This window comes from Populus alba, chromosome 19 (genome assembly GCF_005239225.2).
Source record: "Populus alba chromosome 19, ASM523922v2, whole genome shotgun sequence".
Lineage (NCBI taxonomy): Eukaryota > Viridiplantae > Streptophyta > Magnoliopsida > Malpighiales > Salicaceae > Populus > Populus alba.
Genome location: NC_133302.1, coordinates 16,890,281 through 16,941,693, shown reverse-complemented (window position 1 = coordinate 16,941,693; position 51,413 = coordinate 16,890,281). Strand labels below are relative to the sequence as shown.

Genomic DNA, 51,413 nt, shown 5'->3' with positions numbered 1-51,413 from the left:
TGCATTTTCCAGCAAATTCTTGATGGTGCTCGTCTCAGCCAAAATCAACCATGAGAAAATGAAAGCAACTATAAAAACCATCAAAAACTAATTTCAATGGCTTGTTGCTCTTGTATTTATCATAAACACCAAGAATGAATAACAACACATATAAATGATGGTTTTCTTTGTTTGGAAATAATAGAAATGTTATTTATGTTGATATTCAAGGTAATAACTTGTTATAAATTTATTATTTATTTTTAATTTCTGCCTTTAAATAGGAGAAAACTACAAATTTAGTAGAACTTAATTTCTAGCAAAGGTAAATACCAGCTCCGTAAAATCAAACAGAGTAAAATGAAATCAATCTTAAATTTTTTAAAAAATTATTTGTTTTGTCCACCACCAAGTGTGAAAAAAAACAAGTGTAGAAGAAAATAACCTAATGGCAATAAAAGAAATAAAAAGGCACTATAAAAGCAATAAAGAAAGAAGTAAATAAAAACAATAAAAGAGAAAGATAAATTGAATTGAATTAAAATTACATGTATAAAAATGATATTTATTCACAGTAGTTTTATAAATTGCACATTGTCAGTGCAAAATACATGGCCCTTCTATCACCTAAATTGTGTCACGTTGTTTCAATCCCTATACAAATGACACTTGAATCAAAATCAAAGACAGGACGACCGAACAATATGAACAATATAGAGAGAAACATATATCATATTCAAACAACGTTTTTTTAAAAAAAAATTACATGTAAAATCCAAACCGATGAGTTGACTCAAGATCTTACAAAAAAATAAAAAATAAAATTATAATTATCCCATTTAAACCAGAACTCAAGTGATCCGATATAACTAAGGTGAAACCTAACTTACTATTATTTTATAATTAACAATAATCTTCTTTGCTATATGATAAAAAGATTCATTCTTTACCTTCTTCCATTGTTTTAAATCTCGATCCAGCCTAATAGATTAACTTTATTTGTAAACACAAAACAAGAAATAATCCGAACTCATTCCTTAATAAAAAAAAATTCTACATACGATTGTTAGATTCTTGCAGTACACTGGACCTTGATATTTTTTCATTCTTTCTTTTGTTGGTGAGATAATTTGTTAAGCAAAGGATTGCATATCTTCTTCTTCTTCTTCTTCTTCTTCTTCTTTTTGGTATAATAAAGAATGAAGGAAAAGACAACCAGACTGATCAAGACTGCAACATCAAACGAACACCTGCAGGAGGATCCTCCCAGATAACTTCATATCGAGTTCAATATCCCATTGTAGCAAGAAAACCAGCATATTGATTAGCCTCATACAATGCAAATGCATCTGTAATAAAGCATATGCACTTAACTTTCCTGGTAGATCATAAGAATAGTTGACATGTGTTTTGCATCAGCAAACAAGACGATGAAGAAGCTTCATAGTGTTGATGATAAGAGATGATTCTTCTTGTCTATTGCCTTCTCCTTCTCCTTCAAGTAAATTCTTACAGAAAATCTGATCTCATCGTAATCTAAATGTAATATCAATTATTGAACAAGAAACAGGTGAATGTGAGAAGACTTTGGGGTCAATACCAAATACATTGGCCAATGGACTTGTCAATGGCAACGGTACCCTGTCATGGCCTCTGAATCTGTTAAATTTAAATAAGCAATAACTACAATATTCCTTTTCCTGAGTTAATGGACAGCGACTAACCTCTCTTAAATACCTGGATGCTTATGTATTTTTTATATATATATTTTTTAATCAATGGAGGTTGGTCAAGAACTCCAATTTCTTCAGCCTTGATATAATTGGAAGGACAATATTGTTTTTTCAAATTTGCAAAGTCAACTCTGCCTTGCATGATCAGCTAAAAGTCAACACGTTAAAAGGGGTTTAATATAATATATATTTTTTAAAAAAAAAGAAGAAGAAGTATGGTTGGCTGGGCAAGGAAAGTTTCTTCGGGGGCTTTGTTAATCTTGATTAATAAATAACTAGCTCTCATTAATCTGGGGTTGCGATAGGAACACTCTTTGACTTGCACCACAAGAAAACCATATTTTTCTTATAGTTCTCCGCGTTTTAAAATATTTTTAAGTAAAACATATTTTTAAAAATTACTGCATTTATTTGCCTTTTGGATTCAACCCATAGGCAATGACTTTGCCTTTTACAAATTTAATAATTTTCACATTCGAATGTTCAGTCCCTCATTACCAAAAAAAAAAACAGAAAGAAGAAGACCTAACCCAAAGGATCTTAGCCATACGCGATTGGATCTTAGCCTCACCGAGCTTCTTGGGGTTTAATTGAACCTAGCCAAGGGAATAGAGAGAAAGAAAGGAGAGCTCGGTTGGGTATATGGCCTAATATATATATATATATATATATATATATATATATAGAAAGAATTTTCAAAATCTCTTCTGTTAACAATATCCCTTATCACGAAAACCTTCCAAGAAAATCTATATCCGATATCCCTTCTTCTAGTTTTTAAAATGCAGACTATACTACAAATATATCAAAACTTGTTTATATAAACTTTGAGCAACCATTTCCTCCAACGTCACCAACCTTTTCAGTTGTTACTAAAAATATCCAAAAAAGAGCTGAATATTTTGACTTCGAAAAAACATTTTATTTTTGACAAAACTCTTTTTAAAAAAAAAATTATTTTGTCTGTAACTTTACAAAAACGAATATGGTTTTTTCAAAATTTTATCCAACAGAAAAGTGAGATACAAAAATAATGTGCTATATCACTCATGTAGCATGTTACCAATTGGAAAGACTGTAGCTGGCCTTATATTTAGAGAAAATTAACTCATGTATTTAGAGAAAATTAACTCCATGCAGTGAATTTTCAATGACAGGTCCCAAAACTGGACCAAGATATGGCCTCGTTTGTTTCCTTAGAAACTGGTTTCCGGAAACCAGTTTCCAAATTTTCTTGTGTTTGTTTGTCATTAGAAAAGTTGTTTAACGGAAAATACTTTCTAGTCAACGGAAAACACTTTCCGGTCAACGGTAAATATTTTCCAGTCAATTTTAGTCAATGAAAAATTTGGTTTGGTTTTCAGGAAAGTGTTTTTCCTTTAGCTGTGTTTGTTTTTCGGAAAATGATTTCTGGGAAATCACTTTCCAAACTTTCTTGTGTTTGTTTGCCATTAGGAAAGTTGGTCAATGGAAAACACTTTCTAGTAAAAGGAAAATTTGGCTTGGTTTTCAGGAAAGTGTTTTTCTAAAATATTTGAGGGAAAACACTTTCCGGAAAATTGTGAAAAATTTAGAAATGTCATTATTTGCTGATTATATCAAATTTGATCCTCAAACTTTTGATCGCTATATATATATTTTGTTTTTAATATTTATTTTCAATTTCATCTCTTAAAATTTTATTTTATATTAATTTTGGTTCTTATTTTTATAATTGTTATTTGCTTTTTTCTTATCAGTTTTTTTATTGAAAATTTTTATCTATCAGATTTGGTCCTCATTCTTTTGATTGTTACTTATTTTATTTGAAATAATTTATGAAATGTTGATTATTATTATTTTAATTTCTTCATCTTTCATTTTTTTAATTTTTTAGATATGATCTCTATTATTTTGATTATTATTTATTTTATTTGAGATAATTTATGAAATTATATATTTTTTTCAATTTCATTCTCATTCAACTTTTTAATTTGTAAGATTTGTTTCTTATTATTTTAATAAAATTGAGAAAAATAAAATGTTAATAAGTTATTTTCCAGCTCATTTTCCACGACATAACCAAACACTGGAAAGTGTTTTCCAGTTTATTTTTCATTACACTACCAAAAATCGGAAAATACTTTCTTGAAATTCACTTTCTCGAAATTCACTTTCCCTGGAATTCATTTTTCAAAAGGAAACTACTTTCCAGTAAACAAACGGGGCCTAAGTATTGAGAGAACGTCTGGGAATGTTGTTTCAAACAATTTATTTTTTAAAAAATATATTATTTTAATATATTCAACACCTAACCACTAACCACTTTAAAAAGTACTTTGATGTATATAAATTGACTGTCAAAGAGACGAAGAAAGAACCAGGTAGTGTAACTTCCAAACCTCGACGTTTGCCAACGCGTTTTTTCCTCCTCTCTTACTTCTCTTCCATGGCACTTCTAAGCATCCATTATTAAAACAAATGCTGGAAGGCCCGAACAGCAGAGGAAGAAGAAGTTGAGATACCTGAAGCAAAAGGAAAAGGAAAAGAAAAGGCAAGAGGAAGAGGAAGAGGAAGAGGGTACTTAATGGAGGTAAAAAAAGTCAGAGAACCCAAGAGTTCTAGCAGAATGACCTCTGCCTCCGATTCTGGCCTTCACCAGAGACTTGGATTTAAATAAAAGGTATTCTTTTGTTTCTCCAAAAAATAGCTTGTATTGTTTTAAATTTTTTTAAGGTACACAAAGACACAATCTGAATCCTGTTTTCAGTTTTAGTTGCTGGATTCTTTTAGCTATGGATATATACTTTAGAGCAGCACTCCATGCAGTTCTAATTTTCAAATCATGATGTTTGGAGTTGTCGTTTTGGGTGTTGCAGGCTAAGGCGGTAATCAAGGTAGCCATGGGTGACCCGAAGGCTCGTAAAAAAGTCTTGAAAATTGCAAAGGCGGTTTCTGGTAAAGATAACAGTAGATAGTATATTACCTTTTACCAGGGATAATAAACGGGAGAATTAATTTATCAAGTGTGTTACACTTGGTGTTTTTGCATTTCTTATTATAGCTAGCTCCAACCTGTCTATACTATAAGGAATGTTTATAGGAGAAGTTGCTCTAATAGCTATGTGCTATACCACTCGTGTTCACTGATTTGTCATTGTAATATATTCCCATATAGGTTGCACGACATAATATATTATGGCCTTCTATGAAGAATAATTAATCTCACACTACTCTTAATTGAGGATATTGCATCGCCAGTATACTCCTATTCACAACCTTTGGATAAATTTTTAATCGGTACAATTTAACTAAGGAGGTCTAGAGTTTATTTTTTAAAGGTTACTAGTTCGAGTTCTATAAATTTAAGGGTCAATAAAGATTTATATGGTCATTAACTTCAAGATCTTAAAAAATTAGTAAAATATTAGTCAAATTACATGTAAGCTGATTCGAATATCTACTGTTAAAAAAATAAAAAAGCTAGTACTGTAACATCATCTCACAGTATGAAAGCAATGAAAGACGGAAGATTTTTATCTTCTGTTTTGGCTTCCGCTCTCTCCTTCTGGAATGGAACCCTTTTTGTCAACAGATTTGTGCAGAATCTGATTACATGATTACATCCATGTTAATTTTCTTGGTGAGGCCAAATTAGCAAAGTCAACTCTGATTTGCATCGGCTAAAAGTGAACATGTTAAAAGGGGTTTAATATAATACTTTCTTTTTAAAAAAAGAAGAAGAAGTTTGGCTGGATGGGCAAGGGAAGATTCTTTGGGGGCTTTGTTAATCTTGATAATTAATAATAACTGTCTCATTAATCTGCCGTTGTGATAGGCACATTCTGTTTTTTTATCCGATTATAAAGAAAAACTTGTTTAGTTAATAAATTAAAATTGTTTCTAAATATAATTATATTTCAAATATTGATTTTATAAAATAATTTATTTTTTATTCATAGATACTTGTTTGTCATTTATTTTACATAAAAAAATCTATTTTATAATAGTTTTAACCAAACATATATTATTTAAATTTATATTTTTAAAACTACACATTAAATAACTCTCTTTCTTTTCTTTTCTTTTTTATTAAATCTCATAAAGGACTATTTCGAAATTGGATCAAATTTAATCAAGGTTTGTTGTTCTATTTAATATAATTAAAAAGAAAAGGAGAAATTTATAATTGACTTTCTTGTATTATTGAAAATTATTGCTGGCTCTTTCTTGCATATAACGCAATAATGCTTTGTAGGTTGATATAAAGGTCCAAAACAAAGCTGCTTTTTATGTTGATCCAATGAAGTTCTGTAAGTAAATTACAAGAGTAAGTTGGATGGGAATTATTTGAAATCAAATTAAAATCTGAAATGCAAATGCTATTTTGTTTTATGAGAGAAAAAAAAAAAAAAAAAGCCTACAACCCATTTGAACTTGCATTGTCTTTTGGACTAAACAGGAAAAAAAAATTCTTTGTGATAAACAAAACCCATTAACCTTGAAGCAACAGACTGATGGAATTGCGAGGGAGAAAAATGAAATTTGATGAAGTTCTCCCATTCTCCTTTACCCTTGATGTCTTAACTCCATTATTGCCCCAAAATAAATTACCTTTTGAGTGATGATTTATTTAGAAATAGGCCTGGAAATTAAAAAGTAAACCACCCTTAAATTTAAATTCCAAGATAGATTGCATTTTCCGGCAAATTCTTGATGGTGCTAGGTGACAGTTCAGAGTCTATTGAATAAATTATGTGTCTTCTCATTGAGAATTGCCCATTATATAGTAGAATGTACAAGCTAAGAAAGAAAATAATACAATAGGAAATAATACAGGCTAATACAAGAAATAATATAGGCTGATCTTCAACCCTTAGAAACAACTAACCTACAACTAGTATATCCCAATAAAGGAGAGAATAAATAGGCAAAGAATCTGATGGCATTAAATGTGTAGGTATAGGTATTTCCTTTGACATCCCCCCTCAAATTGATGCTGGTAAATCGACAAGCAATAATTTGGCAGTAAGGAAATGATGGCATTGATGGGGCATGGATTTGGTGAAGATATTTGCAATATGCAAAGTGGTAGAGATATGTGGTAGGGTGATAATATGATGATCATATGCTTCCTTGATTGAGTGACAGTCAACCTCAATGTATTTGGTGCGTTCGTGATAGACAAGGTTGGCTGCAATTTGGATGGCACTAGTGTTGTCAGCATGAAGTGGAGTAGGATGAACTGGAAAAAAACCGAGTTCTGTGAGGAGACCACGCAGCCAAATGATCTTAGAGCAAGCAGCAGACATGGCTCAGTACTCTGCTTCAGTAGATGATTTGGAGACATGGTCTTGTTTCTTGCATTTCCATGAGATAAGGGCATCACCAAGAAACATACACCAACCGGTAGTAGATTTTCTGGTGTCAGGGCAATCGGCCTGATTAGCATCACTATAGGCTTGTATTTGAAGTGAAGAACTTGTAGGGAAGAATAAATCACAACTAGGAGTGCCAAGAATATAGCGAATTATACGGCGAACAACAGATAGATGGAGATGCCTTGGTGCTTGCATGAATTTGCTGACAGTGTAAATAGCATAAGAAATGTATGTTAGAGTAATAGTTAGATAGATAAGACTACCAACTAGCTTCCGATAGGTAGTAGGATCATCAAGAAGCTCCCCTTCATCACGACGATACTTCACATTAAGTTCTATGAAATTGTCAACCGAAGTAGTGTTGGTGAGGTCGGCTAACTAAACTAGTTCCTAACTATACTTGTGCTGATGCAGGAAAAGACCGCGAGGTTGATGATGCACTTCCAAGCCTAAAAAATAGGTGAGTTGGCCAAGGTCTTTCATGTGGAATGTAGAATGCAACAAAGTCTAAATCGCAGAGATTTCCTCCAAGTCAGAGCCAGTGATGATGATATCATCCACATAAACAAGGAGGACAATGATACCCATGGATGTCTTTTTTAGAAAGAGAGAGGAGTCATACTGACTTTAAGTGAAGGAGAAACCTAGCAATGTGGATCAAAACTCGTCAAACCATACTCTCGGTGCTTGCTTCAAACCATACAAAGAACGTTTCAGTTTGCAAACATCATTAGATGAGGAAGTGGACATACCAGAAGGAAGTTTAAGGTAAACATCTTCCTTGATATCACCATGAAGGAAGGCGTTCTTGACATCCATTTGATATCACCAAGATTGAGATGCAGCAAGGGTGAGTATAGTGCGGACAGTGGTTATTTTGGCGATTGGTGCAAAGGTCTCATCATAGTAAAGACCATATTCATGTTTGTTTCCAAGTGCCACTAACCGAGCCTTGTAACGTACGGTTGATGGACCCATCCGAATGACACTTGATAGAAAACATAAATTTACTGCCAAGGGGATTCACAAATGAGGGGCATGGAACAACATCCCAGGTTTGGTTTTCTTCAAGTGCAAGAAGTTCAGTTTCAATGGCTTTTCGCCAACAGTCATGCTTCATTGCCTGTTTATAAGATGAAGGAAGAAAAGTAAAAGACAAGGTGGCTGTGAAGGATGAGGGAGGAAAGTAACCATACCTATTAGGAGGTTTACAAACCCAAGTACTTTATCGATGAGAGGGAGTTGCAATTGTTGGAACATGAGCATTAGCCGGAGAAGGAACTTAAGGGGGCTTGGGAGGGTCTGGAGGCTAGTGAGAAGTAGTAGATGAATGTCTTTGATATACTAGGAGAGGCTTAGAAGGGATTGGAGCTGTAAAAGAGTTAGTAAACATAGGAAAAACATAAAATGAAGGAGGAACAGGATCCTGATGCATGGAAAAGAAATATTGGTTTTCTAGAAAGATCACATTTCTAGAAATTCAAATGCGATGCAGATTTGGGTCATAGCAAAGAAAACCTTTCTGGTGTACTGAATATCCTAGGAAATCACATTGAATTTATTGAGCCGTGAGTTTTGTACGTTCATGTGCAGGAAGATGAACATAACAAACACAACCAAAGGTACGGAGGTTGGAATAAGTTGGAGGATGACCAAACAACCTGATGAAAGGAGTGTCGTGGTTCAATGTGGGGGAAGGCAATTTGTTGATGAGATAGACAGTAGTGGAGAGAGCTTCACACCAAAATCGAGAAGGTGTAGACGACTCTCTAACAGGAGAGTATGAACAACATCAAGAAGATGACGATTCTTTCTTTCAGCCACCTCATTTTGTTGAGGTGTTGAAGGGCAAGACTGTTGAGAAATGATGCCATGATGCTGTAAGAAGTCCTGAAACAAATGAGACATATACTCACCCCCATTGTCAGAACGAATGATTTTGATTTGGGCTGAAAATTGGGTATGGATATGTGCATAAAAAATATTAAAAATAAAAAATACTTTGTTTTTAGAATGATGTTGTAAGAACGAATGATTACGTGTGCGGCGGCGCGGCGATCGTCCATCCTCATGGAAAAAATCAGAAATATTTATTCCTTAAGAAAAAATGGAGAGACAAGGAATTCTTGTCTCTACAAGTGAAAATATGGACTGGGAGTCGCCACCTAGTATTCTGGTTACTAGGAACCTTAACTGGTCGTTAGAGATCGGGTACGGAGACTGGTTGCGTAAAGGGAAGGTATTAGCACCCCAACTACACCCTACCTAAGGTAAGCTGCATTGTTTTAATGTCTGATAAAATCTAAGGTCGTGTTGTGGTTTTTTATTGTTCGGAATACGCATTACATGTAATGTCATACCCCAGGTTCTATTGTCCAAAAAAAAAAGAATTAAATATCCGGAATATGCATTACGTGTAAAGTCATACCCCGGATACTAAGAGACAAACAAAATAAAATTTTTGTTGTTTTTGAAATATTGGCCAATATTCTCTTGACTTTAATAAACTGGTTATTAAAGCCAAAATGCATGCTAAAACATTTTGTTTTGGTGTATGAAAAAATACAACATAAATTTTTAGCTTTGAGACACTTGGCCGTATGCACAAAAACATTTTTTTTTTAATTTTTTTTGTATTTTGTGGAAGTTTTTTACGAAAACCAGGTATTTAAAAATCAGATTTTTGTATTTTTAACAACATAAAAAAATACCACCAAATATTAATCAAAATGACATAAAAATTACGCGGAAAAATTATAAAATGCTGAAACAAATATTTTTTGATTTTTTCTTTGAAATGGGCCGGATCAGGCCCAAATATATGGGCTGGGCCGAACCTGGCCCAAAGAATGGGCTGGTTACTGTGCACATGCACAGTAACCGTGAATTAATTAGCTTCTTTCATCTGCATGCAGAACAGAAAAACGACGAGAAAGGCTACCTGCGGTGGTGATGTTGGACTCTCTTCTCTGCTTCTTCTTCTTCTGCTTTCTTCTCTCCCCCCTTCTCTTCTCTTCTCCTCCATTTATAGCCCGTGAGCATGTGTTTTTTTTTTTTTTTTTTCATCGTGGGGTCATGTGGCGGCTGGTCGGGCGTGGCTGTCCAGGCGTGCCTCCCTCAGTTTCGGCGGTGCGGTAGGCGGTCGGCCAATGTCTTCGGTCGGTGGGCTAGAGGGACCGGCGGTCGGTGGGCTGGAGGGACCAACGCCATTAAATATACATCTTTTTTCCTTCTTTACTGCTGTATGTTAGGCGGGGAAGAAAGGGGAACAGTGCCGTTCAAAAAACGGCACCGTTTAGCCCTTTTCTGTTTTTTTTTTTTTTTTTTGCATGGGCTGGTTACTGTGCAAATAATAACCGGGTTACTGTGTGTACAGTAACCAGAGAATTAATCTACGGGTTACTGCGACCAGTACTGCGCACATTTTTTATTTTTTTTTTGTATTTATTATTTTTTTATGGGGACCCAAAAATGGGTTACAACAGTAACAATTAATATTGTTGCTGAAAAGATGAAAACAAAAAAGAGCATGGAATTGTTGAGAAATGTTCAATAACTGTCAGTAAATCTGTTAGGTAAATCTATTAGAGCAGTTAGTTAGTTAATTCAGTTGCAATTAGTTGAGTCAGGTAATTGGTTAGTGTTCGTTCAAATAACAGATTTCTTGAATCACGGGGCAGCAGTTATTAATCACTCTGCATTTCTATAAAGGCTATATAAAGCCATATGGTTGTTCATTCAAGGTAAAACAGTGAAGTATTCGGCAAGTGTTCTTGCATATCTTTTCTTATCAAATTAATTGGTATCAGAGCAAAATAAAGAAAGAAAAAGAGAAAGTTGCAGCAAGTGAAAGGAAAGTTGTAATTGATTTTGACGTAATTGATTGTGTTGTTGTTCTTCTCAAAACTTCACAACACAAAGGAGAGCAAAACTGAGAGATGGCAAATGACAGCAACAACAATTTTATTCAACCATCCATACCACGGTTTGATGGCCATTTCGATCACTGGAGCATGCTAATGGAGAATTTCTTGCGATCCAAGGAATTCTGGATCTTGATTGAGACGGGCTATGATTAGTACTTAAAAGTGCATATTTATCAAGGTTTTATATCATCATTTTGCACTTAAAGTATCAATAACTCTTTAACTAAAGCATGTTTTATAATAAAAAGTCTAATACTATAAAATACCCTAATATATGGTAAATGTTCATCTGAAATGCAGGCCTATCACATAAATCAAAGGATTGATTGATGAATTCAACTACTGAAATTTGTGAAGATAAAGAGAGGGTGAAACTTAGAAAAGAGATGTTGGTGCAGTCCAAACTAGAACACTATTTGGTGTTTGGGTCATATCTCGAGTTCTAGATGTCCAAATGACCTCAAATGTTTACACAAACTTGGTGAGACATAGGCCTACAACTTTCATGTGAACATAAAAATCTAACAAGGCCGTTTTCAAGTCCAAATCATAGCAACAACGGAGAAGTCCGAATCTGTCCTGCAGCCCGAACACTGTTCAGTGTTTGGCCCATATCTGGAGTTCTAGAAGTCCAAATCACCTCCATTGTTTTTCCTGGAAAGCTGAGTCAATTTCCTACAACTTTCATGTTTTCCAGAGGACCCAGTTCGGATGGTAGCATTTTTGTTTTATTCAGACAAGAAGATAAGGATTTTCACCAAGTCAAAAGTTGGCCACCCACTCAACAATTATTCATCGAATCAATAATTCCAAATTTCGGCCTATAAAAGGAGGCATTTGCCATGTATTTGGGAGCTTGGTTGTTCAGATCAAGCTCATGTCTCTTTATATTTTTGTGTAATTTATAAGTTTTGCTTTTATTAATATCTTGTTTATGCTTTTCATTTCCTTTCATTTACTTAGTTAACTTGTATTTTCTTTATATTCTTGTTTTGTTTATTTATGTTTCTCTTCTTCATTATGTTTAGCTAAGTTTATTATGTCAAGGTGAAAAGGTTACACTAATGGTGTAAGAATAAATATAGTGTAAACTCAACATGGATCTTAATGTTTAATATTACCATGTCTTATCTTTTTATCTTACTAATTCTTAATACCTTGCTTGTTAAATGGTTAATCTAGATTTGTGTTGTAATAACATTTGGTACAGTAAATGCTTGGCACTCTCATAGCCCAACAGTATGGTATTACCTACACCTGGGCTATGAAAATAATTTGATTTGTTTGTTAACATCAGTTAATATCATGAATTCCTAATAATATTTAAAAGTTTGGTGTTATGTAATTAAAATAATTAATATGATCATGTTAATAATTTATAATGAGCTATTAATGAGAAATCATCTGATTGAAACCTCCTTTGTGTGTGGTTTCCAGTTGAATAATAAGAGTTTATACTATACTTATTTGAAATACCATTGGTGGATCCTCTAACCTTGACATTTGTTTTATCATTATTTAAAAGTTCTCATTAATTTTCTTCATCTTCTTCTTTATTATTATTATTATTACTACTACTACTACTACTACTACTACTACTACTACTACTACTACTACTACTACTATTACTATTATTATTATTATTATTATTATTATTATTATTATTTACATTCTATTTATATTATATAATATATCTCTTTGATTTTTTCATAAACTCAGTATATAGGCTGGAAACCTGTGACCCGATCTTTTAGATCATTCTCAGGTATAAACAACGCCACGTACTGAGTATTATTATTATTATTGTTATTATTATTATTATTATTATTATTGTTGTTGTTGTTGTTGTTGTTGTTGTTATTGTTGTTGTTGTTGTCGTTATTGTTGTTGTTGTTGTCTTGTTATTTATAATTTATATAATTAACCTCTCTTTGGTTCGACTCCGGTCTTGCCGGGTTATTTATTACTTCGACACTCTTGCACTTGGGAGAAGACATCAATCTTGTGGTTGTGTCAGGCTACACAGAACCAAAAGAAGGAGCAAATGTGACCGAAACTCAACGAAAGATATTAGAGGAGTTAAAACTGAAAGATCTGAAAGTGAAAAACTACCTATTTCAGGCCATTGACAGAATTATACTTGAAATTATTCTGGAGAAGAACACCTCCAAACAGATTTGGGACTCAATGAAGAGGAGATATGAAGGAAATGCAAGAGTGAAGCGCTCAATCCTTCAAACACTAAGGAAGGAGTTTGAAACACTGGAGATGAAAACTAATGAGCATGTCACTGACTACTTTGCAAAGGTTATGACTGTAGCCAGCAAAATGAGAATTTATGGAGAGCAAATGCGAGATGTAACGATTGTGGAGAAAATTCTTCGATCTTTGACTGACAGATTCAACTACATAGTATGTTCAATTGAAGAATTGAAGGACATTGATGTTCTCTCAATTGATGAGTTACAAAGCTCATTGATTGTACATGAACAAAAATTTCAGAAACACAGCATGGAGGAACAAGCTTTAAAGGTGACATCTGATGAAAGGTCATATGGCAGAGGTCAAGGCAGGCGACCTTTCAGAGGTGGAGGAAGAGGTAGAGGATGATATACCTTTGATAAAACCACTGTGGAATGTTATTGATGTCACAAGCTTGGACATTTCCAGTATGAATGTCCCACAGTGAACAAGGAGGCAAATTATGCAGAATTGAACAATGAAGAAGAAATTTTATTGATGTCTCATGTGGAACTATATGACAGCAATCGAGAGGATGCATGGTTTCTAGACTCTGGCTGCTCAAACCATATGTGTGGAGACAAGAATATGTTCTATGAGTTGAATGAAGAATTTAGACAACTGGTGAAGCTTAGGAATAATACACGGATGACAGTCCTTGGTAAAGGAAAAGTCAAATTGCTTTTGAATGGCTTGCAACACATGGTCACTGATGTCTTCTATGTACCTGAACTGAAGAATAATCTCCTAAGCATAGGCCAGCTACAAGAAAAGGGCATGGAAATTCTCATCAAATCAGGAACATGCAAAATCTATCATCCCATGAGGGGTCTGATCATTCAAACCAGGATGACAATCAATAAGATGTTTGTGCTAATAGCAAAGGCTCAAGTTAAAGATGCCTCTTGTTTCCATACACATGCACAAGATCTGTCACATCTATGGCATTGCAGATATGGCCACCTTAGCCACAAAGGATTAAGAACCCTGCAATACAAGAAGATGGTGAGAGGACTACCACAACTTCCTGCATCAACTACAGAATGCACTGCTTGTATTACTGCCAAGCAGCATAGAGAACCTTTTCCTAAAAGAAGTCAATGGCGTGCATCACAGAGGTTACAACTTATTCATGCAGATATATGTGGTCCAATCACACCAACCTCAAACAGCAAGAAAAGGTATTTCTTATGCCTCATTGATGACTATAGCAGGAAGGCCTGGGTCTATTTTTTAGTAGAAAAATCAGAAGCTCTCCAACATTTCCAGTACTTTAAGAAGCTTGTGGAAAAAGAAACTGGACAATACATCAAGAGTATAAGAATAGATAGGGGTGGTGAATTCAACTCACTGGAATTCAATGAGTTCTGTTTGCAGAATGGCATCAAAAGACAGCTAACTACAGCCTACACTCCTCAGCAGAATGGAGTGGCAGAGAGGAAGAATATGACAGTGATGAACTTGGTAAGATCCATGCTGATAGAAAAGAAGATTCCCAAGAGCTTCTGGGCTGAGGTAGTAAACTGGATCATATATGTCTTGAACAGATGCCCTACTAATGTTGTAAAAGACATGACTCCAGAAGAAGTATGGACTGGAATAAAGCCCTCAGTTGAACACTTTAGAGTGTTTGGATGTGTAGCTCATGTGCATATACCAAATGCAAGACGAACCAAATTGGAAGACAAGAGTGTGTGCTGCATATTGTTGGGAGTAAGTGAAGAATCCAAGGGTTATAAATTGTATGATCCTGCAACAAAGAAAATTGTAACTAGCAGGGACATAATCTTTGAAGAAGATAAACACTGGGACTGGGATATCAGTCACAAGGAGGAGCTACAAATGGATTTAGAATGGGGAGAAGAAGGTGAAACTGATGGAGATAATGCAAACATCAGTGGAGATGCAGAGGCAATTGAGAATAATATTACAGACTCAGGAGCAGAGTCAGATTGGGATGGCATTGAAGGATCCAGCAATGCTCCTATCAACACAATATATGAAGAAGGTGTCAATCTGAACACAAGGAGGGAGACAATTATGCCTAGCTGGATGAGAGACTATGTCTCTAGTGAAGGACTATCAGAAGAAGAAACAGAATTGAATATGGCAATTATGACTTCTGATGACCCCGTGAGCTATGAAGAGGCAGTAGAAAGCTACAAGTGGAGGGAGGCCATGGATGCTGAAATAGAGTCAATTCAGAAGAATGAGACATGGAGTCTAACTGAATTACCAGCTGGAACCAAGAAGATTGGGGTGAAATGGATATACAAGACCAAGTTAAATGAGACTGGCAAAGTGGATAAGTTCAAAGCCAGGTTAGTGGCTAAGGGTTATGTTCAACAACATGGTGTGGATTACACTGAAGTATTTGCTCCGGTGGCAAGAATGGACACTGTTCGGATGATCATTGCATTAGCTGCTAGGAAAGGTTGGCCTATCTATCAATTAGATGTTAAGTCAGCCTTTCTGCATGGGGAATTGAGTGAGGAGTTGTTTGTAGAACAACCAAAAAGGTATGAGCAGAAAGGAAATGAGCACAAAGTTTACAAATTACATAAAGCATTATATGGACTAAACCAAGCCCCCCGAGCTTGGTTTAGTCGCATTGAAGCTTACTTCACTCATGAAGGATTTCAAACGTGCATCAGTGAACAAACTCTATTTGTTAAACTAACCAGTGGAGGCAAAATTCTTATCGTGAGCATTTATGTGGATGACCTGATTTTCACTGGAGATAATGAGGAGATGATGCTGGAATTTAAATAGTCAATGATGAAGGTTTTTGATATGACTGATCTAGGAAGAATGAGGTTCTTCCTAGGTATAGAAGTACTCCAACGTCCCAATGGAATCTTTATCTGTCAACGAAAATATACACTAGAGGTTCTGAAATGCTTTGGAATGGAAGAAAGCAATGCAGTAATGAATCTCATAGTCCCTGCTTGCAAAACTGATAAAGTTGGAGAAGGAAACAGAATCGATGATACTTAATATAAATAAATAGTAGGAAGTCTTATGTACATCACTACTACAAGGCCAGATATCATGTTTGGGGTGAGTTTTATAAGCAGTTTTATGGCTAATCCAACAGAAGGGCATCTACAAGCTGCTAAAAGAATATTGAGATACTTGAAGGGCACTATTAACTATGGTATATACTACAAGAAGAATGAGGACAAGCAGCTGATTGCATATACTGATAGTGACTATGCAGGAGACATTACAGACAGAAAGAGCACATCCGGTTATGTCTTCATGCTGAGTGGAGGAGCAGTTTCATGGGCATCAAAGAAGCAGCCTATAGTTACTCTGTCAACAACTGAAGCAGAATTCGTGGCAGCAGCAGCTTGTGCTTGCCAGGCAGTATGGATGAGAAGGATTCTAGAGAAGCTAAATCATGAACAAAAAGGTTGCACCATCTTAATGTGTGATAATAGCTCAACTATCAAGCTCTCACGAAATCATATTATGCATGGAAGCAGTAAGCATATTGATGTGAGATTCCATTTCTTACGTGATTTAACACGAGACAAAATCATCGAACTTATGCATTGTGGCTCACATGATCAAGTAGCTGATCTTCTGACAAAACCAGTTAAGTTGCAGACATTTGAGAATCTTCGAGGACAAATAGGAGTCTGTGTGATGCCTGATGTAAACTAATTGTTACACAGAATTAGTTTAAATGAGAGAATGTTGAGAAATGTTCAATAACTATCAGTAAATCTGTTAGCTAAATCTGTTAGAGCAGTTAGTTAGTTAATTCAGTTGGCAGTTAGTTAAGTCAGGTAATTGGTTAGTGTTGGTTCAAATAACAGATTTCTTGAATCACGGGGCAGCAGTTATTAATCACTCTGCATTTCTATAAAGGCTATATAAAACCATATGGTTGTTCATTCAAGGTAATACAGTGAAGTATTCAGCAAGTGTTCTTGCATATCTTTTCTTATCAGGAATCAGTAGCAACAATCGCAAAGGTTAGCTGATGAGTAAAGTACTGAGGACTGAAGCTTAGCAGAGGTAATATTTCATATTAAAAAAGTTTAGCAGAGGTAATTTCGTGGTAATTTCCTTAGCCGCATCACAATCAAATGGCAAAGTTTATTAAAAAAATACTATACTCAATCTTGATTGATTGATGTGTAAAAATATCATTTACTATTAAAAAAAATTATAGTATTATGTCTATATTTAGCATAAAAATATCATTTACTTTTTATATTATTATAAAGTGAGATTTCACTTTTTCTTTATAGATTCAGAAACGACACTTTACATGTCAACATATCATTATTGATATTGTTTATAACTTTTTACATAATAAGTTGAGCGCGTGAAAACTCAATCGACAAAAAATATAAAAATATTATATGATTGCCATTATAATTAAATTAATTATTAAAAACCCTAACCGTTGAAATATTGCAACTTTACCATGAAACCATATTTTTATTTCTACTTAGACTTAATGCACTGTGTCAATCATAGTTATTAAACCTGAACCTACTTGGCAGGTTGACCGGGTGGTTGGACTTATTCGGATAAAGTAAAAATTCAAAATGAGTAAAAATCCGGTAAAACTCGGTTGGCCTGTGACTTGAACGATCTGGTAAAACCCGATTGAGACCTGTTTTTTTTTTAATTGGTATTAATTTATTCTTGAAATCTCACAATTTTATGGATATAATTTTTGGGAGTCAACAAGCATTATTTTTTATAGAGTAATGAGCAAGATTGATGCATGAATTTAATTATAACTCATTGTCCTTATGAATTGATATCGAGATCTCTGTTTGGAGCAATAATACACGCAAATATTCCATCCCTTTGGCCAAAAACAAGAGTAATATGATGAAAGGCACAAAAGCATTGTTATAGGAAACTCCTATTGACAAGTACTTGCAAATTATCAATTATCATTATTTTCCACACCAGTTGCAAACCCATTTTCATATAGAACGTTAAATATAATAGAATAGAATGGGTCAATGTATACCTATAATGCAACATTATATATATACAATGTTATCGGGAAATTTATTGGTAAAGGATAAAGATCTCTCAATAGGTGTCACAGTACCTTGGCAGATATAATGTCTTAAGAAACGGACATGAGTTTGAAATAGAAAAATTTTGGATTTTGAAACAACTAATCCATTTTGTTGTGTAGTATGAAAGAATGTATGCAAGTGCTTAAAATGTTGATCTATTGATTGGGAAAAAAATAAGAACATTTTCAATGTAAACAATGTAGAATTTGAAATGTGCATTGAAAATGTCATTCATAATGCGTTGGAATTCAAAAGGTGCATTTTTCAAGCCAAAAGGCATGACATTCCATTCGTATTAACCGAAAGGAACTGTGAATGCAGTTTTGTATCGATCCTTATGATCAATCTGGATTTGCCAAAATCCGAATTTCATATCAAATTTAAAAAATATAAATGCAGAATGTAATTTTTATAATAAATCTTTTTTTGTTTTGGATTGGATATCTAATCCATTTTAAAGCAGAATTTAAGGGTTTGTAGTTGATCACAAGTCTTAGTGTGCCTCTTTCAATTTCGGAGTTTTTATTCACATAGAATGCTCCACACGATCATAGTGATCTAGACTTTTGAATAAGACCTTTAGACTTGAGATCTTGGTTTTCAAGTCGGCAATGTTGTTCGAGATCAGCATTCATTTGAATAGGTCTTGCTTTTGTAGATATATGTTTTTCTGAAAAAATATCTTCATAAGGAAGATCAACAACATGTTGTTTTCTTTTCCAGAAGGCATTGGGTAAGTCTGAACAGATTTGTTGTTCAATCTTCCTTTGTAAATCAATGATTTTCTTTTGTAAAATAGAGTTTTGTAATTGTTTATTGATATGACAATAAGAAACATGGTTTTGTAAATCATGTAAATGGAATTGTTTTCCATGAATCAATGCATTAATATGATAGGTATGTATAGAGCATGCTTTAATCAAGGTTGACGCTATTGATTTTGGAGGAAATACAATCATGATATGCTTTGTACGGGGTGATCATGTCGATGAATGGAGTGCCAAGAATGATGGTATGATTAATATCTTTTGTAACTATAAAGAATGTTTTAAGAGAAATATAAATAAAATGAATCAACAATATTATAATCAATGAAAAATATAAATAAAATGAGAGAAATAGATAGTATAAATTAATAAATCAGGAGAGAATAATAAAAAAAATCTTCATGTTAATATTCCTCCATGCAACGTGAATCTCTAATTTTTGTATATTCTTGGCAGATTTGAGTCCTGATTTCAAACATATCGTTTTCTCCTAATTTGAAACATGTTGTTTTCTCTCGTTTAGATGAATTATTGGGCCTACGATATATAGTTGGAAAGTTTCAGATGTCCAGTTTTTATCCCAACTTTAATCGAAGCAAAATTCCACTAGTAGCTCTAAATATGTCTCAAACAGTACACGAAGGTATTGTTTGACATATTTGACAATATTAGTTTACTAAATTTGACCCTCTAAAATATTATGTTCCCTAACTCCATTTGACCTGAAAAGTTACCACAATATATCTTCATATATCTAATATTTCTCTATAAAATTTCAGTTTTATCCAATATACGGTTTGAAAGATATGCTCAATCTCGCAAAATAAGTAAGCAGACATTTTAAAGCCAAATTTGAACATGACTTGGTTCATATCATAAATTTAGTAAGCTCGTAAAATCGGACCGAGTTTACCGATTTTGCAAGAGTTAAGTTTGATTTTACTGATTTTGAATTTTTAGTCTGATTTAGCACATTAGATACATGTTGACTTGTAAACTTTTACGATTTTACGAGTTGACTCGTGATTTTAATAACCTCGATATACACATAAACAGATCCAATTCATCTAAACAGGAGACCTTATGGTATCTTTAAGCAATGGAGCACTATTTCACTTTTCTACAAAAATTTGAAAATAAAATTATGTTCAAATAATACAATGGAAAAAAAAAGAATAGGAAAAGTGTTATTTTTCATATCTAAATCCATGTCGCCAAAAACATGTTGGGAATGGTTTCCCAGATTTTCTCACCCCTGCAAAAAGTTAATGAAAACTGCGCATCTAAAAGAATTTTCAACTAAATGATGCTTTTGAACAAAAATGTCCTCCTAACTTTTGATTATGTCAATTACATTGTATATCATAAACTTCTTGGATTTGTATATTAAGAATGTTTGAGAGTATTGTAGTGATTTAAAAAATATTAAAATATTTTTTAAAAATTTATATTTAAAATTAATATATTAAAACAATTTAAAAAATACTATAAAATATATAATTTAATAAAAAAAATTATTTAAAATTCACTCCAAAACACCTCTGATTAGCTGCACCCTCAGCATGATCTCTTTGTCCTACTATCCATCAATCAATTGATTTGATGTTCTAAGTTTTTTCATGTTCATTCCTTCTTACAATTAAAAGAAAAATAAAGTCAACACGTGTATAATTTACACGCACAATAAGCGCTTTGCTAATCTCATTTTAATAAGCGCGTTGTTAATCTCATTTTTATATTATTATTGCTAAGTGTATTTTTAATATTGTAATGAAGGGTGTTTTTTAAAAGTATTTTTTATTTAAAAATATATTAAAATATTTTTTTTAATTTTTACATTAGCATATTAAAAATTATCAAAAAAAATACTAAAATAAAACATTAATTTATTTTTAAAAAATATATATTTTTTAAAAAACTTCCAAAATAAAATTTATTGTAATGCCAATCATCTCTAAATGTCTTTATTTACATTTCAGCTGATACTTTTTTAAAATGTAATCACTTTTTCTTAGAATAAACAAGTGGATTTCAAATTAGAGTCCTGTTTGTTTGCTGGAAAGTAGTTTTTTTAAAAAAATAAATTCCAAGAAAATGAATTATTTTTTTATATTTAGTAGTGTAATGAAAATAAGTTGGAAAATATTTTCCAGTATTTGGTTATGTCATGAAAAATAAGCTGAAAAATAACTTATTAATATTTTATTTTTTTCAAGTTTATTAAAATAATAAGAAACAAATCTTACAAATTAAAAAGTTGAATGAGAATGAAATTGAAAAAAATATATAATTTTCATAAATTATCTAAAATAAAATAAATAATAATCAAAATAATAAAGATCAAATCTAAAAAATAAAAATAAAATTGAAAGATGAAGAAATTAAAATAATAATAATTAACATTTCATAAATTATTTCAAATAAAATAAGTAACAATCAAAAGAATGAGAATCAAATTTGATAGATAAAAAATTTTAATTAAAAAATGATAAGGGAAAAGAAAATAACAATTATAAAAATAAGGACCAAAATTAATATAAAAATTAAATTATAAGGGATGAAATTGAAAAACAAATATTCAAAACAAAATATATATAGTAATCAGAAGTTTGAGGATCGAATTTGATATAATCAACAAATAATATGACATTTCTAAATTTTTCACAATTTCTGGAAAATGTTTTCCGCTCAAAATAAAAGGAAAACACTTTCCTGGAAACCAAGTCAAATTTTTCTTTGACTGAAAAGTGTTTTTCGTTGATCAAAAAGTATTTTCTGTTGACCACCTTTTTTAATAGCAAACAAACATAGAAAAATTTGAAAAATGATTTTCTAAAAACCAGTTTCTGGAAAATAAATACAGGCCTAGATATCTAACAAAAACAACAAGAGTGGCTGAATCAATTAGGATTTGGATATAGACGAACATTTATAAAATTCCAATCTAATTAGAAAAATTCTCACCGATATTTTTATTAAATAAATTGACAATTATAATTTATGAATACTTCTTTAGTATGAATTCTTGACGAAAACAAAGAAAAAGTGAAAGGAGTTCTGGCTTAGCCCTGAAGCATTGGAATTAACAAAGGAAAGGTAGGATTAGGGGTGAGCAAAAAAACCGAGAAACCGATTAAACCGAGAAAACCGAGAAAAAAATAACCGAAAAAACCGAACCGAAAAAAAAAATCGAGTAAACCGATTATTTTTTTTTAAAAAAAGTTCGGTTCGGTTCGGTTCCGGTTTCAGAAACCTGAAACCGAAAAAACCCCAACCGAACCGAACCGGTTCAGTTAAGGGGTACTATAAATACAAAAAAAATGCTCTCTAATTTTCTTAACCCTAGCGCGTCCAGCCGTCCTGAGCAAACAAGCCGCTCCCTCAACCCTCACAATTCACACCTTCGCAGATCTCATCTCATTCTCAAGTCTCTAACAAAATCAAATTAATCCGTCTTCATCTCCATTCTCCTGACTTCAGCCACATCCCTCTCCCACACAGGCATGACACACACCACACCAGCACACCTAACCTTCATTGTCCAGATCTAGCAAACCAGTCACCTCCCTCTCTCACACCCGACCTTGAATCTTGTCACAACTCATAACAGGAGGTGGTGTTGTTGATTTCCCTGTCCAAGGAACCTTTGACCCTTTCCTCGTTGGGTAATTCTATCTTTTAAACCATATTTGAATCATGGGTTTTTCTAAGTTTTCGGATTTCTTTTCTTGTTTTGCAAATTGCTGTTGATGGAGACTGGGTGTTTTGGATTATGAGGTTTTAAATTATGGATCTGTCAAAATTAAGATGGTAGTTGTATGATATTCATTTGTTTGAACTCTGGAATTCATGGATTCTGATGGAGGATTATGAAACAGGTGTAGCACATTACAAACTGGGGACCTGACAAAGCCAGACAGAGCAGTTGATAGGATATTTGGGTTCGGACAACAGGACATGTCTGTTATCTCCCAGCTAGCTTCACAGGGAATAACACCAAGAGTGTTCTCTCACTGCTTGAAAGGAGATGATGCTGGAGGTGGTATATTGGTTCTTGGAGAAATCGTGGAGCCGAACATAGTTTATACTCCACTTGTCCCATCACAGTATGTTTTCCTCCCTATTTAATATCTTTAGATTTCCCTCACAGAGTGGCAGTCATTGTTTTATTCTTCTGAAGCCCTTCTCAATTGACTGTTGTATTTATGTGCTTATTCTAGTACTCTCTACTATATAGCTATGAAATCTGGTCTGAGCTTATGTAGTTCAGAATCATTACTGCTTGTCTCTCATTAGTTTGGCATGTAGCTTCTTTACTATATTATTTCAGCTGTTCTTTTGGTTGAAGCTTAAACCAGTAGTCAAAAAATGTTGCATGTCAAAAAATCATTTCGAGCATGATACCATAGCAAATGGGTTTTTGAGATTTGTGGTAATTAATGATCTTAAAAGAAATTTTGATTTTCAGCTGTATGGATAGGAGAGCAGAACTTAGATTTGAGTTGATGTAGTTAACTAAAGTGGGAATTTGGATCTGGGTTTTGCTCATTTTAGTGGGAAAAATTATTGTCGAGAAACATCATTCAATAAAGGTCCTTGTTAGTAAGCAATTAAGCATTAAGCACCAGCCAACATGTATATTCCAGCTCCTTGTTTTTCTTTCAGGGAAATAAACTACTGGACATAATGTGACAAATTCAAACAAATTTGCAAAGGAAAAATGAAAGACTAAAGAAGCCTTAATTCTTACCTGGATTGTTTTTACTTTCATCAGCATTTGTATGATGGCTTAGTGTGTTGTTGAACTATGTTATTAAACCAGTGCTGTTATTGAAACAAAGTGATTTTCTTGAAATCACTTGCTTGATTTTCTCCAGTGTTTAGAATGTGGTGTAAAAGTATATGCTTTCAGAACTACTGCATCGATATCCAATTATCATTTAGAAGCTTAATAAATGATCTTGAAACTTACAAAAACCTTGAGTTGGGTAATTTTTTTTTTATAAACTTGTATATTTTATTTTGTGATTTATTAATTAAAGTATTTGCAATCTTCTAACATGTCTAATTTTTTATTTTGTAGAATTCGGTGGAAAGTTACATCTAGCAACGGATGATAATTAGTTCAAAGTTAATTTGATGGTAAAATACTACTTTTTATTTTTACATATTCTAATTTATTTTATCATGTTATAATTTTATATCTTGAATTCCAGCCAGGTATTAAGGAATCAAAGTGCAATGTTCTTGTTATGTTGACGTGCTTTTTCGATTGGGATGATGTGCACAATGAAGATTTTTCATCTATATTTTTTGCATGAAGTTTTTTATTTTTTATGACAAGGTTATTTGTTGTTTTTATTAAGCCCTTTTGAAGGCAATGGTTTGTAATTTAGATTTTAAATTGTGTGTAATTTAAACTCAGATGCAGGAGGAGTCCAAAACACAAATATTAAAAGTCTTGCAACATATGAACATAATATTAGCACTCATAATTTAATATAAATGAATATTCAATGACAAAAAAAAAGTTAAATATATTATAGGATCTTGTAACAAAAATTAGATATGATAATATCAATTAAAAGCCCATTAGAAAGCCAATCAGAAAATCTAAAAAAAACCTAAACAAAAAATATAGGTTTTTTCGGTTTTTATGGCAAAAAAACCGAACTGGACCGAACCGAAACCGGTCGGTTTTGAGCTGGTTCCGGTTTGAATTTTTCAGACTTTCAAAATTTTATTTTGGTTACTTTTTTATACAAAAACTGAACCGAAACGAAAATGCTCACTCCCAGGTAGGATAGGAAAGGGATCCCTAGAAGAAGAGAATCAAATATTAATTTAAAGTAATTAAAAAATTAAAAAATTTTAAATTTTTTTTAAAACACTTTAAAAATATAAAAACAAATATCTTCAAAATAGTTTATGTGTCCATGGAAACAACATATCATTTACATGGAAACAACATATCATTTACTAAGATCTTAAAGGTATACTCTCTCTACACCGTGTGCTTAAAAGAGTGAATCTTGGTGATGATAGCTTCAAGATTCAAACTCAAAATTAAGAGGAGACGAAAATCTCTTTACCAATCCTGGGATTGTCCCAACGAGGCATTGAAACTTCAAAAGCCTAGTTTAAGCATCAGAGATAAAGATTATGTTAGCTTTCGGTTGCTTTCGAAGGTAAGCAATTAAGAAAATCTCTTTTTTCTTCTATTTCTTTTTCTTTACTTTTGAATCCATAGGCAAGCTCCGAAGGTTGCTTTCATTATCTAAAATGAAGAACATTTCCCACCAAAAGATCAGTCCAATAATAGCACTAACTGGTAAATAGTGCAAGACTTCTTCGTGAATCTCTGCTATTTGAAATTTGAAACATCATAACAATGAAGACTTTCAATCTCTGCTATTTGAATTTGGAATATCATAGCAGCGGGAAGTGCTTCTAGATCTCATTATCCATCTCTTGCTTTCAATTACCGCAGGCCAAAATCGAATTTGGAAGAGGAAACGCATCAAGGGTATCCTCAGCCTCTGAAACTATTCAGAAGGAACAACAGAAGAAGCTTCATTTACTTGATAAAAGATGGGAGAAGACTTTGGGGATCAGTTCAACTCCATCATTTTCCTTTTCCTTTTCTTTGTCAAATTGACGGGCTCCATAGTCCATAGAGAGATTGTTTTGGGCCTTACGAAATCTTAATCCGAAATAGAGTTCAAAAAATTATTACAACTCAGTTTAGTATATATTAGTAGCAGCTACTACTAATAAATAACATGAGAGTTAATTATAACTTGTTAAAATGATATATTAAAAAAAAAAGATATCATGGAAATACATAATAAACATATTTGAAAGCGCAGAGACATATTGTTGAAAAGTACAATATTAAAATTAAAAAAAAAATGCTTGCAAGAAAAAATGACCCATGAAGAAACAAGGGTCAAGTATCTAGTCTTTTCTGGTTCACGAGGGAAGTAATTTGTGGATCGAATTTATGGCCACTATCGTGACAGGAATCAGTTGCCTATTGCCAACATGGTGGGGCTCACTTGGATTGGTTGTCCATGATTAAACCGGCCATGATTCTAGATAGTTGTCCATCACGATCCTACGCCTGACAGAATAATCCTCCCATCTAATGCCCTGGAACCTTTCTCTCTTGGCTTGGAACATTACTTCCAATCCATCTCGATCCAGAGGATAAGAACGAAAGTAGCCTGGCATTGTCCTTTCAAAGTGAATTATCTTCTTGATGAAATCAGAGCTATGCATCTCATCAGTATCCAGTAGACAAACCCCACACTCAACCACTTGACAAAGATCTAATGGTAAGAGATTGCCGTTCATATCTTCTGGTTGGAATTCAACTGAGACCTCACTGTATTCATTAAATATATCATCTACTTTGGCAACCAGACAGGGATCAAATCCCACGAATATGTGTGTTGAGTCGATACGCTTATTATCATACCAACCATGGAGATAGTAATGGAGATCATGACTATCACCTTGCTCATTGCGGAAGTGATATGTGCATTTAACTTGCAAACTATGGCTGCCAGAACCAAATGCAACGACAGCGCAAAGACAAAAACCCAAGAACTCGCTATTAGCCCAACGTGAAAATAGCTGGAATGTTACTGTAGATCCCCACCATTGATGGCTAAACCAGTCTGGAATCACATCTCCAGGGAGGCAGAAACTACATGCCCCTTTTGACACCTGTTAACACAATTCAAATACATCTTTTTAAAATGAGACGATGAAAAGAAAAAAAGTATATCAGAGGTTTGAGAAACAGACCTGATCGTACGCCCATCTCATGACAAAAGAATCATCCCATCTCATGCATTGGAACCTTGCTCTCTTGGCTTGGAACATTGCTTCCACTCCATCTCGATCTAGTGGATAATAACGAAAGTAGCCTTGCATGATCAAATCAAACTGATGTATTCCATCTACATACAGTAGACGGACCCCACACTCGTGTACTTGACAAAGATCTAATGGTAAGAGATTTCCATTTATATCTTCTGGTTGGAATTCAACCGAGACCTCACTGTATTCACTAAACATATAATCTTTTTTGGCAACCAAACAGGGATCGAATCCCACAAATATGTGTGCTAAGTCGATGCGCTTCTCATCATACCAACCATGGAGATAGCAATAGAGATCATGGCTATCACCGTGCTCATTGCGGAAGTGATATATGCATTTAACTTGCAAACCATGGCCGATAGAACAACATGCAATGACAGCGCAAAGAGAGAAACCCAAAAACTCGCTATTAGCTGAATGTGAAGATAGCTGGAATGTTACTGTAGACCCCCAACTTTGATGGCTAAACCACTCCGGAATCACATCTCCAGGGAGGCAGAAACTACATGCCCCTTCTGGAACATCGCACAGCTGTTAACACAATTCAAATAGCATCTTTTTAAAATGAAAGGTGGCAAATAGAGAGAGAAAAATGTATATAAGAGGTTTGAGAAACAGACCTGATGGCATAACCTTTTGGTATAAAGTTGAAATTTCAATAATGAGTACTCCAAGATTTGATTGATCACAGGCAACCTCAAGCAATTAGTGAAAGTGAATTCAAAAATGTTCCCCTCAACTACAGTTGATGAGCTTGTTATTGTTATCAAACTCTTGCAATTGTCCACATCCAACTTTGATAGCCGTGGTGGAAGCTCCGGTAATGATTCAAGTCTCTTGCAATTCCTTAATCCTAGATATTGCAACTCAAAGAGTTGATTGATGCTTATAGGAATAGTACTAAAATTGTTTCCACTTAGATCTAACACTTCCAGTGACGATAGACAACCAAGACTGTCTGGAACTTCAGCTAGACTGCAACCATCTAGATTTAGCTTACGCAAACAATCTAAATCCACGCATCTCTCGGGCAATTGCAAGTCAACAAGACATTCCATGTCTTCTAGAAATGGGCAGTTTCCCACTTCTAAGCAGGCAAGTCCCTTCAGATTTCTAATCGGTGAAGGCAACTTTGTTATGCGTGTCTGTTCTAAATAGAGATATCTCAAACAATACATCGGCTCCAAAACTTCAGGAAAATCCCTAAATTGGAGGCAACCTGAGAGATTAAGCCTTCGCAGGTTTCTCAACTTACAGATGCTGCTTGGAAGAATCTCAAATTGTTTGCAATTTCGCAAGTGCAATTCAGTAAGTTCACACAAACATTCAATTGAAGAGGGAATCTCTCTTATTGCTGTCCCATCTAAATACAGCTCCCTTATATTTCTTGAAACCTTTGGAAACTCTGTGATACTAGAGCAACCGGAAAGATCAAGTTTTTCAAGACATCCCAACTTAGAAACCGCACTCGGCAGATTCTTTAGCTTGTTGCAGCCAGCTAGATCTAAATAAATGAGTTCCCTTAGACCACCAATTGAATATGGCAGTTCTTCTATTGCAGTTCCATTCAAGTACAAGTATCTAATATTCTTCGAAAAGACAGGAAACCTGCTGATAGATGAGCAGCCAGAGATGTCGACGATTTGAAGAGATGTCAACAAATATATGTTTTCTGGAAGATTCACCATGAGTTTGCAGTTCTTCAAATTCAACGTAACAAGTCCACTGAGTTCCTCGATTGATCGGGGAAGCTCTTCAACGGCAGTCTCATTTAAATTTAAATATGTCAGTTTCCTTGCAGTCTCTGGGCACTTCTTGAGATTTGCACAACCAGAAAGGTTCAGAGTCTCCAAACAACTTGAATTAATTCTACTGGGAAGATTGATTAGTCTTTTGCAGCATCTCAAATCTAAATCAACAAGTTTGTCTAGATGCTGAATAGATGAAGGAAGCTTAACCAAACGTTTACAGAATTGAAGATTCAATCTCTCAAGGTTTCTGGCCTTTGAAAGGTCTGGCAGGGAAGTTATGTGCTCACAATTGCTGAGGGTGACATCTTTTAAATTGCCGAGATTCTGAAGCAAAATGAAATCAACATAAAGAAATTACACATGCATACCACACAAAATTTCAAAGAAAGAACTGTTGGAATATTGCCACTTATATGACAGCATTTGCAGCCTATCCTCTAAAAGAAGATGGCTGTCATTGTCAAAGAAAGAAGGCCAACTTGTGAGAGTCAAAGAGGGCTGCTGGTGCAGCATTTATAGCCTCTTGACATTGTTAAAGAAGGAGGCTACAATGGTGGGTTGTTGGTGGTAGCTGCTAATGTCAAAAGAAGGTGCACCAACCATTGACAAAGAGCAACCACCATTGTTGACAAGTGTAGAAGGAGCTGTCATTGAAGCCTATAAATAGACACAAAGAATGCAGCACAAAAAGAGAGAGTCAAGTAGTATAGCTACAAAAAAGAGAAGAAAAGAGAAAGAAAGAAGGGCTGCAACCAGCAGCCCTGCTGCCCTATGTAGCAATGAGATATGGGAGTTGAGTGGATGTGATCCTCCTCCATGTGTTGTATTCTTTCTCTATCTCTAATAATATTGATCTTTTCCGTGGATATAAGTGATTTGCCGAAACACGTTAAATATTATGTTAGTGTGCTTAGCCTCCTTTAGGCAATGATCATGAACACCACCGATCCGCTGGGGGAGAAATCCCCAACAAGAACTATGCATGCATAGAGTTATTTTAGAATACCTGGTCTCCTCTCCACAGTTGCTTAACCTTGCTAGATGATAGGTTGAGTTCAACAAGGTTCTGTGGACGAAAATTGCAAGGCAAAGATGCCAAAGGGTATCCATCCCAATGGAGATACCTCAACTCATGAGAAAGAGACTCGAGGCCACAAGGAAGGTGCACTGTGCATTTATCTCCAGCTACAGAATTATAAATTTTTAGCAGTCTAAGATTATACATCCTTGCGAAGGCTGTAGAACTCAACTCTATTTCTCTTATTTCTGAAACATCCAAGAACATCCCTTCAACGTTTTCAGTTCTTAGTTTTGAAACATCCAAGAATATCCCTTCAGCTTTTCCAGTTCCCTGAAAACCAGTAAAGGAGAAGCAAAGTTTAAGTAAGATTTTAAACTTACAACTACAACCATATTGCATTGCATAGGAAAGATAAAACTTTGGGGTATATAAATCTCACCAGATTATTGCTCAACACATGATATGCATCTTTTGGATTCCACAGTCTGCTCTGTCTTCCTAGCTCGTCAAGAGATTCTTTACGAACAACTTCATGCGCCATTTCTTGCAAAAGATCATGCATTTCAACCTTGTCATCTGAAATTTTAATGAGACACCTGTCAATGAGAACACTAAATCCAATATCTGTTTTGAAACCGCAGCCATCTAGTATCCGCTTTACAAAATCCACTCGATGCCCTCTAAAGAAACATGCAATGTCGAGAAATATACTCTTCGTCTTATTATCACGCAGTGCATCAAAGCCTATTCTCAGCAAGTCACAAATGTTCAGCTCGGGAAAGCTTTCGATCTCATTTAATTGAGATTCCCAAAAATGTCTTTCTCTGTTGAATAAGAAGGAACCCAAAACTCGAAGAGCTAATGGGCTCCCTTTGGCATAATTTATTGCCTTGATTGACAACTCCATATAAGCTTCTAGGGGGTGGTTTCGCTTAAAAGCATTCAAGCTAAAGAGTTCAAGAGCTTCGTGGAAGTTTAATTCCTCAACCTCGTATATTTCATCAACTACATTCTTAAGTACTTGCCTGTCTCTTGACGTTACAACAACAACACTCCCTGCACCAATCAAAGGGACTTCAATTAAATGCTGGAATTGTCGTACATCATTCACATCATCCAAAACAAGGAGAACTTTCTTTTGGCAGAGTCTATCCCTGATGAAAGTAGGACCTATATGTGGTGTGCCAACGCGAAGATTTTCTTCCTCCAGTAGTTTAGAAAGAAGTTCATCTCGTAGATCATTTAATCGACCCTTTTCTGATTCCTGCCTTATGTTCGAAAGAAAGTGGCAGCCTTCATATTGACTTGAGATGCTATAGAAGAAAGCTTCCGCAATAGTTGTCTTGCCTATACCACCCATGCCCCAAATTCCTATAGTGCGGACATCTGAGGGCAAAGTAGATAGTAATTTGTTGATTTGCTCAATGCGTGAATCTACTCCAACCAGACCTTTTAATTTGCATGGGGATGCACGATTTAACCTTTTCCAGATAGTTTGCACAACTTCTTTTACTAGTTTGGACTCCGGACTGCAAAAAATGAAAGAAGCATCTTTAACTCAAATCACTACACCATTAAACATTTTTACCGAACATTAAACACTTCTCTTACTAGTTTGGACTCCGGACTGCAAAAAATTAAAGAAGCATCTTTAACTCAATTAATTGTATCTTTACGTCGAATAAAAAATCTATAAGCAAATGTTGTCAAAGGTGAGGTTTTGAACTCAAGATCTCCCCCTTCGATATTGTACCATTAAGGTGCAAGTCCATTGGCTGTTGATGGAAGTTAGTTTTCCACTAAAAAACAGGACAGACTTGTGCCTTTTCAAGCAACAAGTACTATGAACTAAGCACAAATGATTTACAGGAGAATAAAAAAACTATAATATGCACAAGTAATTTTAATTGCTATAATTCCAGAAAAAAAAGGTTGAAGATGTGAATCTATAGTTACCTAATAACCTGTGAATCCCATCCAGATATACTGGCTGCCTTTGTCAAGGAAGCCTTCCACCTTGGCACCTTGTCCATCTTCCCCTTAAATTTTTTTTCAAGCTCATCAAATGTATTTCCAAAACTCCCAGTCTGTTCATCAACATCAGATGGGTCCACATGATAGAAGACCGGTAAAACAATCTGCCCATAAGTCTCTTTGCATTCAAGTATTTTCACCAGTTCATCCACACACCACGGAGAAGATGCATAGTTCTTGGAGAAAATTACTACAGAAGCTCTTGATTCTTCAATCGTTTTCAGAAGGGCAGGGGTAATTTCTTCTCCTCTTTCAAGCCCGTCATCAATGAAGGTCTTGATTTTCTTACGACGCATAGCTTCATAGAGATGGCTGGTAAAATTATTGCGCGTATCCTTGCCTCTAAAACTAAGGAACACATCATACTTCCATTTATGAGCAACAGAAGATGAAGATGCCATATCAGACAGTTACAAGATCGTGTCTTCCTCAATCACTAAGAATCGAAATCAACAAGTGCTCTCCTTTTTCTCCTAAAGACATACAAAGAGCACCCACTTCAACAGCTGAACATTCATTAAGAGAAATTGAAATCTAAGAGTGCAAGAACACTCGCCACTTGCTACCAATGCTAGTTTGCTAGTACTTTCTTTGCAAGGACACTCACTAGCTGAGCAAAAAGAATTACAGATGGAAGAATTAATATGTTCATGAAACAAACTTATCGAACTCATATAGTGTTAATGTTGCTGTCATGTAACAATTAATATTGTTGCTGAAAACATGAAAACAAAAAAGAGCATGGAATCAGTAGCAACAATGGCAAAGGTTACCTCTCTATGGAGTTTATGAGGTAACTTTAATGATCAAATTGCAGCAATCGGAAAGGTTAGCTGATGAGTGAAGTACTGAGGACTGAAGCTTAGCAGAGGTAATATTTCATATTACTAGCGATGTTATAATTGTTAAAGTTAAAAGGTTAGCAGAGTTATGAGTGGTAATTTCGTGGTAATTTCCTTAGCCGCATCAGAATATATCAAATGGCATGATTTTCCACACGGCAAATTAAGAAGACCCTGGCTGGCCCTCACACACCCTCCATCTCTCGGGGGACCTTGCTTGCTTTTTTAAAAATAAAAATAAAAATAAAAAATAAAGGGATGATATTTTGCAGATCTTCTTCTTCTTTTTTTAATATAATGGACTGTCTGTAATCCACTAGAATAATTTTCTATTATTTTTAGTGACCGAAAAAACGATATCATTATGTGTAATCCACTAGAATAATTTAATATAAGGGATGATATGTGAGATTGCACTTTTTCTTTATAGATTCAGAAACGACACTTTACATGTCAACATATCATTGTTGATATTGTTTATAACTTTTTACATAATAAGTTGAGCCCGTGAAAACTCAATCGACAAAAAATATAAAAATATTACATGATTGCCATTATAATTAAATTAATGATTAAAAAACCTTAACGGTCGAAATATTGCAACTTCACCATGAAACCATTTTTTATTTCTACTTAGACTTACTGCACCGTTACAACCCCCGAGAGATGTAATTGCATCTCTTCATTGGAATACTCCAATGATGTTTTTTGACCCTTTACTAGAAAAATTTGGCAATGGCTTCAAAAGCATTGAAGTTTTTTCTGCATGGCCCCTTTGTCTTTTTTGAAATTGACTAGGGACACAAAAGTTTGTTCGTATATTAATTATACAGTAAAACAATTAAAATACTATTGGAAGCAGAAAATCTAAACCATAAAAGAGGTATTTTCATATTTTTAAAATGGTTTTTTTTTATTATTATAATTTAAGCTAAGGAGCAATTTGACATCTGATCAAATATAAAAAATAATAAATAATTCAAATGCATAGTGAAATGAACAACATACCTTTAAATAAAAACATTTAATTATGAAGACAAGGGGTGTTCTAGAATTTTCACTATGATTTTTTTTTTTTTGTGTAATTATCAAGTTAGGGGAAAATTTTGTATTTAACTAAATAAAAAAAAGATGAGCAAGAGTGTATGGCACCTAAGGGAGTGTGGGAGGCGTCCGAGCCCTTTAGACGGTGCCTCTTGGTACCCAAAAATATTCTTATGTCGTGTCGTTGGGAGCATCGTCATATTTTTTTTCTATTGGTTTGACGTGTATCTCTAGTATGCATTTTTTCTAATTATTTTTTCTCTCTTCCCTGAAAATTACAATTCAGCCCTCATTGTTAATAGTATTTAGTAAGCTTGGGTTGACTTAACCGAACTGCTCTCCAATCCATTTGCCCCAAGCACACAACTCTCCAATCCACTTAGGCCAACCCAATCAGACACGCTCAAAGTCACCGCCTCAACTTGGTATCATGCAAATTCCTTGCATTAGCCCACATCACAATGTATTATTACGAACTCCAAAAAGTCACCATGGTGTCATGCACAACCTATTATTGCTACTATAGTTATTAGACTCGATACGGGGTTGAATTGATCAAGAAGTCGAGTCCTGAGTTACATGGGTAGACCCAAGTCAACTCTAATCAACTTTAAAAAATAAAAAAAATTAAAGTTTAATATTCCATATGAAAAAATTAAGAAATAATTCATATAAATATAGGTTATACATGTTATAAATAATGAAGTTTAAAATATTATTTTAAAAGGTTTTTTTATCCAAAATATATTATGTTAGTATGTTATCCTTTTAAGTTGAAGTATTTAAACAAAAACGATTTTTTTATCTCACATTGAAAAAACATAATTTTTTTCTTATAAACATAGAATATATATACTAAAGGGCTTTAGATTCCACATTGATTTTTTTTTTTGTGAACATAGAGTATATATACTAAAGAGTTTTAAATCACACATTGAAAAAATAAAATATTTTTCTAGTATTTATATAATGAACTTTGAAAAGGATTAATAATCAACTAAAAAATATATATAAAAATGATCTCTGGTTAGAAAAAAAAAACACATTTGAAAAAAAAAATCGAATCTCAATCAAGTTTTACTAAGTCGTTCGGATTATGGATCAATCCAATAGGTCCACCAGATTTTATCGAGTTTTTATTTATTCTTATCATTTAACTTATTGGGACCGGTTCAGCTATCAAATTAATCTGTGAGGAATGCACATCTAATTCTCTATTATAGTGCCCGACCTCGTTAATTTATTCCTTAAAATTGTAAGTAGAATGCCTACTTTTCTCTACAATGGTTATCACCCTCCTCTCAGCCAATAACTACCACTCACTGATTGTAAGTACAATGCCTATCCTATATAGTGTGGTGCCTCCATTCAAACACCAAGATAATTGATTGCAGTTTCTGTCTAACGATTCAAACAATCATAAGTAGAATGCCTATATAGTGAACTATAATATTACCCTACGAAGACTTTTATAATTTCCAAAAATTATTTTATAATTTTGATTATATATTACCCTACAAAGACTTTTTATGATGGTTTGCTAAAGAATCTTAATATATACTTTTAGTTAGATTATAATAATTTTCTTCTTGGTATTTGGCAGAGGCACGCATGATAGGATACAGGTTGCGGTTTGAGAGTGGATGACAACACTTAATTTTTTATTTTTTACATATAATGTTGTTTGTAACTTAAAAATAATAATAAAGATAAACGATATATTATTTATTTCTTTAATCCAAAACAAATAAATAGATTAGGGTTAGGTGCTAGCCTGAATTTTTTGTGCCCCCTCCTCCCCCCACCCCGTTGTTGTTATTATTATTATTATTCATGAAGATTCAATTAAACTCCGTGTTTTATAATTAAAATTTTAAATGTACTCTAAAAACAATTTTATCACATTTAGGATTTTTTTTTATTTTTTGATCACATAAAATATAAATATTAAATTTTGATATTTTTTTGTTAACTTACTTTAACAAATATAAAATATTTTTGTTTTTAACAGAAAAATCAGTTAAAAACATTGTGTTGGTTAAGATAAATAAAATATATATTAAAACAAATTATTTAAATATTTTTTTTTTAAAAATGATTGTATTTTTATATTTAATAACAATACTAAAAAGAAATTTATAATATTTTAATTTTTTGAATTTTTAAAAAATTAGATCCCTCATAGCATTGCTGGAAAAACATTCCCTAGGTTAAGTCGAGGGAAAGCCTAGTTTAGGAAATAAACATATGAATATAATATTTTGATTTTTTTTAATTTATTTTAATAATTATAAAATGTTTTTGTTTTTTTTTAAATATCAACTAAAAATATTGTGTTGATTAAGATAAACAAAAAATATATTATCTTAAAGTAAGTTAGTTGTTTGAATCTGTGCATCATTTCCCAAACTTTCCCACAGTACAACAAATCACCGAAAAAAAGGAAGAAGAAATTAATACTATTAACAATATTCTAAAAGGCGTGCTTTCCCCACGCCTTTATTTTCATTTAATTTATATATTATAATTATAATAATAATAACATATACTAAAATTCATTTCCCCACGACTGGCAAGATATTTTCATTAAATCCACATCCTGCTCAAGCAATCGCAACTCACCAAGATATTTTCCTCCCAAATATATACAATTTCTCAATTCTAAGCAACAAAGCCCCTTCAGATTTCTTATTGGTGAGGGTAATTTTTGTATGCCTGTCCTGCCCAAGTAAAGATATCTCAAAGATTCCATTGTCTCCAAAATTCCCGGGAATCTCTGAAATTGAGAGCAACCTGAGAGGTTGAGCTTTTGCAGACATTCAACTTGCAGATACTCCCAGGAAGAATCTTGAATTTTGTACAGTTTCGTAGATGCAATTCAACAAGTTTGTAAAAACACCCGATTGACGATGGGATTTCTTCTATTGTTGTCCCATCCAGATACAGCTCTTTTATATTACACGAAACATTTGGAAACTCTGTGATATTGGAGCAGCCGGAGAGATTAAGTTTCTCAAGATATGCCAACTCATAAATGGTACTCGGAAGATTCTTGAGCCTTCTACAGTTGGACAGATCCAAAGAAGAGATTCTCCAGAGATGACCAACAGAAAATGGAAATTCTTCTACCGCAGTTCCACTCAAGTATAAATACCTTGTATTCCCTGGTATGCTCGGAAACTTGGTGACATTTGAGCAGCCAGAGACATCAACAATAACAATAGACTTCAACAAACAAATACTGTCTGGAAGATTCCCAAGTTGTTTACAGTCCCTCAAATTCAAAGCAACGAGTCTACTCAGATGTCCAATAGATTGGGGAAGTTCTTTGATTGCAGTCTCATTGAAATTCAAATACATCACATGCTCCGTAGTCTCTGGGTACATCTTGAGAATTGAGCAGCCAGAGAGGTTAAGAGCCTTGAGATATTTCGATTTAATGATTCTTGGAAGACTCAAAAGGCTTGTGCAGCTTCTCAGATCCAAATCAACAAGCTTCTCTAGAAATTGAATAGATGAGGGAACCACTTTCAGAGTTGTACAAAATTGAAGATTCAATCTCTCAAGATTTTTAGCCTTTGATAGGTCTGGAATTGTAGTTAGATGCTCACAATTACTAAGGTTGACCTCTGTTAAATTCACAAGATTCTGCACCATCATTGTATTGATAACAAAAAAAATTCATTTGAAAGAGGAGAAAGATTACATGTGTAGTGACTAAACCATACCTGGTCCCCCTTCCAAAGTTCTCGAACCTTGCTGTGTGAAAGGTTAAGTTCAACAAGGTTCTCTAGATGAAAATTGGATGGCAAATATTTCAGAGGGTATCCATCCCAATGGAGATACCTCAACTCATCAGAAAGTGATTTGAGACCATTAGGAAGGTACACTTTACAGTTCTTTCCAACTTCAGAATTATAAATTTTGCGCAATCTAAGATTATACATCCGCGCAAAAGCTTTAGAGCTTAACTTGATTTCTTTTATTTTAGAGGTGTCAAAGAATATCCCTTCAACCTTTTCAGTTCCCTAAAGATGAAAAAAATAAAGCATGATAAGTAACACAAATCCATGGTCATATGTGAATACTTTCAAACTTCATAGACCAAATATCAAAAAAGAAACAAGAAAAGAAAGAAATTAAGCATTCACATACATGACACTCACCAGATTTTTTGTCAAAATTTGATTGACATCCCTAGGACTCCATAACCTACTACGTTTTCCCAGTTCTTTTATGGATTCTTGTCGGACAATTTCAAAAGCCATTTCTTGCACCAGATCATGCATTTCAAGCTTTCCATTTGAAATAGTAACGAGGCACCTTTCAGCAAGAAAAAAAACTCCAATATTTGTTGAGAAACCACAACCATCAAGTATTCTCTTCACATAATCAATTTGCTTCCCTTTAAAGAAACACGCAATATCAAGAAATATGTTCTTCTCTTCATCCCCAAGTGCATCAAAACTTACTTTCAACATATTATAAATTTTCAGCTGAGGATTTCTTTCAAGTTTATTCAATGCATTTTCCCAGTCCTCTTTCCTTAGGTCAAATAGGAAGGAACCCAAAACTTTAAGATCCAATGGCTTTCCTTTAGCATAATTTACTGCCCTGATTGATAGGCCCATATAATCTTTTGGAATGTGGTTTCCTTTGAAGACAGACAAAATGAAGAGTTGACAAGCTTCACTGCAATTTAATTCCTTGACCTCATATATTTCATCAGCCACATTCTTAAGCACTGGTCTATCTCTGAACGTTACAAGAATTCTACTTCCTGGACCAAACATATCATGCCTTTCAATTAAACATTCCAATGGTTCTACATCACTCACATCATCTAGAACAGTTAAGACTTTTTTGTGCCGTGTCCATAAACATCTAGCCCTTTTGTCTAATTAGTGTTGATTCTTAAAAAACTTTTATTAGTAAAGAACAATGGCAGATTCTATTACCGTGTCCATAAACATCTAGCCCTTTTGTCTAATTAGTGTTTTGAAATTTAATGTGGAACAGTAACCCCATCATTTCCAAGGCAGCTAAAAATAAAGAAACTTGCATTCTTTCGAAAATCTTAAAAGTGCAAAGGGAACTTTATTGTTCTTATTTATTTTCCAACCCTTAGCTAGTTCCATACCCATTGGAAATCAGCCTTTTTAGCATTATGCATAATTTTAGCTATATTAGGAAACGGGCATGCTAAAAATGGCACAAATAATACTTATATTCATGTATTCAAGTGAAACCTGCAAATGGTATAGAATAGAGAGAAAAGGTTACCTAGTGACCTGTGAATCCCATCCAGAAATAATGGCCGCATTTGTCAAGTCAGCTCTCCAGCTTGAAACCTTGTCCATCTTCCATTTAAAATTTCTTTCAAGTTTAGCAAATGCATTTCCAAAACTCCCTCTCTGTTCATCTACATCAGATGGGTCTACATGATAAAAAAAAAACCTGGTAAAACAATCTGCCCACATGTTCTCTTGCATTCTAGTATCTTCACCGGTTCATCCACACACCACGGAGAAGATGCATAGTTTTTTGAGGATATCACTACTGAAATTCTTGAATCTTCAATTGTTCTCAACAGTATAGGTTCAATTTCTTCACCCCTTTCAAGATCATTATCTATGAAAGTCTTGATTTGTTTACGACATAAGGCATCATAGAGATGGCTGGTAAAATTGTCACGAGTATCCTTTCCTCTAAAACTGAGGAATCCATCATACTTCCATTGTTGAGCAGTTGCAGAAAACGATGCCATATCCGACATTCACTAGCTTGTGCAGAAAATCACTTGAAATTAAAAGTTCATTGATGCTCTCTTTTCACCTAGTAAAGAAAAATTAAGGATATAAATCACAGTCGATAACACTAAACAACAGTCGAGAATTTTAAGAGAAGGACAAATCACTAAACTCATTAAACACTAAACGCTGAAACCCACCTTACAAATATCAAGGATTCAAAAATTTCTTCACAAAAAAATCGCCAGATCCTTCCACCCCAAAATGCCGACAAAATGGGAATACATGCGGCTTGTTAATGGACTAGAAAGTTAGAAACCATGCTCAAATGTAGGCTTATGCTCAATAATTTGATAAGAACATAACTTTTTTACTTAAATCTCAGCAAATAAATCTTTCATTCAGCTAAACTCAAAGGCAAATCGTGAGACTTGGAGCTTTACAGTACGCTTCATTTATCAAATAAACATGCAATCTCAATCAATTAACCCAGAGAGAGTTGATAATTAAAACTAACGGTAGCATCAATTTGAATACTACAAAGTGGAAAGAAGCAAAGAGTTTGGACTTACAGAGTGGATACAGGAAAGACAGGAAGAGGGGTTCGGCAGCAACTTTCTTGTTTGATGTTTCAGTCAGCCAAGAAACCATAGAAGAAAAACAACACTGATTCTTGTTTCCAACAAGAGATCGAGAACGTCACAAGATGATCTTTTCCATGGAAAATGGATACCAAAGCTAAAAGGGAAGACAATTCCTAACTATTGGCCAAGTAGTTTACTGGCGAAGGAGACATTTCTTTTTAAAAAAATTAAAATAATTTGTATAAAATTTAATTTTTTTTTAATGTATCTTATTATTTTCAGATCATTCAAAAACAATATTATCATTTGTTAAAATATATATGGCTCAAAAATATTTTTTAAAATCTGAAAAAAAATATCAAATGTCATTAGTCTCTCTCTTAACTAAAACTTTCACACTATTAATATCTCAACAAATTATTTAATTTAATATAATCTAGAGCCAAATTTAATATTATAATTATAAAATTATATTATTAATTGATTTTCTTAATTTAAAGCATCAAAGATAAACTTGAGATAATAATTAATAATCAAAATAACGATAATGAATTGTCGTATATCCAAGTTTCTTTCAAATCTCAAAAGCAACTATTAAAAACTTATATGTGTGATTGTGAATGCAGTCAATATAAGAATATCAAAAAATATATATATATAACCATTAAAAGATGAGCTAAAAAAACTTGTATTTTAAAATTTTAAAAAAAATTAAGTTTTTTATTTTTTTTAAATTATTTTTTTATTTTTAAATTGTTTTGACATGGTGATATAAAAATAATTTTTTAAAAAATAATATTAAAAAAACAATTATTTATTTGAACTAGATCGAGTTATATTGATATTCAGATTAAATTGTCGTGGATATGTATTACAGTTTTATAATCAAAATTATTTTTTTATTTCATGATTTAGTTTCTGATTAAGTCATTCAACCATTAATAAAAAGACTCGAAGCTAAAGAGAGAGAAAATGATGGAAAGGAACCATCAATTTGCCCTTTGATGAGCAGAACCCTAAAGAAAAGGAGAATCCGACGGTGGAGGTATAGGCATCCACGGAACACGGAACCATTCGCGCCCTATATGTTTGGAATCTTGAGATTACTAAAAAATGCTTGCAAGAAAATAAAAAGTTGTTTTCATATTAAAATATAATTATTTAATCTTTATAATTTTAAATCTATAAATAACACAATCTTATTTATTAATTTCATATCTTTTTTAATTTTAAAAAAATAAAAATTTAAGTACATAGGATCCAAAAACAAATATAAGAAAACAAGGTGTGTTTCATTACCAAATAACTTAATTACCAAATAACTTAAATAAAAAATAATTAGCTTTGCTAAACTAGGAAGACTAAATTTTAACTATCATAACAGAATAATAATATATTAAAGTTGTCTCTAAAAGATATGCTCTCCATTTCATCCATCAAGTTTGGATTTTGTCAAATTTTGCAAAAGAGAAAGAAGAATACATCACTGATAAAAAAAAATAAAAGAATAACCCAATTGTTACATTCAAATTTTCTTGGATTGGACAGCAATTCACACCTCTACATCCTTATCAAAATAATTATTAAATTATTTCTACCGTGAAACCCAAGTGTCATATTAATTATGCCTTCTCTTTTTTATCGGGAGAGTAACATCGTCAAAACCATATCATGGCATCGGCTTGGAACCTTGCTCTCCTGGCTTGGAACATTCCTTCCAATCCATCATTGGCATGCAATAGACGAACCCCACACTCAACCACTTGACAACGATCTAATTGTAAGAAATCGAAATTACTATGCCTTCTTACTATCCTTCTTACTGGTTGGAGTTCAATTGAGACCTCACTGTATTCACTAAACATATCCTTTTTTTTGGCAACCAAACAGCGATCAAATCCCACAAATATGAGATCTGAGTAGATGGTCCTATTACCAAACTCCTCATGAAGATAGCAATAGAGATCATGGCTATCACCGTGCTCATTGCGGAAATGATATGTGCATTTAACTGTCAACTCAAAGTCGAAAGAATAAGATGCAATAACAGCGCAAAGACAGAAACCCAAGAACTCGCTGCTATCACGATATGAAGATAGCTGTAATGTTACTGTAGATCCCCAACTTTGATGACTAAACCACTCCGGACTCACATCTCCAAGAAGGTAGAAACTAGATATCGATGCTCCATCAAACTCGTCCTCATCCTGTTAACACAATTCAAATAGCATCTTTTTAAAATAAGACATTGCAAATATAGAAGGAAAGAAAAAAGCATGTCAGAGGTTTGAGAAACATACCACATCACATGGTAATATGAACCTTCTGGGATAAAGTTGAAAATCCAATAAATCATACGTCCTACGCATGATAGAAGAATCCTCCCCTCTATTGGCTTGGAACCTTGCTCTCTTGGCTTGGAACCTTGCTTCCAATCCATCTCGATCCAGAGGATGAAAACGAGAGGAGCTTGGCATGATCAAATCAAAGGGATGTATCGCATCTTCATACAGTAGACGAACCCCACACTCATATACTTTACAAACATTTAATGCTAAGAGAGTGCCATTTATATCTTCCGGTTGGAACTCAACAGAGACCTCACTGTATTTACTAAACATAAAATCTTTTTTAGCAACTACACAGGGATCAAACCCCACCAATATGTGTCCTGAGACGATTCGCTTCTCATCATACCAACCATGGAGATAACAATAGAGATCATGGCTATCACCGTGCTCATTGCGGAAGTGATATGTGCATTTAACTTGCAAACCATGGCTAACAGAACGAAATGCAATGACAGCACAAAGAGAGAAACCCAAGAAATGGCTATTAGCCCAATGTGAAGATAGCTGGAATGTTACTGTAGATCCCCAACTTTGATGGCTAAACCACTCTGGAGTCGCATCTGCAGGGAGGCAGAAACTACATGCCCCTTCTGGAACATCGGGCAGCTGTAAACACAACTCAAATAGATCTTTTTTAAATGAAAGGTGGCAAATAGAGAAAAAAAGATGTATATCAGAGGTTTGAGAAACAAACCTGATGGTATAACCTTTTGGTGTAAAGTTGAAATTTCAATAATGAGTACGCCAAGATTTGATTGAACCAACGCGATCTCGAGCAATTAGTGAAAATGAATTCAAAAATATTCCCCTCAACTACAGTTGATGAGCTTGATACTAGATAATGCAACCTCTCGCAATTGTCTGCATCCAACTTTGATAGCCGTGGTGGAAGCTCCGGTAATGTTTCAAGTCTCATGCAATTCCTTAATCCTAGATATTGCAACTCAAAGAGTTTATTGATGCTTATAGGTATAGTTTGAAAATTGTTTCCACTTAGTTCTAACACTTCTAGTGAAGAAAAACGACCAAGACTGTCCGGCACTTCTGATAGACTGCAACCATCTAGATTTAGCTTACGCAAAGAATCTAAATCCACGCATCTCTCGGGCAATTGCAAGTCCACAAAACATTCGATGTCTTTTAGATATTTGCAGTTTCCCACTTCCAAGCAGGCAAGTCCCATCAGATTTCCAATCGGTGAAGGCAACTCTGTTATGCTTGTCTGTTCTAAATAGAGATATCTCAAACATACCATCGGCTCCAAAACTTCTGGAAAATTCCGAAATTGGACGCAACCTGAGAGATTAAGCCTCTCCAGGTTTCTCAACTTGCAGATGTTGCTTGGAAGAATCTCAAATTGTTTGCAGTTTCTTAGGTGCAACTCAGCAAGATCAGACAAACATTCTATTGAGGAGGGAATCTCTCGTATTGCTGTCCCATTTAAATACAACTCCTTTAAATTATTTGAAACCTTTGGAAACTCCATGATACTTGAGCAACCAGAAAGATCAAGTTTTTTAAGACATACCAACTTAGAAACCGCACTCGGCAGATTCTTTAGCCTGTTGCAGCCAACTAGAACTAAGTAAATGAGTTTCCTTAGATCACCAATTGAAGATGGCAGTTCTTCTATTGCAGTTCCATTCAAGTACAAGTATCTTATATTCCTCGAAAAGTCGGGAAGCCTGCTGATAGAAGAGCAGCCAGAGAAGTCAGCAATTAGAAGACATGTCAACAAATACATGTTTTCTGGAAGATTCACCAGGAGGTTGCAGTTCTTCAAATTCAACGCAACAAGTCCACTGAGTTCCCCAATTGATTGGGGAAGCTCCTCAATAGCAGTCTCATTTAAATTTAAATATGTCAGTTTCCTTGCAGTTTGTGGACACTTCTTGAGATTTGCACAACCAGAAAGGTTCAGAGTCTCCAGACAACTTGAATTAATTTTACTGGGAAGATTGATTAGTCTTTTGCAGCCTCTCAAATCTAAATCAACAAGCTTGTCCAGATGCTGAACAGAAGAAGGAAAGTTAACTAAACTTGTACATAATTGAAGATTCAATCTCTCAAGGTTTCTCGCCTTTGAAAGGTCTGGCATGAAAGTTATGTGCTCGCAATTGCTGAGGTTGACATCTTTTAAATTGACGAGATTCTGAAGCAAAATAAAATCAACAGAAAGAAATTACACGTGCATACCACAATAAATTTCAAAGAAAGAACTATGCATGCATGGAGTTAGTTTAGAATACCTGGTCTCCTCTCCACAGTTGCTTAACCTTGCTAAATGAAAGGTTAAGCTCAACAAGGTTCTGTGGAAGAAAATTGCAAGGCAAAGATGTCAAAGGGTATCCATCCCAATGGAGGTACCTCAACTCTTCAGAAAGAGAATCGAGGCCATGAGGAAGGTGCACTCTGCATTTAGCTCCAGCTTCAGAATTATAAATTTTTAGAAGTCTAAGTTTATACATCCTTTCCAAGGCTGTAGAACTCAGCTCAATTTCTCTTATTTTTGAAACATCCAAGAATATCCCTTCAACTTTTCCAGTTCCCTGAAAACCAGTTAAGGAGAAACAAAGTTTTAAGTAAGATTTTAAACTTACTAGCACAACCATATTGCATTGCATATGAAAAGGAAAACTTTCGCGTATATGAATCTCACCAGATTATCGGTCAACACTTGATATACATCTTTAGGACTCCACAATCTGCTTTGTCCTCCTAGCTCGTTAAGAGATTCTTTTCGAACAACTTCATGGGCCATTTCTTGCAAAAGATCATGCATTTCAACCTTGTCATCTGAAATTTTAATGAGACACCTGTCAATGAGAACACTAAATCCAATATCTGTTTTGAAACCGCAGCCATCTAGTATCCGCCTTACAAAATCAACTCGATGCCCTCTAAAGAAACATGCAATGTCGAGAAATATACTCTTCTCTTCACTATCAAGTGCTTCATAACTTATTCTCAACACACTATGAACTTTTTGCCGAGTTAGTTTTTCATCCTTGTTCAATTCACTTTCCCATTCTTTTTTCGTTTTGCCAAATAGAAGGGAACCTAAGACTTTAAGAGCTAATGGATTCCCTTTAGCGTAATTTATTGCCCTCATAGACAGCTCCATATAATTGTATGGGGGCTGATTATCCTTAAATGCATGCAAACTAAAGAGATGAAGGGCTTCCCGGTAATTCAGTCCCTCAACCTCAAATATTTTGTCTGCATATTTCTTAAGGACCTGTTTATCTCTAGATGTTAGGATAATTCTACTTCCAGGACCAAAATCACATCCTCCAAGTAACATTTCAATTTGATCTACATCATTCACATCATCGAAAACAATCAGAATCTTTTTACGGCAGATCCTGTCTTTAATGAAAGGGTGTCCAATACGTGGAGTGCGAATATGTAGATTTTCTTCCTCTGTTATTTTAGAGAAAAGTTCATCTCGCATACGAAATAATCCTCCATTCTTTTCTGATTCCCTCACATTTGCAAGAAAATAGTGACCTTCATATTCCCTTGCGATCTTGTTGAAAATCTCTCCAGCAATGGTTGTCTTACCAGTACCACCCATGCCCCAAATTCCTACAAAACAAACCTCCGGTAACTGTGTGCATAATAAGGCTTCGATTTGCTTCATACGTGAATCCATTCCAACCAGGCCCTTCAAATCACTTGAGGATGCATAATTCAATTTCTTCAAAATATGATGCACAATTTGTTCCACGAGTCTCGACTCAGGCCTGCCAACATGAAGGACGAACAGATATATCAAATAGTACCCCAATGAAAAACAATCTTTTCTTGAGGTTGGAACTTTTGTGATGGATTCCAATTGCCATACATTATCACACTACATGCGTGTGAAATCTAATCCCACTCACTTGCAAGTAATTCTTTTTCGAAATTTACAGATGCATGGAAAAACTATACTTTAAACTGCTCATTTGGTAGCATTTAGAAGTCATAACATATTATAAAGCTCAAAACATATGCTTCTGAATCCAAAAATATGATTATCAACTTCAAAAAATTTTAATTGCTATAATTCCAGAAAAAAAAAGGTTGAAGATGAGAATCTATAGTTACCTAGTAACCTGTGAATCCCATCCAGATATACTGGCTGCTTTTCTCAAGTCATCCCTCCACCTTGGCACCTTGTCCATCTTCCCCTTAAAATTTTTTTCAAGCTCAGCAAATGCATTTCCAAAACTCCCAGTCTGTTCATCAACATCAGATGGGTCTACATGATAGAAGATCGGTAAAACAATCTGCCCATAAGTCTCTTTGCATTCAAGTATTTTCACCAGTTCATCCACACACCACGGAGAAGATGCATAGTTCTGGGAGAAAATTACTACAGAAATTCTTGATTCTTCAATCGTTTTCAGAAGGGCAGGGGTAATTTCTTCTCCTCTTTCAAGCCCATCATCAATGAAAGTCTTGATTTTCTTACGACACAAAGCATCATAGAGATGGCTGGTAAAATTATTGCGCGTATCCTTGCCTCTAAAACTAAGGAACACATCATACTTCCATTTATGAGCAACAGCAGATGAAGATGCCATATCAGACAGTTACAAGATCGTGTCTTCCTCAATCACTAAGAATCGAAATCAATAAGTGCTCTCCTTTTTCTCCTAAAGACATACAAAGAGCACCCACTTCAACAGCTGAACATTCGTTAAGAGAAATTGAAGTCTAATAGTACAAGAACCCACACACCTTATATTTATCAGAAAATTCCTCAAACTCTTAACGATTGATATATACTAGCTTAATTTGATATGATCAATCTTAATTTGATCACTTGTCACTTGCTATATACCAATGCTAGCTTGCTATTACTTTCATCGCAAGAACAGTCACTAGCTGAGCAAAAAGAATTACAGATGGAAGAATTAATACGTTCATGAAACAAACTTATCAAACTCGTATATATAATCTTAAATAAAGAAGACGCATGAACCAGAAAGACTTACCAACAGATCATAAGAACAGTTGACTTGTGTTTTCCATCAGCAAACAATACAAAGAAGCTGATTATTGTTGATGATGAGAGATGATTTTTCTTGTCTATTGCCTTCTGCTACTCCATCAAGTAAATTCTTACAGACAATCTAATCTCATCGTTATCTAAATGAAAGATGGTTTGATCAAGAAATATGTGAAAGTGAGAAGACTTAGGAGTCAATACCAATTATTGATCAAGAAACAGGTGCAAGTGAGAAGACTTTGGGGTCAATACCAAATACGTCGCCCAATGGACTTGCCAATGGCAACGGTACCCTGCAATGGCCTATGATTTTTTTTTTCTTTTTTCTTTTTTAGTTTCCAATGGATGGGCTTCCTAACGTAATTTGTTAGGGTCTTCCTAACGTATTTTTGTTTTTTAAAGTTAACTAGTCAGTTGCCTACCATTTTTTTTATATTTAGATTAACGAAGTAATACTGAAGTAAAAAACTATTAAAAATAAAACTTTACAAAAAAATATATTTTATAATTGATGATAAAATAATGTTCATTTCAGCTGGTAATTCTATTAAATAACATGTATCATCTAGTTTTATAATTTAATTTAATTCTTATTTTCCTAAAGAAAAAAGTAATTAATCCCTTAACATTGCTTTGCTTTATGATTGATCTTGGTTATTTGTTTTTCATGCATACACATGAAATTCTTGATGTGTCGTTTAATCTCTTGGTTAATTCTTGATTTGGAAATGCAAAATTTAATTTTATTGATTTTAAAAAATTATAATTTAAATAACCAAATTTAAAGTTTAAAAAAATATTTAGTTTTTTTGTCAAGATTAGGGATTGATTTATATGGTTAGGGGAAGTTCATGTCCTGTTTTTATTTTAGTCCCTTAATTGTTTAATCTCTTGGTTAATTCTCGGTTTGGGAAAGCCAATTTCAATTTTATTGATTTCAAATAATTATAACTTAAATAACCAAATTTGAAGATTAAAGAAATATTTAGTTTGAATTATGTCCATTTATGTTTTTTGCTTGAACATACTAAAGAAATTGCCCATTTTTTTTTTATTTTTATGACTTTGGGCATTTATCATAGGCTGATAAAAGATAAAAGAGAAGTTATAGTAATTGATTCTGGGATTTCAGAAGTCAAGTCATCATGGGTTTAATTAATTAATAAATTATTAATTAATTAATTCGGATAAATGGGTCGGTCATGACGCCCAATTATTTAGAAGACGAAGCTTTATCCTTTTAGTTTGGTCCATCGTTGCAAAAGCATTCCTTTTTTGTTTTTTGTTTTTTTTTCAAAACTCACCACCTTAACATCTTGGCTGCAAACATTAATTTGATATTTATAAAAAATATTGAAGTTAATCATTCTTTGTGTGCGTTTGTAATAGAGGTGTGGTTGATTTTTTTGTTGCAATTTATATAAAAAAACATGTATTTTTTTTTATTTTTAATGAGATATAATTTATACTTTAAGAAAATTATACCTTAAAAAAACCCAACCATATCCCTATCTGAAACACACTCTTAATTACATTACCTCAGTGACGTCTGCATTCAAACACCAAGATAATTGTTATCCTCCACTCCTCTGTCAAGTAAACCACATGACCTCAGCGGCCAGGAGTTTAGACCAAGGATGTCAATTCCGTTTTGGTAGGTGTTTCGTTTTTTCAATTGGAACGAAATGTTTCAGTTTCGGAGTGTTTCGGCGTGCCGTTTCGGGGTTGTACTGTTCATATATATATTCCACAAACATAATTCAAATTCAAGATAAATTAATTATAAATTATGCAATACAAACATAATGCCAAACAAATATAATTTTAAAATTTAAAATATTTTTAAATAGTAAATATTAAATAGATCTTTAACTTAAAATAATATAAACCATATATTAATTTTTTAAAAAATAATATTTTTTGGCCGAAACGGAACAACCGGAATTTCCGGAACGGGCCGAGATTTAAAATGAGATGAAATTTGTTTCGTTTTGTTTTGTTTTTTGAATTGGTATGAAATGTTTCGGCCATTCTAGGCGGAACGGAACGACATTGACAACCTTGGTTTAGACACATCAAGCCACACATTGAAGAGGAGAAGTCACATGAGATCACAAGCACTACTTCCTCTGCTCCAAATTAATTCATGTGTTTAATTTTTTGTTTATAATTTATTATACACACTTAAAAACATAACCATATAAACTAAAAATTATTTAACATATTTAATTAATTCACTACCAGAAAAATCAATAAATACAAACGGAAATACCGAGGGAATATTTCCGTCGATAAATTTTCGAGGGATTTTACCGATGGACATATTCCCTCGGTATATACCGAGGGAATTACCGTGGGAAAAAAAATTAAAACAAAGCAAAAAAAAAAAAAATGATTCGTCGGTAAATCCGTTGGTAAACTGTGAACATTATTCATCATGTCAATTACAAAGGGAATCACCGATGAAATTTTTCAGAGAACTCCAGAACTGTTCACTTTCCAATTGCACTGTTAATTGTTGTTCTTTACGGACAAAATCACCGATGGATTGAAAAATTGTCGGTGTTATTTGGTAGTTTTCTGAAAAAATTCAATTGATTTAAAATTTTCATTTAAAAATTACAAACAGAATCACCGACGGATTGAAAAATCGTCGGTAATTGTTAGTGGTTTCTGAAAACTTTTTACGAAGTTGAAAATTTATATTAAATATTACCGGTGGAATAATTAAAAAATATTAATATTCAATTATCCGTCTGTAAATCCGTCGCTAACGCACCCTAATAAAAAACTTGAATCCGCTTCTTTCACAAGAGACAGACTCATTTCTTCTTCTTCTTCTTCTACTTCTACTTCTACTTCTACTTCTTCTTCTTTTTCTTCTTCTTCACTATATGTAAAAAAACATCGATATCCATTTCCTTCTCTTCTTTTCTCTTCTCATCTCCTTCTCTTTTCCTTCATGCTCGGGTATGTGTTCTTCTTCTTTCTTTTTTTATCCTCTTAGTTTTTTTAAAATTAATATGCTTTACAAATTTTTTGTTTCTCTCCTTAGCTTCACTTGCAAGTACATTAAGGTAAGCTTTTTCTTTTTTCATGATTTTTTTCACTATATGTTGTTGTGAGACTTTTTTTTTTTTTCATCTAAGATCAATTTTTAGTTGATTTATTTATAGGATTTTTAAATTTTTAGCAATTGCAACTTCATTTTTTTCATATGAATTTTTTAAGTTGAATTTATTTTTTTGTTTTATTTATTTGTTGCAAATTTGTTTAAGTTGATTTTCTTATTATTTTTTCCAAGCATTTTGAGTATATATTATACAGTGTTGATTTATGTTAATTTAATTATTTTATAAAATGAATTTTTTAAAAATGCTTTTAAATATTTACCGACGGAAATTTTCGTCAATAAATCCATCGATAAATCCGTCAATAAATCCGTCGGTAATAAAAAATATTATTACCGACGCGTCTGTTCCGTCAGTAAATTCATCGCTAATAATATTTTGTATTACCGACGGATTTATCGACGGACAAAAAATTAGCGACAAAAAATTCACCGACGGACATATAAAGTAGTTATATAGATAAAGTAGTCTTTAGAATGTAATTTATTCGAATATTTGATTTTCAATTTTTGTTTTACCACAATTCAATTATGAATGAAGTTTAAGAAATACATTCAAATAATGCTTAATTAAAAGCACCCTTTTAACTTTTCCTCATCAATTTAACTTTTAAAGTTGTTTAATAATATTGACTATATATTACCCTGCAACACTAAAAAAGAATAAGATTTTTTTATTAAAGTTTATTGTTAAAAGTAAAGAACTTTAATATATATTCTTAGTCAATTTATAATAATTTTCCTGTTGTGGCTTATTCTGCAAAGGCACGTGTGACAGGGTGCAAGTTGCTATTTGAGAGCTGATAGCAACACTTAATTTTCTAGTTTGTACATACAGCAGGTTTTCTGTGGTTTTGTTTTTTTGTTTTTTAAATAAGAGACGGATAATATGTTATCCATCCTTTTAATTTTTTTAAAAAAATAAATAGATTAGGCCAGAAATTAATTATTTTA

The 51,413-nt window shown here is 33.6% G+C and overlaps 3 protein-coding genes and 1 long non-coding RNA gene across 6 annotated transcripts; 2 read left to right on the top strand and 2 right to left on the bottom strand.

The window, feature by feature from the left end:
* The first annotated feature begins 16,320 nt into the window (after nucleotides 1–16,320).
* Nucleotides 16,321–16,908, top strand: LOC118027822 (secreted RxLR effector protein 161-like). The gene has a single exon (XM_035031312.1). It carries the CDS (start codon nucleotides 16,321–16,323, stop codon nucleotides 16,906–16,908), a length of 588 nt encoding a protein of 195 aa, XP_034887203.1.
* A 5,499-nt stretch (nucleotides 16,909–22,407) lies between these two features.
* LOC118027819 (uncharacterized) lies at nucleotides 22,408–24,532 on the top strand. The gene is made up of 4 exons (XR_004683894.2): nucleotides 22,408–22,728; nucleotides 22,942–23,169; nucleotides 24,147–24,205; nucleotides 24,280–24,532. It is a non-coding gene; the product is annotated as an uncharacterized lncRNA (long non-coding RNA).
* Nucleotides 24,533–25,902: 1,370 nt separating this feature from the next.
* LOC118027818 (disease resistance-like protein DSC1) lies at nucleotides 25,903–47,605 on the bottom strand. 3 transcript variants are annotated; one of them, XM_035031313.2, is made up of 7 exons: nucleotides 32,533–32,671; nucleotides 31,682–32,232; nucleotides 30,165–31,254; nucleotides 29,711–30,055; nucleotides 27,574–29,028; nucleotides 26,876–27,484; nucleotides 25,903–26,794 (listed from the first exon to the last, which is right to left on the bottom strand). In XM_035031313.2, exons 2-7 carry the CDS (start codon nucleotides 32,158–32,160, stop codon nucleotides 26,141–26,143), a joined length of 4,632 nt encoding a protein of 1,543 aa, XP_034887204.1. In that variant the 5' UTR covers nucleotides 32,161–32,232; nucleotides 32,533–32,671; the 3' UTR covers nucleotides 25,903–26,140. The 3 variants fall into 3 exon arrangements, with proteins under 3 accessions (XP_034887204.1, XP_073263099.1, XP_034887198.2); XM_035031307.2 differs by lacking the exons at nucleotides 25,903–26,794; nucleotides 26,876–27,484; nucleotides 27,574–29,028; ... (2 more) ...; nucleotides 31,682–32,232; nucleotides 32,533–32,671 and adding exons at nucleotides 41,467–42,186; nucleotides 42,280–42,936; nucleotides 43,025–44,482; ... (2 more) ...; nucleotides 46,423–46,973; nucleotides 47,316–47,605; XM_073406998.1 differs by lacking the exons at nucleotides 31,682–32,232; nucleotides 32,533–32,671 and adding an exon at nucleotides 46,423–47,051.
* On the bottom strand, nucleotides 36,214–38,921 carry LOC118027824 (disease resistance-like protein DSC1). The gene is made up of 3 exons (XM_073406999.1): nucleotides 37,812–38,921; nucleotides 37,374–37,673; nucleotides 36,214–37,293 (listed from the first exon to the last, which is right to left on the bottom strand). The coding sequence occupies exons 1-3, from the start codon at nucleotides 38,436–38,438 to the stop codon at nucleotides 36,385–36,387; spliced, it is 1,836 nt and encodes a 611-aa protein (XP_073263100.1). The 5' UTR covers nucleotides 38,439–38,921; the 3' UTR covers nucleotides 36,214–36,384.
* Nucleotides 47,606–51,413: the final 3,808 nt, after the last annotated feature.

Coding starts and splice junctions, on each gene's coding strand:
- LOC118027824 (XM_073406999.1), bottom strand. CDS start 38,438: ATGTTTGGTCCAGGAAGTAGAATTCTTGTAACGTTCAGAGATAGACCA. Junction 37,674..37,811: donor AAATTTTGACAAAAAATCTG/GTGAGTGTCATG, acceptor TTTCATCTTTAG/GGAACTGAAAAGGTTGAAGG. Junction 37,294..37,373: donor AACTTTGGAAGGGGGACCAG/GTATGGTTTAGT, acceptor ATGATGGTGCAG/AATCTTGTGAATTTAACAGA.
- LOC118027822 (XM_035031312.1), top strand. CDS start 16,321: ATGGCTAATCCAACAGAAGGGCATCTACAAGCTGCTAAAAGAATATTG.
- LOC118027818 (XM_073406998.1), bottom strand. CDS start 46,901: ATGGCATCTTCATCTGCTGTTGCTCATAAATGGAAGTATGATGTGTTC. Junction 30,056..30,164: donor ATGTGTTGAGCAATAATCTG/GTGAGATTTATA, acceptor ACTGGTTTTCAG/GGAACTGGAAAAGCTGAAGG. Junction 27,485..27,573: donor CCAAAAGGTTATGCCATCAG/GTCTGTTTCTCA, acceptor TTGTGTTAACAG/CTGTGCGATGTTCCAGAAGG.